This window comes from Chenopodium quinoa, unplaced genomic scaffold (genome assembly GCF_001683475.1).
Source record: "Chenopodium quinoa cultivar QQ74 unplaced genomic scaffold, ASM168347v1, whole genome shotgun sequence".
Classification (NCBI taxonomy): domain Eukaryota; kingdom Viridiplantae; phylum Streptophyta; class Magnoliopsida; order Caryophyllales; family Amaranthaceae; genus Chenopodium; species Chenopodium quinoa.
In genome coordinates, this window is record NW_018743197.1 from 1,873,510 (window position 1) to 1,945,598 (window position 72,089).

Here is a 72,089-nt window from a genome sequence, read left to right on the forward strand (position 1 = left end):
CAATTACGACACGACACGTGTCCTTCCCATGACACCTGGGATAACCGGCCACCTAGGCCCAACTTCCGAGGGAAGCCCAATCAGCCCAAGGTTAACCTAAACCTAGATTGGCACGTTTCCCGAGGTTATAAATACCTCCCTTAATCCTCATTAAGGGGGATTAAAAAAAGATTTACAGAGATAACAGGCTGATCACGCTAACAAAGAAGATTACCTACATTAAACACTCTCACCTAGAGAGACCCAATCACTTTAATTTCCGCATTAATTACTCCTTAATCAAGTACTAACTTGACCGTTGGAGGCGGAGCTCCCACCACCAGGAGTCTCCGTTGTTTTGCAGGTACAGGCGTCCGGTTCCAGTCTTGGAATTGTAACTCTCCCGCAGGACATCAGAAAACCCCGAAACACCTAGGCTGCACAAACACTTGAAAAGTCTTTATGAGATGAGTTTGCTGTAACTCAAGTTCCTCATCATCAAAACCTTTAAACATCAACAATTTCCCCCTTTTTGATGATGACAAACTTAAGCAAACTCTTGAGAAAGTTAAAACAAAATAAAAGGTCGTATTTTTGTATTTTAAATTTATTGACAGAAAATAAACACACAACAGAAATAAAACAAAAACGAAAAGTAAGCTAAGTAAACTAAAAGTAAACGAAACTGAGAAAGTTATGATACTTTCTCAACTGGAACCCAGAACAACTTAAGCCTCCATGTTTGCTTCTTCTTTTCCCCCTTTTGGCATTATCAAAAAGTCCTGTATTTTCAAGTTTATTAAACATCCACCAACAGCCCCACAAGCAATTCATCGAGTGTGGGAAACTAAAGGCAGCGCTGCTAAACAACCTCAAGTAAGATCTACTCTTCAGTACAAGTGTTCAAAAGATACAAAAACACACTAGTAAAAGCAGAGTTCCAACTATTCATTCCATAAACCAAAATATTTAACATCTAGATGAACAATTTTAAAAATTTACAATCAAAATCAATTGTTCAAACATTTAAAAACGAAAATTAAATATGTTCATAACTAAGACAGTGAGAGAAAAAGCTAGGCTGATTTTGAGACGGAGTAGGCTGAATTTGAGATGGGGTAGGCTAGGTTTCAAGAAACTCCATAATCTTGTTGAAGTCCTCCTTTGTTTGCTTTGCAGAGGCCTCCAACTTTTCTTCAACCACCTTGAGCTTCACTAGGAACTCCTCCTTCTGTTCCTGTAGAGCCTTGTGAAGTTCTTTCTCCTGGAACTCCTTCTGTTCTTGAAGGTCCTTGGTCTGTTTGAGCATCATTCTCTTAAGTTCCTTCAACTCCTTCCCCTGCTCCTGGACCAATTTTTCAAGTGTCAGCACATGAAGTTTTCCAGCAGAGTCCTTCATTTGACTCTCTACCCTCTCCATTCTGTCAGCCAACTCAGCAACTTGCCCTTCAAGGATATTCTCCTCGACATCCAATTCCAGTGGTTGTTCCATGCTAGTTTGAGGAACACTACTGGCAGAAATCCTCCTACTCTTCCTTACAGGCTGTTCTGACATAGCCTTTTCCTTCCTCTTCCCTGTCACTTTCTCTTTCTTTTTCTCTCCTTTCTCTAATTTCTGAACTTTTCCCTGTACTACTTCCAGACTTAACCCAGCAAGGGTTTCCTCATTGATCATATTTTCTGGCTTCTCATTCAAAGCCCCATATTATCCTTTTAAGATCACTCCTGCACTTTCAAAAACAGTAGACAAAATGGTTCCATACCCCACTTTTGTCCTACTTGGAACACAATGAGCTAGATGCTGATACATCAAAGAAGGAAATTTCACCTTAATCTTCTTTGAAATGCAGAATATTACATCCATATCCATTAAGCATGCCTCCCCCTTCTTAGCAGTCCTAGGCAGAATAGTCTTTTTCACCAAATTAAACAGCAGCTTATTTAGAGGGCTTAGATCATTATGACTCATGACCTTCTTACCCCTCTGACCCCCTAATTCTTCAACTATATCCCCAGCCATGAAATTTCCTACATTGATACTACCATTTCCCTTCAAGTAAGTATCATAACCTTCAGTAGGAGCTTTTAGAATTTTACCTAGAGTTTCTAGGTCCAATTCAATCTTTACATCATTCACCATGCTCGTTATTATTCCCAATTTTGCCTGAAAATTCTTGAAAAATTCATTCATAGCAGCATGATACAAGTAATTTGATGAAACCCTAGTCAACAGAAATTCCCAACCTTGAAATTTAATTAAATCAAGAAACTCTAAAAATCTTGCTTTTCTACACCACACAGCGTCAAGACGATGACCTACTACATACCTTCCTGCCATTGATTCAAGTTCCTCTTGATCAGTTGCCTCCTCTTCTTCATCTTCCTTTTCCAATTCTTCCTTTTCTGAGTTGTTCTCCTCTTCTTTTTCTTCCTCTTCTCCCTCGCTTATTTCCTCTTCTTCTCTATTCTTCCTCTGTTGTCCCTTCCGGGTTCTTCTCTTTTGCAAATTCATCAACTTCCTCAATTTGCTCTTCCAGAGACTTCACATTTTGTTTTCTTTCCTTCCACTCCTTTAATTTTTGAAGAACATTCGAGACAGAGGAGTCCCCTTGATCGATTGTACTCTCTACTTCTTTTGGTTTTGGAGGAGATTTCTTAGGGTTTTCAGAAGGTGTTCGAGAGGTAGAAGATGCTTTGTAGTTTACCATGGCTAAAGGAGATGATTCTTCCTGAATTGAGTTTTCTGGACTTTGGGATTCTTCAGAGGAAACAAACTCGTCAAACGTTTCATCCTTACTTACAAGAAAGAAAACCCAAGTGAACCTTGAAAAATCATCAACAATAACCATTACATATTTCTTACCACTTCTACTTTGGGTTCTCATTGGACCACAGAGATCCATATGAATGAGTTCCAAAGGTCTTTTGGTACTTACCATCTTTTTGGACTTGAAAGAAATTCGGGTCTGTTTACCTTTAGCACAAGCTTCACACACTTTGTCATACAGGAACTTAATGCAAGGAAGTCCTTCCACTAAGTTCTTAGATCTTAATTTATCCAGTAAAGAAAAGCTTGCATGGCCAAATCTTTTGTGTCATAAAAGAGGATCATCCTCAATAACACTAAGACATGTTAAACTACTGTTAGGAACCTCATTAAGATCCACAACATATGTGTTCCCTTTTCGAGTTCCTTCTAAAATAATGTTCCCAGTGTCATTGTGGATGATTCTACATTTATTTGAAGTAAAGCTAACAGAGTTACCTTTGTCACAAAACTGAGAAATACTTAACAAATTGTGCTTGAGGCCCTCGACCAAAAATACATTATCAATAGCATGGGAACGTGACTTTCCTATCTTGCCAATAGCAATTATATCACCTTTCATGTTATCACCAAAGGTCACAGTTCCACCATAGTAGGCATCCAGTGAGAGAAATCTAGTTTTATCTCCAGTCATGTGCTTAGAACAACCACTGTCAAGGTACCAAGTGTTGTTCCCCCTCACTGGAACCTGCAAGAAGAATTTAAACATTAGAGTCAGGAACCCAGGTTTCCTTGGGTTCCTGTGTAACATGGGTTGATTCATTTTTCTTTACCCAGATTTGTTTTACATGTTTGATATTCTTCTGAGTGCTTTGTTCTTTCTTAGGACACTTAGCTTGCTTATGCCCTGTATTGCCACGGAAATAACAAACAATGCTACTGGGCAAGTTGACATACTTCTTTTCTTTCTGGAACTTCTTTTTAAAACCTAAACCTTCAGTATTCTTAGTTTGAGCCTTAGTGATCCAATCAGGAACTCTATACTCTATTGGTTGTTTACCTTTCCTAGCCCTCTCAAGTTCCCCCTCAAGACGTGCCTTATCCATTTTTAACTCTTCCAAATCATGTTTCAATTTTTCAAAAGTCGGATAATCAGTCGGTGGAGGAACTTCAGAGTTAGGAGTATCAACACTCAGTTTTAACAAAGACAATTCCACATTCAAGAGTATGTTATCTTGTTTTAAGTTCTCTATAGTTTCTTTTAGAATTTTATTGTCATCAAACAGACTGAAGAACCTGTATTGAATGTTAAATTTCATGTTATCAACCCATTCACTGTTCTCCTTGTAAGTTATCAAAGCTTTATCACTTAGATGTTTGGATTTATGCAATTCTTTTAGATCTTCTTGTATTTCCAAAACAGTATCTATTAGATTCTCTTTAGACAGATGTTTTAATTGATTGTAAGAGAACCATACCTCATACTCAAGCTCCTTCAGTTTGGCAGCTTCATCAGTTTTTGGCATTAGACATAAATGAGCAGTTTCTTCTGATGGTTGATCCTCCTCTTCTTCTTCTGAATCTGTATCTCCCCAAGCAGCAAGCATGGCTTTCTTAACGTTGTCCTTGGTGAAGTAAGGCTTGTAGACTCTTGACTCCTTGGATTGCTCCTTGCCTTTAGTCTTTCCTTTCTCTCTATCCTGAATAGGACAATCTTTGATAAAATGATCCTTTGATCCACACTTGAAACACGTTGTGTTTCTGGAACTTGTATACTTCTTGTTCCTGTCAAACTTCCTATTGTTCATCATTTTCTTAAATTTCCTCACTAGCATAGCCATCTCTTCTTCATCAACATCTGATCCTTCTTAGTCTTCGGCCTTGAGTGCCAAACCTTTATTTCTGGAACTTTCAGTGTTGGAACTCAGATGAAGTTCATGAGTCATCAATGATCCAGCTAGTTGTTCCATATTGAACTTAGTAAAGTCCTTAGCTTCCTACATGGCAGTAACCTTGGATCTCCAGCGTTCATCTTGTGGTAGGCTTCTTAAGATCTTCCTTGCCTGTTCATCAATAGGAATTTGCCTGCCAAGGGAGTTCAGTTCATTAATAATATCATTGAATCTAGTAAACATCTCTTCTATGGTTTCTTTGGATTGCATTTCAAACCTTTCATACCTAGACATCAATAAATCTATTTTAGAATGTTTTACCTCGTTAGTACCTTCATGAGTTACCTGTAACAAATCCCAAATCTGTTTGGCAGACTTGCATCCCATGATACGATTATGTTCATGGGGTCCAAGTCCACAGTGCAGATACTTTATAGCTAAAGCGTTCATTTCAAGTTTCTGATAATCTTCTTTATCATAATCAGAAATAGATTTAGAGACTACCTCATGCTTGTCATTGGTTTGAGTTATTTCAAAATTACCAGTTTCAATTACACGCCAAACCTGGTAATTTTCTGCCTTGATGAATATCTCCATCCTGTTCTTCCAGTAGGCATAAAACTTACCGTTGAACATAGGTGGACGTTGGGTAGAGTACCCTTCTTCTAGTTTCTCCTTGTAATTCATCTCTCCAGGAACTTACTCAGCAAAATTATCTGCTTGCACGTGAGAACCGTGCTCTGATACCAATTGTTAACTGAGATGAACACTACAAGATGGGGGGTGAATTGTAGTTGAGTTCCTAAATAATAATTTTGCAAATATAAAACAGAACAAAATAGGAACTTGCGATGCACACAAATTTTACGAGGAAACCTTCTAGTGCCCAACTAGAAGTAAAACCTCGACCCTACCTTAGGGATTTCAAACTCAAACAATTCCACTATAATAGGGCAAACACCAAGTTACAACCTATTATAATTCATCCTCTACTCTCAAGTTCGAGAATGAACTTGCTACAGAACAACACCTTGTTCTACACAGTTTGAGTCCCACACTCAAACTCACTCGTACTCCCTAAGTACAGATCTTTCCCCTTCTCACCAGAAGCTCTCTCTGTATGCAACGATAAAAACACTCTTACCCTGATAAACCCAAAACCAAATATAAGAATTAACACCTAGTATATGATAGGCAAGCTATGCATGAAACTCGAAACTAATATGACAGTATGATAAGCTTGGCAAACTTACGCAACTATAGCTCTGTAAATTCTTCACGCATAAAACTCACCAAAACCTAGGCTCATATTATTCTCTACTATTTATACGAGTATTACCTGTATAAACAGTAGGTTTACATAAAGATAAATAAGTAAAACTTAACTTATCTTAAAACACGGTTTTTTAATTAAATCCTTTGAAGAAAATCTTTTCAGAAAATAAGATAGAAATATTGAATTAAAAAGCATAATATCTTTTTAACAAACTGATTTTAAAAGATAAATATTTAAAGAAAATCTTTTTCCGATTTTAATTTATTTGCCAAGCTAACTGTCACGCTTCTAATAAGTTTCATGTATATCCTACTTAACATATTTAACAATGAATCTAGAAGATAAAATCTTAACTAAAACATTGATGCGCTGTATTCTTGTTCTGGAAGGTTTACTTGGACTTCACGCTTACTAAGTTCCTCCAACGATCTTAGTCAGCAATCTTCAAGTTCCTGTGAAGGAACGTTCCTGTGAGGGAACTCAGTTCCTGTTAGGGAACTCTTCTTTTATATTGAATAACTTTCTTGATAAAGAACTCCTTCAAGTCTTCTCAGCTTTAGTTACTTCTTCCATCTCCAAGATCAATTTCACCTAGGCTGCACAAACACTTGAAAAGTCTTTATGAGATGAGTTTGCTGTAACTCAAGTTCCTCATCATCAAAACCTTTAAACATCAACATAATCAATACACATCCTCCACCCGATCATCGTCCGGGTGGATATTTCCTCTCCTCCTTCATTTTTTATGATGGTCATTCCACCCTTTTTTGGAACTACATGAACTGAGCTAACCCGTTTACTATCGGAGATAGCATAGATGATGCCCGCTTCACGTAGTTTCAAAATCTCTTTCTTGATAACCTCTTAGAGGTTGGGGTTCAATCTCCTTTGAGGTTCAATGGAGGTGGATTGATCATCTTCAAGATGAATTCGATGCATGCACAAAGAAGGGTTAATACCCTTAATATCATCAATGATATACCCTATCACATCTTTATATTTTCTCAAAACATCAAGAAATTTTTCCAAATGAATTCCATCAAGGCTAGCATTAACGATAATAGGGTATTTTCCCTCATTGTCAAGAAAATCATATTTCAAAGAAGGGGGAAGGGGTTTGAGTTCTACCTTGGGAGGAGGCGTAGAACTCTCCTCCAATTTCTCCTTTTCTTGTTCAACCCCGATTTCCACTTTTTGTTCAACCTCATCCCCATTTGAGGTTTCCTCCAAATCCATAACGAACTCTCTTGCCTCTTGTGAATGAAACTCTTCCTTGTAACTAAGAGCTTCGATCATTGGATCTTGCGGCCTCATCACTACCCTCCCCAAACGATCCAACTCCTCATTAACAACATCGACTCGGTAGCATTTCTCAACCATGGGGGTCTTGAGTAACTTAGAGAACTCAAAGACAATCTTCTCATCGGCCACCTCACATGTAATGGTGTTGTTTTTGCAATTGATAACCTCCCCCCAAGGTTTTAACATCTTCACAACCCAAGATCAAAGGAGTATCAACATCTTCCTCCATATCCATCACTACAAAATCACATGGAACATAGATATGCCAAACTTGGATAGGAACATCTTCAAGTTCACCACAAGGAAGTTTGACTGAGCGGTCGGCTAGTTGAATTGTTTTTCTTGTGGGAATCATTTCAATATTCAGCTTTTGTGCAATTGAGAGAGAAATTAAGCTAACACTCGATCCTGAATCCGCCAAGGCACCCCTAGGTTCCATGCTACCGATCTTAACCGGTAAAGTAAAGCTTCTCGGGTCCTTCTCTTTCTTTGGCATCTTGTGTTGAACGAGTGCACTAACTTAATTGAACGAGTGCACTAAATTAATAAGGGAGGGTAATGAGCTCGTCATTGAGATTTCTTGTTGGTTAAGATATCCTTAAGAAATTTGGAATAGGAAGGAATTTGGGTAACAACCTTGATGAAAGGGAGACTTATGTGTAAGCTCTTCATTACACTAAGGAATTTTGCGAATTTATCATTCAACTTTTTCTCCGCAAGCCTCCCGGGAAAAGGAACCGGCTCATCGAGATTCCTATTCTCACTAGGACTTGAGGTTTTTTTCTCATCATTGTGCTTCTTCTTCTCTACATTCTCTTCTTTCCTAACACCTTTGTCTTCTTCAACTCTCTTTTTCACCCTGATACTTTCTTCTTCTTCCCCTTCTCTAAGCCCTTCATAAAATGTGCCAGATCTCAAGGTAATTGCCTTGCAAGAATTGTGTTTCAAGTTGTGAGAGGGGTTAGGTTGTGGTTGCCCGGGTAAGGTAGAAGGTGAGTTAAAAGGTACTCTCTCGGCCAATTGGGCTAGTTGTGAATCAACCATCTTGTTATGAGCTTTGACCTCTTTCATTTGTTGATTCATGGCTTGGAGTTGTTGGAGAATTTGGGTTTGTGTGGAATCGGATGAAGATGCTTGATCTGGACTCCTTTGAGACCCTTGATTTTGATTGTTGTATTGGTTGTTTCTTGGGTAGTTACCCCTTGGGTTTTGGTTTTGAGGTGGAGGTGGGTTTTAATATTGAGGTTTGGAATTGTATGATGGTTGAGCTTGTTACCCCCATTATTGAGGTTAAGGTGCAAATCCGGGTGGTGGTTGTCTCCAAGCTACTCCTCCGCCAATTCCCCTAAATCCATCTTGGCGTATGTTGTAAGCTGCAACATGTTCGGGGCTCAAATCTCCACAATAAGATGTATCATGGTTTGTACCACCACAATTTTGGCATGAGAAAAGATTGACTTGAGATGAGCTTTCCCCACTATTAACACTTGTATTCAACTTTGCAAGCCCCTTGTTCAAAAGCTTAATTTGATGTTACAATTGATCAACCTTCTCCAATTCATACATCCCACCTTTCGTCGGGGCATTCCTCCTTCTACCATCCCAAGAGCAGTTCTTCGCCACTTCTTCGATCGTTGCCTTAACATGGTTTTGGGGGATCTTGATCAATTGTCCACCCGCCCCCCTCCCCACCATCCAAGTTAGCTCTAGACATGGGTTCCAAACCATCATAGAAGAATCGCATGAGCAAGCTTTTATTGTATTCATGGTGAGGACATGCTTATACCAAATCCTTGAACCTTTCCCAAGCTTCACTAAGACTCTCATTTGTTTCTTGTTTAAATGATGCAATCTTCCTTCTCATCTTGGCGGTCTTTTCTTCGGAAATGAACCTCTTCAACAATGCCTTGACTATCTCTCTACATGTTGTGAGAGAATTTGGCTTCACTTGCTTGAGCCACTTCTTAGCTCTACCCGAAAGAGATTGGCCAAATAGATGCATTCGGATGTACTCTTGAGAAACTTGATTGGTTTGAATCATGGCACATAGCTTAAGGAATCTATAAATGTGCTCAATGCGATCTTCACTTGGTGAACCCGAAAATTGCTCCCCTTGTACCATCCTTATGTATTGGAGTGAATAATAAAGTTGGTTTTCGTAACGGGAAGCAAAATCCCTCCCGTGAGCTCGTAATCCTCCGGGTTCCCAAACTCACGAAACAAAACTTCATCCTCTTCTCCCGCCATTGCCTCACTTTGAGCACTTGAAGAACAAGAGTCACTAGCTCCCACTATCCACTATAGCACCAGGGCCTCTTCCCTCTTCTTGATAAATCTTATAGACTTGTTTCAAAGTTCAGTCGATCTCGTGGTCAATGTTATGGTGGGCGGACCTTGAGATCTCCTAAGCATCCACCAAAGCTAAGAGAACAATTAGCAATGACAAGTAGGATAAAGCAAGCAAAAATAACAAGAAAAACAAATAAAATAACTCTAACAATAGCAAAAATACATGCAAAACAAGTCGTTTCCCCGGCAATGGCGCAAAATTCGATCGGGGTTGAGTAGGTCGTTGGGACTACTAACCTAATCAAATTAATTATTTATAAACCTAAACATTTCACTAAACTAGTTAACGGCAAGTATAGGATCAAACCACGAGAAAGCACACTAGTTAAACATCAAATCCACTAAATGGGAGAATATTTTTGTTGGTTTTCGTGATTGAATAAACTAAAGCAATAAGGAAAGAAAAATTAAAAGGATTAAACCAAAGATAAACAACACTAGGGGAATGGGGGTATCAAACATGAATCAAATATAGAAGGACAATGATGATTATCACGAAGAACATGCCATAGAATGCTAAGTTCTACTCAAACAACTCACTTTCATGCAATCGCTTAAGCAAATCAATGAACTAGGTCTTATCCTAACTAAATCACTTTCATGCATCCAATTAGTCACTAATCATGGCAAGAGATTAAGAGCGCACAATACATAAAACTTTACTTAAATAATTCCTTTTCATGCAATCATCAAACTAAAGGTGATCTTAATCTAATCCAAATCATTCTCATGCATTTAGATTAGGGAACATCAAATAATGTGCTACTAATAATCTCAAGCTATCAAAAATCACATCTTTCATCAATTTATGGCATGAGTTCAATCAAATCATCATTAATCATCAATATTAACACATGTTTTCCACCCCCTTCCCCTAGCTAAGCTTAGCCTAGGAAAGAGAAACTAACCATCATAGCAAAACCAAATAAGGATTTAATAAACACAAAACTAATCATGATTGAAAACAAATAAAAACAATATTAACAAGTTCAACTAAAGAGATATATGAAAATAAGCAATAACAAAGCAAATAAATCAAACTAAAAGAAGGGATTAGAGATTACTAAAGAGGAACTTGATTAAATATGAAAACTTGGAACTTTGCCTTTGATTGAAATAAACTTGATCAAATGTTGAATACAATGAAGAAACTTGAAGAATAAGCTACTTTCTCTCTCTAAAATACTAGGTCTAAATGTTGATTGAAAATAGGATGCTTACAAAATCCAATAAGAAGGCTATTTATATGCATCTAAAAGTCAGAAATAAAACACCAAGGAGAGCCCTCTGTCGAGCCCTCTCCAGGCAGGGTACGACTTCGTCCTGCCTAGAAAGCCGCGCCCATGGGTTGAAGGAGGAGAGGCCTCTCCAGCTGAGGAGAGACCGCGACCTGGGAGCAGGGGAAGGCCAGCCTCAAAATGCCGCACCCGCGGCCTGTGATGTCGCGCTCGCGGGTCATGGAGGAGAGACCACTTCCAGGGCGCGGCTAGACATCTACTGAAAATATTGTCCAAGTGCACAATAGCATCCCGCGCCCGAGGGCCTTGGTTCCACACCCGCGGCTCCCTAAGTTGCTTCCACCTTCTCCTTGAGCATCTCTTTTCCCTCCATGGCTCAAAATGCACCTATAAGCTTCTCCAAAAGGGCCAACAATCTACAAAATAACGAAGAAATATAAAGAAAAACATAAGAAAAGGGAGAAAAGGAGGGAAAACACGAAAAAGGATGAAACATCACAAAAATGAAGATAAAAAGCTTTGAAAGGGATCAAACAAGTGCAAATGAGGGGAAAATTCTTAGAGAAAAAGGATAAAAGAGTGGCAAAAATGCCACTCATCACAGCTCGACTTCTAGCATCCGCCCATAGAACATCTTTCAAACGACCTTGTTCATCCAACCTTTGCGAATAGTAGAAATTCTTTTTGCTAGATTGCATCTTCTCAAAGTATTCAAACATTGCCTCTAAGTCACCCCCAACCATATTCTGACACCTAGACTTGTAAGCCTCATGTTGTAAGTCTTTAATAGTCAGTGACATGTTCTCCATCCCATTCGTGATACAGGCCAAATACACCCTCATCAAAATAACTCTGTAACTTCTTTCGAACATTTGAGGTCATAAGCTTCATGAAGTACTCCTTCACAAGTATAGACTTGCTCGGAGCTGGATCATGAGTATGCTCTAACTCCACCTTCCATTAATTCTAATTCCCTTATCTTCCTCATTAACACTATTGTAGGGAATATTTCAAGCATTATCCCAAACTTGAACCCCACTGTGATCATACACTTAAGCATGGTGGCGTCCAAAGGGAAGGAAGCTAGAGCAAAAGAGTCGCCAACAAGTTTTAGGAACTTGTAAACCGTTCACAAGGTGAAGGTTACACCCCTTAACGATCCAGGAGATTGTTAACTCCAATAGGTCTGGAACCATAACTGGAAGTTCCGGGATGAAGGTACAAATCCAATCTAAAAGAGAAAGAACCTGCCCTAATATTAAGCCTCTACTTTATTCTTCTCGTATTCATGTGCGCTTTCTGACTAACATGAAATCATTAGGTTAACCCTAAACCTGTTTATCTATGTTGGTTGAATGTTAATGCACAAACAATTCTTCTCGTATTCATGTGCGCTTTTTGACTAACATGCAATCATTAGGTTAACCCTAAACCTGTTTATCTATGTTGGTTGAATGTTAATGCACAAACAAATCTATTATTGGCGATCACTTGAATTATAATCAAATTAACCCTAAACAAGATTACTAATTATCTTATAAAGCGTGATTACAAATACCAATTCCCTTTAAACATGCAAGAGAGGGCGTGATTAAGCAATAACAATAAATATCAAGCAACATAATAATAATAATAATAATAATAATAATAATAATAATAATTAAAATAATCATGTTAAAGCATAATAATAGCAAGATCCTAGGCATGATACTAACAAGATTAATAACAAACCCTAGCATGTCACTAAGCATCAAAGATAAAATTTATAACCCTAACATGATACTAACATGAATATTAGGAAAGATAATAAAAGGCATCATAGAAATCATAATTGACATTATATTCTTTACCTTAAACATGATACTAGGAACTTATTATTGTCATTCTAAACATCAAATTAAGAAGAGCATCCTAACATGATACTAGGAATTAAAATAACAACCTAGACATGATTTCTATATCAAAATATCAATTAAAACAATTAAAGCACTTACTTGGATGCCTCGTACCTCTTTCTAATAACAAAATACACACGTTAGTAACTTCAAGGAAAATAATAAAATTAAAACAATTAATTAAATAATTGAAAGAAAGATCTAAGAAAGTTTAGACTAGATTTGGGACCAAACCCTCAGAAATCAAACATTTCACGTCTAGGGCGAAGGCAACTTCGAACTTGGCTAGGTGTGTCTAGATCTTGTGAATGTGGAATTTTGTATTTGAGAAAAGGCTTGTTTAGAAAAGAGAGAGAGAATATCAAGAATTTCTTGATGAGAGTTAATGATTGAAAACGGAGGTTTTAGAAGGCTATTTATAATGAAAATCAGCCGGATTATGATAAAAAAGAATCAGAGTTTCGAAAAGAATAAAACACGACGCTGTCGCCAAACACGCCCCTGTCGCCAGACAACAGAGCCTGTCGCCAAGCGACAGACGTGTCGCCGCGACGCCAGGCCTGTCGCCAGGCGACAACCTGTAGTGCGGCGCTACAGACAATTTTTCCACGTATTTTCATATTTTGATAAAATTTAAGCGTATGAAGGGTAAAACTGTAATTTCCTCAAAAACACTTCTTTTATTCTAAATAAAACTCTTAAAACTCAATTATCAATGCTAAATACATTAGGATTCAAAAGAACCTTCTAGAAGATTCTAGAAAACCATAATTAATCCTAATTTCATTAGGAATGATAAATCATAATAGGGCTTCCCTAGATCATTGAGCCGCACATAAGCATCAAACCGGACCCAGTTTAGTAATTTGGCCATAACTTCCTCATTATTCATCGGAATTGGGCTTATAATATATCGTTGGAAAGCTCTTTTCGAACCCAATCCAACTACACCATTATCAGTCCCTTGCCATGGACCAAACTAAACTGGATTGACTATTTTCATAAAATAGGTTTTCAAAAACAGAGAGAAAGAAAAGAATTTAAAAACTAAACGCATCACTAGACTTTCCACACTTTCACTTCATTCGATTATGATTCGACGTGAAAGGTACTCATCATCGGGTTTGGTTTTGGGGAGATACAAATGCGTGTCTACAACTATCATACACCATTGCTTTACGTTCACAATTTTTTTTTAAAGTCGATCATCTTTCCATGGCGTAATAATTCATCCTTCCTTAGAACACCTCCACCTACTCCACTTGATCCACAAACATCCATCACTGACCTTAATTATCCCTTTTTCTCCCTTCCCTTATCGCCCTCTGGACGACCCTAACGCTCACACCTCCACGTAGTTGCTATTCTCATTTTTTTCATCAGTCTTAGAATTAACACCAAGGATAAGTATATCAACAATTAGTGGCTATTTGTGCATCATTTCTTTGATCAATGTCACCATCACCACAATAGGACTATCGTCAACTAAAATTTCATCAAGACCACCTTCTATATCATTACCTTTAGGCTTCACGCCACTATCCCTATCAACCACAACAAGGACACTGCCCCTACAAACCATAGGTCACGCATTGTCCGTGTGGAAAAAATGTGTAGAAAATTATAAAAAAATAATAATAGTTTTTTAATTTTTTTTATGAGAAGAAAAAGGATTTCATTAATGAAAGATAGTCAAATGACACTTACAAACAATTCCTAGGAAATCTAAAATTTCAATACAAGTACAAATAACCTTATAACTAGTTACATCGCAGATTTGATCAACGATCGCTTTAATAAAAAAAACTTCATATGAAGCAATACAATCTGTGAGTTAGCACTAATTCAGTTTGAGATCCACGGATGAATAGTTGTTTGGGTGAAGAAACTCAAATGACTTCTTGATACTTTCGAAGACGATGGAACCCTAAATCTTCAATCTATAGCACAGGGGAAAAAAACCTAATTGAATAAACTCCATCATAATGATGGTATGATATCCATTTATTGAAAGCAACTAAAATTTTTTTGGGGCTTACCACCGGTAAAACCATCGGTGGAAGCCCCTCCAAAAATTTACAATTGAGATCAGAAGAAAAGAGATGGAAGACAAGAGAAAAAAGGAGAAGAGTGAAGGAAAACCTTTAAACAAACTTATTATCAATGTATATATACTTCGACTAATTCTAAAACTAATTAGCAGTAACTTGTATTATCAATATTCTTCAAACAAATTTAGTATCTATATACATTGAATATTTCTACACCAGATGGTTGCTCCATAAACAATATTAAGCTTTATAAACAAATTTCAAAAAAAAAAACACACATCTTTATATACATATATCAACAAATAATATTCTATGCATTCCTAAACAATTCCAAATTTAAATAGCATTGCTTTGATCTTCACATATCTACATCGCATATCGTACATGCAAATTAATGAATAAGGAAACATAAAATTAAGTAAACAATACAGTAACAATTATAATATACAGTAATGAATCGAAAATTACCACCTATAAATTCGATAGTTAATTAGAAAAAACATGTAAAACATACCTTCCATGAATCGAAGCTAACACAAACATGAACGGACACAACCTAACGACTAAGAACTGCTACGACCAACATCATGAAACGTTGCGAGTTTGCGACAAACATTGCCGACTTACATCGAAAGCTTTGACACAGTCGAGGTTTTTGGCCAGAAAAGTGGTTCGAATATTAGTGACAAGGAAAACTTTACCAATAGTTAATTCACCTCTTACGGAGCGATGTTTCCAAAGTAAACGTCGCTGACACCTTTGCAAATGGCTGCCAATCTAAGTCAGCAAATACAACCATCGACAAAGCTAGGTAAGCACAACAAACTCAGCTACTGCACATGTAACCTTATTGGATTCTTGCCCAAGATTCGCAATACATTCACAATAATGCCATTTGAGAGACAACTAATGTTCCCCTACTAGAGAAATTGGAGGTGTGCTTGTCAGATATAGTGATTATATAAATCTTATAACCCACATGTTTAGAAAAAAGAACATAACTTCTACAATCAAAATAAAAACTCAAAATAATAACTATTCTCATATTTTGCCTTTATTGCAAAACACATTCACTCAACCATTTCAAACTCAACCCGACCTGACTCTCGAGCAATAGTTTTAACGACGAATGGAGCAAAAAATATATTAAAAAAATAAAAAAATTGGGAGGGATGTACAAGAATTCAAGAAACCCGTTGATATGGTTACTCCGTAAGGCCCTGTTCTCTTCACCTTAAAAAAATAATATTAAGTAAAAATAATTTCAGTTCAGTAAAATTAATTTCAGTTCAATAAAAATAATTTTAGTTCAGTAAAAATAAGTTCAGTTCAGTAAAATTCAGTTTTCTTAAAGAAGAATTATAATAGAAAATCAGTAAAAATAATTTAAGTTCAGTAAAATTAAGTTCAGTTCAGTTTAAATAAGTTCAGTTCAGTAAAAATAATTTCAGTTTAGTAAAAATAATTTCAGTTCAGCAAAATTAAAGTGAATCAAATCGGGCCTAAGTCCGTATTGTAAAGGGGTTGTAAGGGGAGTACTAAATGCAGACATAATTTTACCTAAATGCAGAATAAATTATTTTTAAAAAAAAAAATTATATTCCATATTTGCCCTTGTTTTAATTTAACCCCTTACACTTTTTTTTAAGGATTAAAATTAAATCCTTAGCACTCCTAACTATATAAACATCCCTACCGTTTAATTTACAACCATATTCTAACGTATTCAACCTTTTATCCTATTAAATATTCAATGCTATACAAATTCATGGATAATAATAAAGTGCATTACTACGATTTTTTTGAGATATGAAAATTATGTGCTGTAAATTTTTTTTCTTCGCAAAATCTAAGTTATAAATGAACAATCAAACAAAATAAAATTTCCATCTTAAACGAAACTTTTTATTCATGGGCATGTATCACGGTGCCGGTTGTGTTGCCGGGGCTCGACAGTACCCCCCGGCTATGATTTCCGGGGGTCAACAATACACCCCGGCTACGATTTCCGGGGGTCTCCAACACCCCCCAACTACGATTTACGGGGGTCTCCTGCACCCCCCGACTATGATTTCTGGGGGTCTTTAGTACCCCTTGGAAATCATAGTCGGGGTAAAATAGTACCCCGTGGAAATCATAGCCGACTGTGAACGACTTCTTCGTCTCTACGGCTTAGATTGAAAAAATTTGAGGGAAATGATGAAATGAAATGAATAGCATAAAAAAATGGCGACTGAAATGGTGAATAAAATGGAAAAAAATAGCGAATGAAATGAATCACAAAAGGGAAAATGTAAAAAATAAAATTCTGGTGAAATGACAAATCAATTTTTTCATTTTGGAAAAGAGTATTTCAGTCTTTTATTATTTTCTAATCATTAATTAATTTATGCATTTAGGTTATTTTGTACTGCATTTAGTACTTGCGGGTTGTAATTGGTTGTATGGAAATCGTTTGAAAAACGTGCAAAGTTGAAGTTTGGCAATGGAAATAACCAAACCAAAAAACTGAGTAATAAACGGCTCAAACTAATTCGTGTCATCAAAATTTTTTCATTTCCCCACTTATTTTCCCCCCTTTCTCAACTCTCTCTCTCCTCCTTTGTTTAATTTCTTGCCCTAATTAAGAAGATCTGCGCTTTTTTCTAGGGCTTTCTTGATCCTAATTTGCCCTAATTTCGATTGTTTTCTCCAAATGTTCGTTCTATTCTGTTCAATTCAACTTCAGCTTAATTGAGGACAGGTATTTGATTTTTGTAGTGATTTTTTTTTTTGAATTTATTATTAATTTCTAACTTGATCTGGGTTTTGTGAGTCTTGCATTGTTTGTAGATTTGCACTTTTTTGTTCAATGTTTCAATTGAAGGTGTTAATTTCAGGATACCTGCAATGTGACGAAGAACAACGGTTGAATTAAGACATTTTTAATTCATTTTCAATTGTTCAAGGATGTTTTCGCTTAATTTGAGTTGAATCTTGTTTCGAGTTGTGTTTGAAGGGGGCAAATTGCTGTCTGTTTTGTTCTTTTAGTTGCTGTAATGGATAATACAGGCTCCGTTGATGTAATTTTGGAGTTTTTGCAAAAGAATGGATTTTCTCGGGCTGAGGCGGCACTGCGCAACGAGTTAGGTAACCGGCCCGATAATAATGGGTTCCAGAAATTAACCCTTGAAGAGGAAAGGGGTAAGAAGGCAGTAGAAGAGAATGTGAAGTCGATACCGGTTCGAAATCACGAATCTGGTTCTTGGAATAGTTGTGATGTTTCTAAAGAGCTTATTGTCAAAGAAATAGAGTGTGGGAGTACTAGTCTTGGTAAGAAGAGTAAGTGGAACTCAAACACAACCAATGTCGAACATAGAACTTCTGGTGAAACAGCCCGAGTAAGCGAGAAAAACTTCTCTTTCTCGAAAGAATCTGATGACACTGTGCTTGATTTATGTACTTGGAGGTATAGTCAAAACAACGGCGCTGGGGAGCCCTGTAAAAGCAGCAGTAGTAATGTGAATTCTGGTGTTCTTGAGTTGCAGAATAGTGAGTCATCTAATGCAGGGAAAGTTGATTTGCGACCTGATAATGATAGTGCTTTCCCAGAAAAGCGATTGACCTGGGTTTCTAGCTCTGGTAAAGCGAGTGTGGATACAAATTACAAGACTACCCAACCAAGTGAGCTTAAAGATGTTGACAAACGAAAACGAAATGACATTATGCAGTCTAAAAGCAATTTTGGAGATGAATTGGATTCCAGAAATGAAGAGGCTTCGTATTCCTCATCAGGTCAATGGAATGAATGTGCAGTGAAGACTGTCCTGTCATTTTCTAACATTGATGTTCCAACCACCAGTGATAGTGTTGCTGATTCTGGCACTAAGGAAGGTTTTAGGAAACCAGACATGGTTGACATTAGAGCAGCTATTAAGGAGCAAGTGGATGAGGTTGGAAGATCTCTATATCTCGCAAAGCTTCATGGGACGTGTGACAAAAAGGATCATGACTATTCGGGTTTCTCTCTGGTTTCTGAAAGTCAGAAGGAAGATTACCCAAGGTTGCCTCCTGTTAGACTCAAGTCAGAAGATAAGCCTCTGAGTGCTAATTGGGAGGAGAGATTTGATAATGATGGACCCAGCTTGAAGTTAGGTAGTGCTGATGCTACTTATCTTTTAGGTTCGTATTTGGATGTTCCCGTTGGCCAAGAGATAAGCTCATCAGGTTAGCTTGTCAATTTTTATTTATTACAATCCAGTACAACTGTTTAAACCTTAGTTGCATATGTATGCCAATTTAATATATTTCCTTCCTAGATGCACAATGATGTGTTGTTCTAAAGCTTCTCCAGCACATGTTCAGTTCTTGGAATAATCAGTTATATAGCAATTAAAATTTTTTGTCAGGCCTCTGACTTTTTCATCTGAATCTGAAAAGAATGAATGTGTTTAATAACTTAGTTATAATCAATTTGGGGCCTCATGCCCTTAGTTACTCATAAAAGTTCCAGCTTCTGATGGGTAATGATCTCATGATGGAAAAGATGGAGCTTTTTATTTTTTGGGGTTGGGGGGGGGGGGTTCTAATTTCCTGTGGCTTGTTTATTGTGGGACCTTTCATGGGATTAGGTTAATTACTGAAATAGTAAAATATATGTAAGTAAACATTGGTAGGCAACCTACGATGCTAAGAATGAGAGGGGAGTGTAGCAGATCACTACCTAACTACCCAGATAGGGTCATGGATTGAAAATGGGCATAAATCCTAGTGTTATACATGCTTAGGATCCATTTGGGACATAGGGACATTGTTCTGAATTTGGACTAGTTATTTGGCAATACAAGTTACATGATATGTGCTCCTAATATTTGTAAAACTTGTGTATATACCTTTCATGATACACATATATATATGCACATAATTCAGGCTGACTTGTTTGCTAGATATATAGGATAATCAAATGTCAAGCTCATTTGAACTCTATCACTTAACTTTCTCCTTTCTCCTCTCTGCTTTCTGTTTTTGTAATTACTTTTCACTAGGATGTGCTCTAGATTAACGAGAAATGGAAGCAAAATTGTTGGGTATGGGTTTTATCTCCTCGTCAATGTGTGGAGTGTTCAACATTATAAAATAAAGAGTCTAGCTTTTTAAAAGTGATAGTAGGTTTTATTTGCCTTCTGTAATTGCAGAGTAATAGCTTGTCCTTTCCGATTCTCTTTTCTGTGCCAAGTTGTGACTACCACCTCCACAAACTCACCTCCTCTGTGATATAGACCACAGTTGGTTCCCATTACCCCTTGACTCATTCTTATCCTTCAAAGCTTGGATTTAGCTATAAAAAAATATGTAGGAATGTTGTCTTGAGCTTTAAGGTTCCATGTGTTTGATGGATGTAATGTTGTATTTTCATCAAGAAGGTTGAATCCATATTCTTTGAAGCTCTTAGAAATTTTGTGTCACATTGTACGCTGTATAAAATTATTTGAAGAGGTATGTGTGTTTGGGCTGTTTTGATATCATCTTGGCCTCTGTCATTGTCTTTGACCATGTTGATTTTAACGGCTGTATTATGCAGTTCTATTTAAGGTCCAATTTGTTGTGGGGATATGTATCTAGAGGCTGGACCTACATAGTTTCTGAGATTTGATGGTTTTATAGTGATTTGAAGTGTCGAGTTGCTGTACCAGAACTTGATTTCTTAGATTAAGCATGGGTATTATACTATTATGGGATAAACATTCAAAATGAAGAAATTGCACTTCATTTTGGATTATCAAGCTTTTCTTGTAGGCTGTTCATATTTTTTCCAAAATTTAAAAGAACAAAAAAGTGAGAACTTGGATTTTCATTGTATTCAACTATCAAATCTTCTTCTATGGAAAGCATTTTGATCCGGTTTCAATAAAAGAAGTGATTTCACAAAGGTTTGGCCTTTAGAGCCTGGAATCATAATGTTTTGCTCGATTAAACTGGTATATGTATTTCTTATCTCTTGATCTTCACGGGAAGCATGGAATATTACTGCCTGTACAAGGATCCAGTCTGTGATTTGAAACATGGAGAAAGGAGAGCTTGTTGTGGGGTAAGAGTTGGAATTTGGGGACATGAGGTGTGGGGCCAGCAAGATTGAATGGTTGTCTCAGTATCTCAAGGAGATGTCTCTTATCACCTGCAAATCAGGTCTATGATTTAACTCTTTCCAAGGTCTCAAAACCGAGGAGTTCCATGTTGTGTGTTCTAATGAATTGAAATGATGTGTTGATCGCAAACTGTGTCGTGATACACATATAATGTTAATTTATAAAAAAAATTATCTTCATTGTGTGCTATTAGAGTATATTAGTAGGTTTAGAGCCGTCATAGAGAAGAATGGGTAATCTTTCATTATATCTTTATATAGCAAGTAACTTTGTAAGTGAAACACGTGATGTAGCGTTCAATGCATGTGGGGAAGGGGGGATTCGGTGTTGTTATCTGTGATTCGGATGAGATTGTGGGTTTTGAGCACTTTGTGATGAATTGGATTAGTTCGGTTCGGTCTATTGAAAATCCTTTACGTCACAGCTGAGCCGAAATTATGCAACTATATGTTTCCCCTTTGCTGCTGAGTAAATTGTGGTCAGTATTTTCTTTTCTTTTTAATAAAAAAATAAAAAATTGGATACCGAAAATTTGTCATGTGTAGCAATGTTTTGGATACACTCAGTTTGGCTATTTTGATGTGTTTATCCTTTTACCGCTTTTTTTCATTTGTGTCAATCTGTATGCTGTGTGCCTGTGGAATGATGTTTGGAAAAAAACATCATTTGTTAATTGCTTGACGAATTCCAAATTTGGCATGGGAACTGAATCTTGCTTTTGTTGTCTGCTCAATTATTCATCTGCGTTTTTTTTCTTCTTGTTTCTTTTCCCCATTACTTGATTCCATTTTTATGGTGGACAGCTCCTTATGACAATTCATGTTAACCCCAAATTGAGTTTGGGACTAAGGCTTTATTTTTGTTGTTGTGGAATACTAAGTGACTAGTATCTTGCTTGGTTTTATTGAAATGCTCTTTTGACATTATATAAGATCTAACTTGATATATGATTTAATGATCCAGGTGCGAAAAGAATGACAGGAGGCAATTGGCTATCAGTCAGCCGGGGTATAACAGAAGATGCTTCAGATATGGTATCTGGCTTTGCAACAATCGGTGATGGATTAAGTGAATCTATTGATTACGCTAATGACTACTGGGACTCTGATGAGTATGATGATGACGACGATGTTGGATACATGAGACAACCTATTGAGGACGAGGCTTGGTTTTTAGCTCATGAAATTGACTACCCTAGCGATAATGAAAAAGGAACTGGACATGGGAGTATTCCAGATAATCAAGAAAGAGCTATAACCAAAGTGGAGGAAGATGATCAGTCTTTTGCTGAGGAGGATTCTTATTTTTCCGGTGAGCAATATATTCATTCAAAAAACTTGGAGCCTATATCAGCTTCAGATGATCCTATTGGACTGTCTGTTACAGAGGTGTATGAGAAAGCTGATGGTAATGATATAATTGCTCATTATGATGGGCAGTTAATGGATGAAGAGGAACTGAACCTGATGCGTTCTGAACCTGTATGGCAAGGCTTCGTGACGCAGTCAGATGACATGATCATGTTGGGGGATGGCAAGGTTATGAATGAATTTGGAAAGTCTGTGCTGGATGATGGATGCATTGATGATGACCAGCATGGTTCTGTTAGATCAATTGGTGTGGGAATCAACAGTGATGTTGCTGACTTTGGCAGTGAACTACGTGACAGTTTAATTGGTGGAAGTAGTGAAGGGGACTTTGAGTACTTTCATGAACATGAAATTGGTTTAGGTGCATCTAAGCATCCTCAAATTAGGACAATCAAGGACAGGAAGGAAGCATCCAGGCATGATTCTGATAAATATTTGCTGGAAGCTGATAAAGATACATGCTTACAACTCAGAAGTCATTCAGATGTGGGGTTTTCATTTGCTCCTCCTGCGAGAGGTGAGCCTGCAGGTTCTAGTAAACCTATGTGGTCAAGCAACAACAATAGTGTGGGCGATGAACATAATGATTGTATAAGAAACGATGGTATGCTTGCATCATGGAAACATAAAAGTAGCGGTTCTTCACCTGCCCGGAGTCCTGAAGATGAAACTAATGCTCCTGTTGTAAGATCAGCAGAATCAACTCCTTCTACACTCTCAGACTATGCGTATGCGTATGTTGATAAGGAGCGTGTGAAAAGGGCAGATGATGAAAAGACAGCAAGTATGAGAGAAGATGATGTTGGAGCATGTTTAGAGGATGAAGAAGCTGCTGCTGTTCAGGAACAAGTAAGGCAGATAAAGGCCCAGGAAGAGGAATTTGAGACTTTCAATTTGAAAATAGTGCATAGAAAGAACAGGTAAATCCTTTCTTGCAAATGAACTTCTAGATCTTTTATTCTATGTATCATATATAACGAGAATATTGAGGAATTTGTCTTCCTATTGTTATCGCAGTTAGTTTTGAATCCAGCTAATTGTGCTTCTTGTTATGATGTAAGAGTTTTCTTGATGTGAAGTGTATGGGAAATGACATAATGAATGGGTTGTAAGTTGTAAGAGCTGATATAGTTCGGTAATGGCTTATCAAATATTTGGTGTTTTAGAAAAAATGATGTATCTCAACAACCTATCATGAAATTGTGAGGGAATTACATACTCAGTGATGGCCAATTGGCCATTCATGATGTAACAGCCTTTAAATATCTTGATTTTATAAATTTGCATATGCGTCTAATGTAGGATTTAGGCCTGAATCATTTTTGCTTCTCTAATTTGCTCCGGTTCTGTGCACTTTCATTAAACTTACTCTGGCCTGTCTTTGGACATGAAGTTATTATGTTTTAAATCCACTGAATATTCTTTATATAAATCTCACATGCTTCTATTCCCTCAACAGACAGAAAATAAAATAGTACTCCCTCCGTTCCCTTTTGTTCTTTACGTTTCCATTTTAGGTGTTCTTTTTTATTCTTTACCTTTAGTATCTTTCCTTTTTTAGTCATAAATTTTAGACAAAATTACCCTTGCTTTATAATTTAAATACCCAAATATCCTTACTTTTTCATGTGCATTTGTACTTTTAGTATTATTTTTATGGTTTTCTAATACTTATTATTACTTTCTCTCTCCTCTCTCTTCTTTTTCCTTCTTACTTTCTTCACCCCACATGTACAATATTCTTTTTTAAAATATAATTGTACTTTCAATCATTGAATTATTCCAATAAACCTCTACTTTACACAATTTCTTAATCACCGCGCATAATTCCAAACGTCAAAAACAAAAGGGAACGGAGGGAGTAGTTAAAAGTGAAAAGGAATTGCGCATAGTGCATGGTCAAAACCATAATGGTGAGTGGTGAACCTTTGGTAAATTTGATGTCAGATAATTTTCTCAGTGTCAAGAAATGAGTGATTTAGAGGTATGTTGACAAGAAGATTTGAACAAACCTCAGAAGGTTGGTCAGACATGGCTTTTGGCAGAAATTGTGAGAGTGAGAGAATAGCAGTGGAGCCCCTTTATTGATATAGGACTCTTCCATTCTGTTTACTTTTTCTAGACAAACCATTCTATGCGATCTTGGTGCAGGAAGTGTTCTTGTTGCATCAATTTTTTTTTGCTAGCCTGAATTCAAAAATGCTGATCTGAGATGGACTAAATTTTTTCCATTGGAACTTATGTCGTCGTGATAAGCTAATAACACATACTCTTTCCATCCACATCATATGTCCGGATAACTTTTATGGTTTTTACTTTTTACTATTAATTCTATTTTTTTTATTTATTATTTTTTGTAGTTGCAAGTTAGTTTTATATAAAGTACTTATCAAAATTGGTCTCAGGTCTAGCAGCCATTCTCTCTTTGTAGAATATTTTCTGCTCATCTTACTCCTGTTTCTTTCTTTAGGGTTTGTAATGGTGATAATCTAATTTGGAATTTGCATTTTAGGAGGTTGCCTCATGATAGGGAGTAGGGAGGAACTTACTATTTTGACGGGTATCTTTGATTCTGTTTGTGTCTCTGATTCCCTTGTGTGTGGTAGGCGGATTTGTCAGGATCTTTTTCCTGTTGCTCCCTTTATAAACACCTTTGATAATTGCTTATTCATCATCCTTTCCTTAGTCTACTTTCTTTTGGAAGGCTAAGTTTCTGAAGAGAATGAAAGGCCTTTTCTGGGTTGGTAGTTTTGGGGAGCTCTATACTTGTGATAATCTATAGTTTAGAAGTTAATTTAATGTTCTTTATCATATGTCAACTGAATAAGTTAAGATATGAGATAAAACCTACCAGAAAGCGTTGTTGTCACGTTGTGTGTGTGTGTTGGGGGGGGGGGGGGGGAGGAAGAGATTGTGCATTCAGTATGGGTTTAGCCTGCATAGTTTATGTATAGCTGATTTTGGTGGAACTGGTTAATAGCGTGTTGGTGAGGGTAGTAGTGCCTTTGTGTGGGGTTGTATTAGGTTGACGTGGTCACGTTTGGTTGGTTCCTGTGGTGGTTAACTGCCTTTATTTTATCATTCTGGTACCGTCAAGAGATGGTGATTAGTTATTACTGAACCTTGCTTACTAAAATTGATTTTTTAAAAAAGAAAAATAAACTAAAAAAAATAAAGCCAAAGAAAATTAGCTGTTCTGACTGCTTAGACATGAGTCCTATGAAATAATCTTATTAAGCATGTAATAGTTTTCTTGGTCTATAATTATTGTATGCTAATCTACGTATTGAATAATACAATGCATTTTGGCGCAATTTTTCATTACTTTTGCTGCCCTTCACTGACTTGTCTGTGAAGTCAAAGTCTCTTGTCGCTTGCAATAAAAGTTTCTTTAGCATTTATAACTCTCAAACGTTTAACTTCTGTACAATGTTTCGTGCTTTTGACTTTGGTGTGCCTGGACTTGCTCTCTTTCCCCAGAACTGGCTTTGAAGAGGACAAAAATTTTCATGTAGTATTAAATTCAGTCATAGCAGGGCGCTACCATGTTACTGAGTATCTAGGATCAGCTGCATTCAGTAAAGCTATTCAAGCACATGACCTGCACACAGGCATGGATGTTTGTGTTAAGATTATCAAGAACAATAAGGATTTTTTTGACCAGAGTCTTGATGAGATAAAGCTTCTCAAGTATGTAAACAAACATGATCCTGCTGACAAGTACCACCTACTTCGGTTGTACGATTATTTCTACTACCGTGTAAGTTACTAATCTTATTATAGTACCTTCCTTTGTTCTTTTATTATTTCCTTTCCACTTTTTATCGTTTTCCATGACGTATTCGGCATTCATCCCTTTTGTCATTTTATCTGGGTGTGATTACTGTTTTTCCTTTACCATACATTTTAATACTTATACCCGTGCTACCTTTATTTTTATTTCAAGCTATACCTAATGAGATTGTAAACAAAATTATGCAAAGCAAAATATGGACTGAATTGAATTTGGATTGGCACATAAACCAGGACAGAACTAGATCATTAACATATTAAGTTTCCTAAACTTTAGATATGTAGAGTCAGAAAACAGAAAAACAAAGTTATTCTTGCACATGGAAATTTAATTCGGTCTGCCATTTAATGTTGATTTTGTATAGAAGGGAATATAGAAAAAAAATTACCAACTAATATAAAGTAAGCAAGTGGAGCTTTAAAATGTATCAACAAAAAGGGTTCAAGCCTTACTGTACAGTAACACTAGGTTGGATGATTATTGCAGTTGCGATTTCAAGCTTTGTTCCTTCTTTTGTTGATTCAATTTTTGGCTTACAGTTACACTAGGTTGGAACTGTTGGATGATTATTGCAGCTGCGATTTTGGGCCTTGTGCCTTCTGTTGATTCAATTCTTTCTCTAAATTGTCTACAGTCCCAGAGGACCCTCTTCTAAGAAAACAATGACTAACCATGGGTAGAAGGATTATGACCATCCTTTGTCTGAATCTTTGGCTTTAGTCTGTTCTCCAAGTCATGTCAAAAGTTGCTCCTGAGAATTTCAGTACTTCAATGATTTAGTAGTTTTGTGACAATTAACCTTCAGATTATGGAACATAGCCCTCCCTTTTTAGGCATTTTCAACAGGTCAAGTTTACTAGGTAGCAGTTTCCCTTAATTGAGCACATTCTTCTTTGTTTTTCTCCATTCTGGTCTTTTCTGTAATTCTCTATACCCCCATATTGGCCCAAAAAGCAAAGTGATCAGCAAGTACATATAGTGGTTATTGGCTTAATTTATGCCCTCCAAGACTAGTGGCTGTATAACTAGAGGTGGAAATTTATTAGTCAGATCTGGTATTTTACTCAGGTTATTTACAGGCTGAATCTGTTATTTTATTCAGGAAGTGGATGTCCATGACGGACCGAAACTTAGTCCTAAAGGAACTCTTTTTATTTATTATATACTTATTTATTATAATATTTTTTTTTAATGCATATTTTTTTCAAATTATTCCGTTCTATCTACTACAATGTTACCAACTGATAAATGTGTAATTCATTAGGCTTTTTTGATATCTATTGCGAAATTGTAACAATTGAAGGATAAAACAATTGAAGGATAAAGAAGAAGTAAATGATTAATTACTGAGCAGAAGGGAGACATATTAGTTAATAGTACAACAAGAGAGGCTATAATGGAGTAAAGTAGTGAACAAAGGAAAAAATCATTAGGGCTTTGCTTACTAGCTTCCAATGCGTGAATTCTGAATGTGAGGTGATTTTGGTGCAATATAATGTTTAAATTCCAAAAAATTTCACTTGTTTATTTTACCATTTATGCTTAGATATGAGGGTGCATTCTAGAAATCTTCTTTTGCCTACCTTCTCCTTTCTTCTTCATGAGTCCAGATGATCATATATTCAACATTGTAATGGAGCTTGGTTGCAGAGTAATCAGTGCAGCTGTTCTGTGGTGTATAGTTAGGGTGAGTTGACAGCCAGTGTATAAAGCATGTTGAGTTGGGACAAAGTTTGATGCTGATAAGGTAGTTGGGAGAAGTACACATGGCAACACTTTAACCTTTCTATACATCCAAAGTACAAGCATTTCTTAGGAAGTACGATATTTATAAACTCTTTAACCAACTGGTACATCCCTATGCCTTCCCTTCCACTTTCCTTTCCACCATCACCTTGTAGCCACTAATTCTTTGAAACAAGTTTTCTAATGCACAACATATTTATCAGGTTGCTTAATACGTAGTATAATAATATGTTTCTTTTAGTCTTTGACATGTTTTTCAGTGGTGGTGTTTGTAGAACATAACCTGTGCTTTCTGCCTTGTTTATTTGGCCTTCAAACTGAATGTCCATATACCTATGTCAATATTCACTAGAGTTTCTCCAATAATTTCAAAAACAGTGTAACCTGCCAAATTCAAGTTTGATATTAAGGTCTCCAGTTTCTTGCTTTATAAATAGTACGAGCTAACAAAATAATTTGTTGTTGCAGGAACATTTGTTAATTGTTTGTGAACTACTCAAGGCAAACTTGTACGAGTTTCACAAGTTTAACAGAGAATCTGGTGGGGAGGTCTATTTTACTATGCCAAGATTGCAGGTTGAGCGAGTGCTATTTTGTGGTGTTACGTTTTTGTAGCATGATTTGGAGCTCTTTTAATATTATAATTCTCATTTATGCAGTCAATAACAATTCAAGTTTTGGAGGCTCTTCAGTTCTTGCATGGCCTTGGATTAATACATTGTGACTTGAAGCCTGAGAATATTCTAGTTAAAAGCTATAGCAGATGTGAAGTGAAAGTTATCGATCTGGGAAGCAGCTGTTTTGAAACAGATCATTTATGCTCATATGTTCAGTCGAGGTCATACCGAGCGCCAGAGGTCATATTAGGCTTGCCGTATGACAAAAAAATAGACGTATGGTCTCTCGGTTGCATCTTGGCAGAACTTTGCACAGGCAATGTAAGTTCCCAGGGTGTTGAATCTGTTTTACTTTGCTGACATAATTATTATGGTTACATATATGCAATAGTTGGTGTTTATACTATATGATCATTATGTTACTTTGGCTTTGCTCTGTTCATCTTAAAATAAGAATCTAGAAATACAAGTTCATTTAAGTTCCATTAAGTTTGTATGAGGCTGCGCAAGTTCAATTGATAACTCTCAGCCATTCTTGACATTATTGGTCGACATGTGTCAATTTCTCATAAAATTTTCCTGCCTAAACAACTCTGGACATCTTTTTCTATCCCTATATATATATTTTTCCATGTTCCAAGATTGAAAACTTTTAAAAAGTAATGACTACCCTCTTTGGATAAAAAATAAAATACTATTTTAATGCTATGCCACAGGGCTAACCTAGTTCACAACTAAAATAAGATCAAATAAGCATTTCATTTATATAATCATGTCATCTTCTTCTTAATGCCTGTTGTAGTCAGTTATATGTGCACTTAGTGTTATCACTGCTGACTTGATAACGAGACTTTCTAGGATCATCTATAAACTCATGGTCCAATAATAACAATTGCAATGTTTATTTTTGGTTGTAGCCAACACTGTATTCTGTTAATGCTCTAAATACTCCAAAGAACTTTTCTCAAAAAAAAAATAAAAAATAAAAAACTCCAAAGAATTATATTATGCCAAAATTTGTCAAGCCGAGTCATTCTACTTTAAAGAGCTTGAAACCACCACTATCATGAAATCATAGTATGGAAATGCAGACCTTGCATTAAAGTTTTTTTTTTTTTTTTTTTTTTTTTTTTTTTTTTTTTTTTTTGAAAGGGTCCTTGCATTAAAGTCGAGGCTTCTTTTGGTAAAGAAGAACATCAACCAGCTAGAGCAGTGTTCCTGGCGTCCTTATTTTTATTATTATAAAAATTTTTATACTGTCTTTCAGTTTTTCTGATGACCTTTCTATACTACTCTCTCAAGCTCTATCTATTATTATTTTACCTTGAAGGATAGTACATGTGTTTAAAGATTTAAGATTCTTAGTAAATTTGTTTTAGCTTTAATCTTTTTTGCATGTTTTTGTATTGGGATAAAATCTTCTAGATTTAGCAGAGTTTTTACTAATGAAAATTGTCTTATAGGTCCTTTTCCAAAACGATTCTCCAGCAACATTACTTGTTCGGGTTATTGGGATCATTGGCCCCATTGACCAAGACATGCTTGCTAAGGGAAGAGATACATACAAATATTTTACCAAGAATCACATGCTTTATGAACGAAACCAGGTAAGTAATTGTTTTGCTTTATCCTTAAGATACAAAATCCAAAGTGGAAATGCCATTTAATAATGCATGTTTCTACTACAATGTCCTCTTTGTGAGCCTGTGTCATGTACCGACATGGCTAGGTATTAAACAGTAACTAATGGCAGAAAATTGCAGATTAAAGAAGGAATAATAAAAGCTAAATGTGAAATATTATAATTGATGAGATGAAATTACACACACTAACACACTAAACAAACTACTCGTAAGATAGATTATCAAGCTTTCGAGAGGCTTGATTCTCTCCCAATCGGTAACTTTAGGTTACCACTCTGCAAGTGACTTGAGGTCACAACTCTCAACAAGTTTCATCCAATTTTTGCCTATCTATTTCCTTTCCTTCCCTCTTTATTTATACTAAGGACTATTAACCTAGTGAGCTAATATTAGTAGAATACCTATACTACCCTTCCTTAGGTTGATCTATTACAGCCTGGTATATACAAATATCTAATTTGTTGTCTTGAGCAAGTTCTTAACTTTGAAATAGTTGGATTTTAGGCATTTATAAAAACATTCGTGTCACAAAGAAATCTAGAGTCGAGTCTAGATTACCTTTGATATCCAGGCAAAAGTAAATAATTTTTGTTCTATCTTATAATTATTTGCTTCATCATCATTTTAAACTCTCTTTTAAACTTGAATCAAGTTAGGCATGAAAATCTGTTTTATGTTTCAAAGTTTTCAGTTATTTGCCATGGAATTTTGGTTGTGTTTTCACTATTTACCTCTTGAATGTTCCATTCTTATAAGTTTGCGGCGCACCAGCAGGTTTCTGAAATACTCTGTATCTTCAAACTTTGTGGGATAGACCATGGTGTATTCTGTTTTTTTCAAATAGTCATCAAAGTTTTCAATATCATTTAGCATAAATGGGAAAATAAACTTTAAAAAGAATCTCTAAGTAAACAATCTTTTAACCTTTTTGACATTGTTTAATCAATTCCTGATGATTGTGATTCGAGCTTATTGGGCGTAAGCTTTTATTAGACTGTTTGATCTGATGTCCAAGGTACCACAAACTTGGACAAGGGCTTATTGTGTTATATCATAGTGGCCAGATTATTTTTATTTCTTTGACATTTTCGTTAATGGATATGTTAGTTGAAATAGAGCTTTGGTTTACCAGTAGACACATGTTCCTTTTCAGGAAACAAGCAGACTGGAATATTTGATTCCGAAGAAGACATCCTTAAGGCATCGACTACCAATGGGAGATCAAGGCTTCATAGACTTCGTTGCGCATTTACTTGAAATAAACCCAAGAAAGCGTCCATCTGCATTTGATGCATTGAAGCACCCTTGGCTGTCTTACCCATATGAACCAATATCGTCTTAGAATAGTAAAACGGCTGGGTCTAATGACGAGCAGGTCTTCCACTGAAGTACCTGTGGTAACCTTTTCTGGGCTACAGAGCCTACCATGATCCAGTTCTAACTGATCATCTTTGAAGGGATCTATGATGCCATTTTGTCCTTCTGTTTGGCCTGCTCAGTGCTGCAACAGGTGTTTTCGCTTCTGTTTTGTGTTCTTCCCCAACTTACAGGCTCAAGTTGTATTGTATCTGAAGCTTTGATTTGCTACTAAACTTGTGTTCTTAGGCCAATTAGTTCGCGCTCATTTTTTCATTTTTCACTTTCTATTGACTTTTATTTATTTATTTATTTTTTTTATTTTTATTTTTTCCTGAGGGATGGGTTTTCTTCTCTTTATTTTTTCTTTTATTTTATTGGGGTGGGGAAGGTAACACTGTAACAGTGGGAGGACTCTTGGAGTTGGGCGGTTGTAAATGTTGTGAAATGTGATTATCCTTCTAGTTCTAGCATTAGTCGATTATGTTTTTCTTTCTTTCTTTTGTTTTTATTTTTCTTTATATATTTTTTTTTATTAAATCATTATTACTTCCTCTATTTTATTTCGTGTTACATGTTTTTGCACATATTTACTTAATCTTTATAAATAAATCCGTTTAGTTACCCACCTCCACCCCGTCAATTACATATCCATTAACAGACACAACCACCTCCTCTACTACCATAGGAGCCAGCTCTACAACCATTACAACCACTACAACGCTACCTCCACCATTGCCTCGAGCCCTCGACCACTACCTCGAAATCATTAGAAAAAAATTGACACCGTCTAACTGTTCAACTACAAGTACAAAAGAAGAAAGAAAATTCAGGAATTAAAGAGAAGAGACAAATCAAGAATCTATCCTTGATAACACAACATGAGGGAGAACCAAGGAATAATTCAACCCCTAGGAGATGATCAAACATCAAACTAAATTAACTATGGGTTGAATTTGGCACTTCTTCTCAATTTGTCGGAAAAACGACAGTGGTAGACTGGTGGATTTTGTTCAATTTAGTGGTGGTGGTTGAGTTTTTGGGTTTCGATGGGGTTAATAATGGTTTCAGAGAGAGCAGTGGAGGTGAGTGAGTGATGAAAGTGATTAGTGGTTTCAGTGAGGTTGGTGTTGGGTTTAATAGAGCAGTGGACGTTGGTAGTGCTTTGGTGGAGATGGGTGGTGAATTTGGTGAGGTGAGTGGTGGCTACGACATTAGTAAAGGTGAATGATTTGTCTGATATTCTTGAGACGTTAGGGATGAGTAAGGGTTGAGAGGAGGTTCCTAAACATTTTTTTAAAATTAAGATACAATGAAAAGTTTAAGTACGTCTTTTCACAAGACCGTGATCTAAACTATCTAAGAGTAAAATATAAGAAAATTTGCTATCTAAAAAAGGGACTTTATCTTGATGAGTCGGAGTCGAATAGCCGAGGCAACATAGTATGTTGCCCGGTTTCCTTCCCGATAAATGTGCCTTGCCTGGAAGCTCGAAAAAAAAAACCAAGATGGCATTGACATCCGCCATAAGAATATGAAGTTTCCATGAATAACTGAAATGACCTCGCAAAATATTAATAACAGTTAGGTTATCACCTTCAATATAAATGTCAAAATATTAAATTCCTTAGAAAGGAGGCCATTGCGGAGGGCAATAACTTCAGCAAGGAAGGCCGGGCAGGAGACCAAATTATAAGTTTGCCTGACCACATAATTACCCTGGTGATCCTCCTGAATGACAACACCTGCAGTTGCAAAAGTCGAAGCAGAACCATCAAAATTATGTTTACAAAAACCAAATGGGGGAGGAGACCACGAGACAAAAGGAGAAGGGGTAGACGGGGGAGACAGAGGGTGAGGTGTAACAGGTAAGTGTATGGCATCAACAATGGATTGAGATTCCCATTCCTTAAACATAGAGAAAGCGCGGATGAAGATACTATGAATATGGCAGGATAGTTCTTAAAATAACTGCATTTCGATGCTTCCAAATATACTCCAAAGTAAAATAGCAAACTTAGGAAGGAGCCTAGGTAAATTGGTCTTCAAGGAGCGAAATAAATCATGGAACTGAGTAATCGGTGGGATGCGGCCCAACCAATTAAGGACAGAAGAAGAATACCAAATACTAATAGAAAATGGACAAGAGAGGAGAAGATGATTCTGGGTTTTAGAATGATTAGAACAAAGAACACAAAATCTAGCTACATCAATATTATGCGAAGATAAAGTATGACGAGTAGGGAGACTTTTATGAAGGATTAGCCAAAGAAATATCTTAATCTTAGGTGGAATAACTAAATTCCAAATCCACTGAAACTCCCATTTAGAAGAAGGATGAACAAGAGAATGAGCTAGCCATGTAGCATATTTCACCATGAACTGGCCATCTTTAGAAAGACCCCAACAAGGTTCATCAGGAATAGGGGAGGAGGGAAGGGGGATTCCTATAATAGATTGAACTATGTCATTAGGGAGAACCGAAAGGAGAAGAGGGACGTCCCATGTATTATTCTCCGTGATGAACATATCAACATCGATATCAATATTCGGAAGTTGATCAGGGTCCAAATTGAGAAAGGCGATAAGGTTAGTGTGGGCACACCAAATATCAACCTTGAACAAGATAGAAGTACCATTTCCCACCTTCCAGCAGAGACCCTAATAAGAAGAGGGCGTATTTGGAGAATCTTTTCCCAAATCCAAGAATCTCGAGGTTGAGTATGGTATGTAAGGAAGTGGGATTTACGTAGATACTTAGCAGTAATATATTGGACCCATAAGTTAGACGAGCCCGACATAATTTTTCACCCAAGTTTAGCTAAGAAAGCCGAGTTGATAGCATCCGATTTGCAAAGACCAAGAGCTCCATTGGATTTGTTGACAAATAGTATCCCAAGCAACTATAGGTAAACCTGTTTTTTATCGAGGATTGTCTCCAAAAACATTTTCTATTCAAACTATCAAGAGACGAAGTAATAGAAGAAGGTAGACGAGCAGTGGCCATGGCATAAGAAGGAATGGCCTCAAGGTGGCTCTGGATAAGAACAACCTTACTAGCTTTGGAGACTAAGTTGGAAGACTAGGAGTTCTTTTTTTGGTATCTTCTTTAGTAAAGATGTGCTGGGAATTATCCTTACTAAATTTTGCAGAATTAAAAAACACACCCAGATAGCCGCCAAGAAAAGATTTAGGGGTTATAATAAAATAGCTTGTCAAAATTGCAACTTTCATGGCTACGTCTTCCAAGAACCTCCATCTTCAAGACTTGACCATAATTAAATACAACTACTAGTATCTACGATTTGGACTAATCTAAATATTAAGGTACAAAAATACTCAACGGTACGCAGACCGTATTTAGATTTACAAAAAATACATCACGGATCGCAGTCCGTATTTTCTATCCTAATCGGGCCCCCTAGTTGTCATTTCATAAAACCTGTGAGAGAATATACATTCCATTCGTCCATTCACTATCTGTGAGGCCCATGCATTTTACAACGATAAACAAGTAACAATGCATAAAACACATGCCCACACTAGTAACTAATCTAGGTGGTTAATCCAATTAACACGCCTAATTAAGACTAGTCAAAGTTGTTTTAACCGATTATGTAAATAAGAGCAATTAGTATTTGAAGCTCCCACTAAATTTCACATCCAACTTAATTAATCCAATTAATTAAGCCAGTAAAACCCAAAATTTGTAAAAATAAATTTTGCCAATGACGCTCAAAACCCGAGGCCTAGCCTCCAAAATTTTAATTAAAATAATAAAATAAATTAAAATAAACAAAACGGCCAAAAAGCAAAATTAAAACGAGAGAAAAAACGCATCGACTACCCAAAGCTAGCAGCCTTGAGCACTCACACACACGCAAGTGCTGAGCGCTTGCCTACCAGCCTCGGCCTTGCGTGCTGTGATACTGCTGGGCGCTGCTTGGCAGCGCACACTCGATGCGCGTCTAGCTGCAGCTGCCTAGCATTGCTGCTACGCCTAGCATTGCTGCTACGCCTAGCATCATCTCGCACGCCCCTTATGCACCAAGTCAACACACAGCTCTTCGCACACACCTAGCACCACACGCACCAAGAGTAGCAACCTCGTCTCTCGGCAGCCACATGCGGGCTGTGCGAGCTGCCCAGCTGGCCAAGGGATGCACATGGATATTATGCCTTGGTTTACGTGCTTGTGCCTCGGGATTAATTCCTGATTTTGTTTGACATCTCTAATCAATTCTAATTAACTTTAGAATTAATTCATTGAGCAAAAATGAAAATTTAAATAAGTCTAACTTAAAATAAAATTTTCAAAGTGGTTAAACCAATTTTGGTTAGATGCACTTTGAAAATTAAATTGGTTTAACTTGGTGCAACAAAAATAATAAGAGAGCAATTACTCACTATTAATTTAATTAGTTTAAATTAATCTTGAGTTTTTGACAAAATAAAAGGGAGTTGGAAAAGATGAACATAAGTTCAATAAAGATTCCAACTTTAATACTTGTGAATCCTTGAAAAAATTATATCTTCCAATGTGAAGATAAATAATTTTCTATCACAAAGTTTCAAACTTTATGATTCCAATCAACTAAAAACTGATTAAATCAACAAGGTTTAACAACAATTCATGGAATTTAGTAATATAAAGTTTCAATCACTTAACATAATTAAAGATTGAATCTTTAATACTTGGAAGCCTCAAAGAAAAATAATTTCACACTTAATGCAATTAGTTTGCAATTATTTGAAAAATAAAACCAAGCTTTCAAACACAAATTACCACCAAGTAATCATGCCTAAAGAGGTTTAAAATTGCATATAAAATATGTATTGAACCAGTTACATAACCACCATAAATATGCAATAGAAAGACTTAAAATTTTTCGTAAAAACGAAAAAACCCTCAAAAATTGCATTTCTGGTCGTTTTTTTGGCTAAAAGCCGAGTCCTAAAGGGAAAAACCATTTCCAGAACGCCTTTTCCACCCAAAATTCACTATTTTTGGGTCGAAATCTGGGTTCGGGGCTGAAGGTAGCTTAAATACGAGGTTAAAATAAATTAAACGAGTTACTAACCTAATTAGCACTTCAAGACCAGAAAATTAAGCCATAAAAATCACCTTGAAAAAATATTATGATTTTAAAAATAAACGAGCGCGGCTCCAATATTGCTGTTGGAGTTTGGTAAGTCCAACTTACCGCTGAAACGACCCTGACCCAAAGAACCACTCGCAATTAATAAAACCATAAAGCATAAATAAACATAAAAGGATAAAATCGGAATTTACCTTTGACGAGTGCTTCGCCCGACCCAATGGGCTCTTACTTGAAAGCTTTAGCTCCGGAAATACCGAGCCTCCAACGGTATCCACCCACAAAGGACGAACACCGACTTTTTAGGTCCGCTACCTTGGAGTTAGGAAGGTCCGACCAAAATCCAAGTGTTAATGGAGTTTAAGAGTTTTTGCTAAACTGCAATGCTCTTTCTAACTCCCACTCAAGCAAAGAATTCTCAAGTCATGCTTTGGCTATTTATAAGGAAGGATAGCTTGTGAATTCCACTCATCTTTCAATGTGGGACTTTTTCACAAAAAGATCCCACATGGAAAGATTGATGAATTCAATCCTTAGTTAAATAAACCAAGGAACAAGTAACAAGTGTCACATGGTTAGGTGAGGACCACTTTCCCAATTGGTCCCCAAGGCATTTCACATGCAATGTGAACTAACCATGTGTCACCCAACCTTGAGCCCCAAGTTGGGTTTGGTTGGGCCATTTTATTTTTGGCCCGTGTCCATGATCCATCGGCCCGGGTCCACGACCCTTGTCACATGTGTCGCCACAGTGGCGTGCTGCCACGTGGCACGCTATCACTTGGCGGCTTCCACGTGTGTTGCCACATGGCGCTTTGCCATGTGTGCTGCCACGTGGCATGCACCTATTGTGCGCGCTTTCCTAGCCTTTCGCGTGGCTAGGATTTTACTCATTACTTGAAGCATTTTCCCGTCTCGCCAAATCCTAAATTTTGGCTTGACATTTGAGATTCTGCGATGCTCGGTTTCGACGCTCGAATTACTGACGTCTAAATATTTAACACTCGGGCGACAAATTAATTCGTCGAGTCGGTTCGTATATTTGCTTGGGTGTGACCCGAAGGGTTCAGTCAAGATTAAGCTGTAATATTAATTATACATTAATATTAGTGATCGGAAGTGGCCTCCACCCAGGCATTCCGATCATTTGACCTTACTGAATATATTAGCTTTCTAATAATTCTGAACCCGCTATCAGAATAATACACTTGTTCGAAGGACACCATTCCTTTCAGTCAACGGGACCCAGCTCACTCAGTAGAACCCTTGGATCCACACCTGGAACACTAACAATCTCATTTTTGTATATAGTCTTTCTCTCTTTCTCACCTTGGTTTTCTCGTGCTACGGTCTTTGGAGCTTCATGAAGGTGGTTATTCTTTCACCTTGGTTATTGTAGCATAGCTTGGACGCTCGATGAGACACTTCTTATTTTATATTTTCACCTTTATTTCTTTACTTTTCTTGGATGCTTAGATTAGGATTAGTTTTAGGAGGAGTTGAACGGTTCGAGGATGTTTGCTTTTTAACACCTTAGTGTGTTTGGGAACATTGGCATTGTGGCCGAATGTTCACATGTTTGTCGATTAGGACTTATGTGTGTTAGCATTACATCCTTGTTGCATTTCTACTTCTCCTTTGTTTTTTCTATTTTCTATTTTCTTATGGTTTGCCTTTTCTTTTTTGTTTCCTTAATCTGTTTTCTTCTACATTCCTTTTTGTATTTTGCTTTCATATATTTTTGATCTTAAACTATTCTCTTCTTCATATCAATATATATATATATATATACATATATATATATATATATATATATATATATATATATATATACACACACACATATATATACATATATACATATATATATATATATATACATTTATATACATATACATATACACATATATATATACATATATATATACATATGTGTATATATATATATTAACATAGTTTTTGTAAATAAGAATAAATGTTTTTGAGGCATTGCTTTTCTTTCTTAATAATTTTGCTTTTACTTTGGACTTAATACCACTTGAGCTTGCACATTAGCTATTATTCTTCCTAAAAACAATGGTTTGCAAGGTTTGAGAGTATTTTTGGTTGACTCTAGGATAGAACATGCTAAGGTAGTTGTCTAAAACTATTGGGACCTTGAAACCGGATTCTCTTATTTTTGAAAACTCGCAATTATTCCCCTTTGGTGGATTTGATGCTTTTAGTGAGTTTTTCCCACAACCTTGTGAGGTTTCTTATTTTTCAAGCCTTCTTCAACTACTTGTATGAGCGGCATGGATCATTGACTTTTGCAGACCTAATCTTGAAACTTGACTTATAATTCTCAAACACGAGACCGAACCATCTAGGGAGGATAAAAGCATGTTTTTGGGGTGGTGATTTTTCTTTTCTAGGTTAATCTTTATTTTTAGTTCTTGGGTTCATATTTGCCTACTTGCTTAACATTTGAGCCTTTTCCCTTCTTTTCTAGCCACATGTTAGATATTTGAACCTTTTGTTTCTTTTTGTTCCAGTTTTGGTTTTTGTGATCGAAGCAAATGGTATTGTGGTATATGAGTTTGGATATTGGTTCTTCTTTGTAAGCAAGCTTGTTATTTGTATATTTTGTGAATAATTGAAAATGAATAAATGAAAAAGCCGTCCAAAGTTAAAAAAAGGCGAGGACATTGAATAAAGTGAAACTTGAAAAGTTGAGAAAAAGCAAAGAAAATCTCTTAAAGCTTTGGCAAAAAAAAAAAGGTGAAAATGAAAAAATTTCAAAAACATTTTGATGTAACCGTTTCTCCCTATTTTAAACATTGAGGACAATGATAATTTCTAGCTTGGGGGGGGGGGGGGGGAAGCGTCTTACGCTTTTTGTATATATGATTGTGGTTATAACTTTGAATAAGCTTGGGGGTGTTAGTTTGTTTTTGTTTGGTGACCACTTTGTTTTGGTGTTGAGATTTGGCTGATCTTGCTTCACAACTTAGGTGTACCACCAAATTCTAAATTTTAAGCCTACCCTCAACCTTTCGCCATTAAGTTACAACCTTTGAGAAAGCCCTTTTGACCTAGTGGTTGAGTCATATACCGAGGGAGGGCATTATGAGTTAAAGCGTAAGGAGAGGGAATGCAAAGTCAAGATGTCAAGAAAACCTCAAATCTATTGTTTTTCCGATCCCTTCGAGGAACTATATAGATGCTTACTAAAAGAAGATTTGAAGCCAATGGGAAAATGTGATAATATAGTTTTTAGATGCAAGTGAATTGCGTTTTGGTAGTTCTCTATACTTAGCATGTCCTACGTTTCAATCAACCCTCGATATCTTAGAACATGCTAATTACCATTGTTGTTTTAGAAAGTTTGATATCCTCTCGTGTTTTGATCATGTGCAAAAGTCCATTGTATAAGCACCTCTTTTCTTTTCAAAGTTTTAACTTTCTCTTTTCTCCTCTTATGCTTTGCCTCCTTTTATTTAAGAGTTATAGGTTAAGCTCTTAGGAAACATTTACGAGACCTCACTCATCCTCATAGGCGACTTTGGGGTTTAAAGGGCTTGTTGTAGCTAAAAACAACCGTGATTCCTACGTTAGTGAGTCTTAGTGTATATTCTTTTTCTATCCTTTTCCTTTTCTTTTATAAATAAGCCCTTCTTATTCCTTTTTAGCTTTTGTTTTGCTCGGGACGAGCAAAAGTCTAGCTTGGGGGAGTTTGATGCGTGTCATATATGGAACTCGTAGGGTAGTCTTTTAGGATGTTTTCACCCTATTTTCGTAGCTTTCTTTTATTATTTTGGTCTAGCTTTTTTCCTTTAGTTTCTCTATTTCTTTCTTTCTTCGTGTTTTACTTTCCTTTATGTGGTTTTCTTTGTGTTTCCCTTTTATTTGGATTTTTTTCTCTTCTATTTTCTCTCTTTGTTTAATTTTGTAGGTGCTTAAGGAGTTAGCTTTGCAAAGGGATCAAGAAGAGCCAAAAGGGCTAGGAAAAGAAGAAGCAATCTCCTTGGAGAGGTCACAAAGCTTTTGTTAAAGGCCGCATGCGCAGGTCTTGAAGGCTGCGGGCGCGGTAAAAGTTCAAAAAATGGAGATTTTTGGCAGTACTCTCCGTGCCTTGGTCGCGGTCTAAATACAGGCGCGGATGATTTGGAGAGATTGCTTCTATTGGAGATACCGCGGGCCCCTGATTACACTTGGGAGTTGGGCATTTGCTCCGCCTTTATCCGTGGGCGCGGGCTACGATACCCGCGGGCGCGGGGATTACCGAGATTGCCTGCGGAGTTAGTTATGGGTTACGTACCCATTTTTTCGCAACCGAGAGAATTTTTGGAGAGGGCGTGGCCGATCAGTTTTTCTTCTTTGTCTATATATACTCTTGTATTTCCTTTGGAAAGACAACTTTTAGATAATTTCATTTGCTTAGTTTTTAGAGAGAAAAACTAGAGAGAAGTTAGGGAGAAAGTTGACAGGGTAAAGTCGTATCCCCTAATCAAAAGTAAATACCTAAGTCCTCTAACTAAAGTAGATAGGGAAGTAGGGTCGAACTCCACAGGGAAACAAGTCTTTTTACTCCTAATTATTTATTATAATCTAAGTAACCAATATTTTTGGGAATAAATTCTATACTACGAAGAATAAGTTTAGGGAGAAAAGAAACAATAATAAGGAAGCCTAGGGTCACAGGTTCACCAATAATTAATATTCCGGGATAAAACATAATAATTGATGATTGACATTGCACAAATAACATGATTAATAGGCTCTCGCAATTTATTAATCAACACAGATCTAATAGGCTCTCGCAATTTACTAGATCTAAGTTCTCATTAAAAATAGCCTTTAATATTAAATTAACATCTGCCCGATTCATCAATTCAATATTGGTAAACATTCACAATCAAATTACATCTGCTCGATTCATAATCTAATTGCAAAGAATTAAAACAATTCAATAAGAAATTATCATGCAATATCAATAATCAATAATAACAAATTATCCCTTCATATTAATTATGGATCCCCATAATCCCTAGAATGAAACTACTCACAAATAATCATAACTAAAATAATCAAATAAATAAAACAAAACATAATCAAAGAAGTAAATGAAATAGCTGGAATTAAAGGAGAAGAAATTGTTATCAAAGGAATCTGAATTAATGGAAGTAATTAAGAACAAGAGTTGAGAGAGAATTTAAGAGAGAGAAATATCCTAAGTTGAGAGAGAAAATCTAAAAAAGAAGGTAATCCTAAAATTACGTACAAATCTCGTACTTAAACATCCCTCAAAAAAAAAAATTAAAATTAAACTAATTAGGTCTGAGAAAAACACGCGCCCGATCGGGCTAGAGGCCGCCCGATCGGGCGCGCCTTTTTCTTTGTGCTCCTTCTCAGCAGCACCGCCAGATCGAGCTAGATCCTCGCACGATCGGGCGCACCTTAGGCCACACACCAACACCATGCATGCCATGCCCGATCGTGCTAGCTTGCCCGATCGGGCCCTTGCTTCTCTTCGAGGCTTGGACTTCGATTGGGCTTGATTCCTCGGCCCAATCCGGATTTCCTCTTCGGGTCTTGAATACTTGGTCCAAATACCTCGGTATCCCGATACCGAGCCCTTAATCACCGGATCGATGACTCTAACCGGCCTTGGGCTTCAAAGATGGCCGTGTTCTTCTAATTCCCGTAGTCGCTCCATGAAAAACCCGAGAAAATGCTCTAAAGGTGCAATTCCCTACAAAACTCAATAAAGACTACGAAAACACTAGAAAACACCAATTAGTAATAAAAGTGGCTTGAAAGAGCCAAAAACACTACTAATTATGACCAAGGGACGGGGGTAAATTACTATATAAAATGGACATATCAAACTCCCCCAAGTTAAACCTTTGCTTGTCCGTAAGCAAAGAGCTCATCAATGAAATATAAAGCATGCCTCACCCCAATAATCAAATCAAGCACTAACGATTCAAGGAAAATCTAATGAACATGCTTCAACATCAATCAATCTTATTTATCCAATAACCCTTCCTCCCCAACAATTGTCAAATAGAGCAAACCACAAGAGCATATAGAATTCAAGACTAGTGTTCACACACCCAACTCTCATTTATGTGGCGAGTAAAAGTTGTACTCGATCGCTCTCCAACCAACCCCTTTACTTGTGAACAAATCCCACCCATCTCATACTCTCGTGTGTTTAAAACAATGAACGCTCAACCTACTAGTCGACTCGAAATACGTCAAGTCATAACTTCCATTGATAAACAACACTTTCACATTTACACAACTTTATGCACAAGGTCGGAAGGTCTTTAAAGCTTGTAATGTAAGGCTAGGGTAAAGGGTAGGATAAATTTGGGAGCATGTGAGAGAAAATCTATGCATTAAGGGAGCCAAATCCTAACAAACCCATGATAAAAAATAAATGATGATCATACATCTCCAACAACATAACTAACAAAAATCCACCAAATACAACTCCAAACAATATAAACAAACCCATTACTTACAAAATTCACTCATAAAAATATGATAATGTAGAACTTGAGTGAAATACAAACTTTGAACTCATTCTTTTTTTTTTCTTTCTAAACTTGAATTTTTTTCTTTTGAATTTTTTTTCTCGAACAACCTTCAAATAGAACATTTGAGCATTAAATTTTTTTCTTTTTGCTCATTTTTTTTCTTTTTAAACTCATATTGGAAATTTCAACTTTGAAACACAACATATCAATATTTTTCAATCAAAAATCAAAGAACAATCACTCTTCTTTTATTCCCACATTGTGCAAATAATGTGCACACCACAACTCCCTCACCTCACCAACTAATAGCTCCCCCAAGCCAAGCTTGGAACTAGTAACCAATGAGGCTCATATAGGCTTGTAATGGGGCTAAATAAACAATAAAAGGGTACAAGCAACAACATGGGTAACAAGAAGGGAACAAATGTATCTAAATACTCTGAAGGCTACCTAAAAGAATGAACGCCTTTGTCCTCCTCATGTGCATAATAATAAGTCATGAAACACTACTCATAGTTGCAAACCAATACTCAAATTCATTGACATACCAGGAACTATGGAACTATCACACATTTCCTAACCAAATCAACTAGTCAAGCACTATATTCACAAGCAGTTGGCAAAATTGACTCATGTTTAGGAATCCAAACAATTAAACTTCAAATCATGACCAACAAATCCACAATGCTCATTATCAATAACCAAGAATCAAAACAAATTTTCTCAAGTAAGGGGCACAGGGAAGCATGATTTACAATTCATTGGAACGTAATTTTGGATTTTTTTATTTTTCAATTTTTTTTTGTAATTTTCTCATAAAGGAAAGCAATAAAATCTACACTAGGAAAACAATAAAAACTATACTAGAAAGCAAATAAAAAGAGAAAAGGAAGAGAATTACCAAGTGAAAGATCACCCCCCAAGACAAATCAAGAAATGCCCTCATTGACTTGGGAGTGTAGCCTACTCCTCATCCTCGTCCATCCTCGAATAGCCCCCTCTATGGCTAGAACCAGCTCCTCCATGGCTCGAACCACCACCTCCATAACCCGAACCACCTGCAAAGTAGTTAGGATCTACATTCCCCTCAAGCCCACCAAAAGGAACATCGGTCCCATAACCATGGACCGATGAGTAGTCTACATAGGTACCGTAGGCACTTGGGTCCGTGTATCCACCTTGCGGATATTAGAACCAATCGGGAACATGTGAATCGGGGGGAATAGCCCCCCGACGTGCATAATCATTATACATGAGGTACAAACCCCTCCCGACGTTCCTCTCCACATACCCCACCCGTCTATTTAGAGACCCAACTATAGTGTCCAAGTCCCTAACCATACTCTCGATTCTCCCTTGCCCCATCTCAATCCTATCCAATTAGCTCCTAAAATCCGAAAAGTCATAAGGGGCGTTGGGGTCAATGTTGTAGTTGGTTAAGGAAGTGGGAATGTCATATGTGAAGGGTGGAGGTGGTGGGTAGTGTGGTGAATGGTGATGAGGGGAGTGGTCTAGGGGAGATAGGTGGGGTTGTGGTGAAGGGTGAGGTGGTCGAACCTCACCTTGACCGTTAATCTCAAAAGTATAAGAAGGCTTCCCCTTCTCAAATAACAGCAAGAAACTCCTTTTCCGTAGTTGAATAGTTGACTTGAGCTTCATCCAAAGTTTTTCTTGCATAATAAATAGCATGCAAAACCTTGTTCTTTCTCTGTCCGAGCACGACTCCTAGCGCAAAGTCACTTGCATCACACATGATCTCGAAAGGAAGGTTCCAATTGGGAGCACATATGAAGGGTGCCGATATCAAAGCCTGCTTAATCCTGTTGAAAGCCTCAAGACACTCGTCAGTAAAAATAAAAGGAGCATCCTTGAGCAAAAGCTGAGTCAGTGGTTTAGCAATTTTAGAAAAATCTTTGATAGAACGGCGATAAAACCCCGCATGACCCAAGAAACTTCTAACTCCCTTAACATTAACTGGGGGAGGTAATTGCTCGATCACTGATATCTTAGCTTTGTCTACTTGTATGCCCTTATCAGATACAATGTGACCTAGGACTACTCCCTCTGTCACCATAAAGTGACATTTATCCCAATTTAGAACTAAATTGCACTCTTCGCATCTTTTCAAGATTTTAGCGAGATTAATTAAACATGAATCAAATGAAGAACCATACACGCTAAAATCATCCATGAAGACTTCCATAATGGACTCTATGAAATCAGAAAAAATGCTCATCATACAACGTTGAAAGGTAGCGGGTGCATTACATAAACCAAAAGGCATTCTACGATATGCAAAAGTGCCATAGGGGCATGTAAAAGTAGTCTTCTCCTGATCTTCAGGGTGAATCGGAATTCGGAAAAATCCTGAATACCCATCCAAATAGCAAAAGAATTTATGATTAGCTAACCTCTCAAGCATTTGATCTGTAAAGGGAAGAGGGAAGTGGTCCTTTTTAGTGGCGATATTTAATCTACGATAATCAATGCACATACGCCACCCTGTTACAGTTCTAGAGGGAATTAATTCATTTTTTTCATTTATTATCACAGTCATCCCACCTTTTTTTGGCACTACCTGCACATGACTTACCCATTTGGAGTCAGAAATAGGATAGATAATACCTGCATCAAGTAATTTCATAACCTCCTTCTTGACTACTTCCTGCATGTTGGAATTTAATCTTCGTTGGGGTTGAATGCAGGACTTATAGTTGTCCTGTAGATTTATCCTGTGCATACAAAAATCGGGGCTAATACCCTTGAGATCATCAATACTGTACCCAATAGCTTTCTTGTGGTTTTTGAGAACCCCTAGAAGTTAGGAAGTTTGTAGGTCAGTAAGTGCAGTACTGATGATCACGGGGTATAGTACCTATTCATCAAGAAAAATATATTTTAAATGATATTGTCGTCACCTACAGAAAGGGTTAATTTACCATTTTTAACATCAATAATTGCTCCTGCAGTATGGAGAAAAGGCCTACCTAATATAATGGGTATTTGTGTATCCTCTGCCATGTCTAAAACAACAAAATCAACAGGAATAAAAAATTTACCAACTCTGACAGGGACGTCCTCTAAAATACCTAAGGGGTATTTTACCGAACGATTTGCCATTTGCAAAGTTATATTAGTAACTTTTAATTCTCCCATATTAAGTTTAGCACAGACAGACGATGGCATGACACTGACACTAGCACCCAAATAACACAAAGCTTTATCAATAAAAACATTCCCTATATGACAAGGGATAGAAAAACTACCGGGATCCTTTAATTTAGGAGGGGATTTGTTTTGCAATAAAGCGCTACACTCCTCTATGAAAGCTACAATTTCCACTTCATTAAAGGCCCTTTTCCTAGTCAGAATGTCTTTCATAAATTTAGCATAAGCAGGAACTTGAGTGATTAAGTCAGTAAAAGGGAATGTTACCTGCAGGTTTTTCACAACCTCTAAAAACTTACTGAATTGTTTATCAAGCTTACTCTTCAGTTGTCTATTAGGGAATGGAAGTTTAATAACCGGGCTCTGCACATCTCCTCCCTTATCCCGTGATTTACCTTGCACAGAAACATTAGTAGAGTTAGTATCTATTTGTAGCCCTACAAGGCTAGCAGGATTAGCGTTTGGTATAGAGGAATCTAGATCAGGAACTAGTCTATCTTCCTTTGGCATAGGAGGTCCATCATAATGTGAACCACTCCTTAGAGTGATTGCATTGGCATGATCTGTAGGATGGATAGGTTGTGATGGTAGAGCTCCCTACTGACGGGATTGTAGAGTAGATGAAAGTTGTGTAATTTGATTGTCCATGATTTTATTATGGGCTAGGATAGAATCAATTTGTGCATCCCTACTCTCCATATGCTTTTCCATATTGGTAAGCATTGCTCTAATTTCTGTCATGGCAGAGTCGGAAGATGATGAGGGTGATGCTTGGCTTTTCTGGTCAGAATTAGGATGATAATATTTTTGCTGTGGTGGGGGTTGCTGTTGTGGTTGTTGTGGAGGTGGAGGGTTTTGTACATTGGTGCTCCGGTATGAAAGATATGGATGGTTCTTATAACCGGCATTGTAGGAATTGGAATAGGGGTTATTCTGCCTATAGGTTTGAAAGGCATTAACTTGTTCCATAGAGCTCCTACAATCTTGCTCCCTATTTAGGGTAATTTTACCCCGCCATGTGGTCCAATCAGTGGATGACACGTGTTAGCCTTAGGCTGGCCCAAAGTGGACCAATCCCTGCTTGACACGTGTTGCTCCAGAAAATAAGGGAAAAAGGCGGCCTTTAGGCCCAAATCCCGAGAAAGCCGCAAAACGGCGCAGCCCACCAATTATTAGGGTTCAGTGACCTAATCAAGGGCACAAATCCCAAAGACCCTATAAATAGGGAGATGTCCCTCATTTTGAGGGCACATTTTTCCATTTGATTACACTTGCATTCTCTCACATCAGAGAAACACCTGAGCTTGGAATCCGAGAAGATACCCACCTAAATTTCCGTCCTCTTTATTCCTTTTCAAGTTACTAACTTGACCGTCGGAGGCGGAGCTCCAATCACCCGGAGTCTCCGTTATTTTGCAGGTACAGCTCGGCCGGATCAGACTTCGTGTTGTAACTCTCCCGAGGGACAAAAACACCCAAAACATTTGGCGCCGTCTGTGGGGAGAGTACCTCGAAGATGGTTTTAGAGTCTGTACCACCCCCTAACCGTCCGAAAGATGACCCAGAAGTCTTTACAGACCAGGAAGATGAGGATCTTTAGGTCGAAACCTTTTTAGCCAATGATGGCTCTCTCATAACCAAGCGCATCCGGCCCAGAGACACTCTGGAGCTGGGTGCCTCCCAGGCGGGTACTAACCGACCCTCTGGGCAGCTGGAAGGGGAAACCCGAACGGCCGCTGGATCAACACCTGTCACTCGAGACGAACTCATGAGATTCATGACCAGTTTCAAGGGTGAAATTAAAGAGCTGATCACCCAAAGCCGGGCTGGCCCAAGTAAAGGTCAGTCGGCCAAGAAGACTCCTCAGGAGAAGAGGAAGTCAGTCAGAGACCGGTAGCCCACTCCTCATCCAAAGGAGAAGGCAGGTGGGACCATTGATTGGTCAAAGATTCTCCTTCCCAAGAGGAACAACAACACCCGCCGGACTCAGCAGCCGGTGGGAAGTAAAAAATAAATTCCTGATGCCCGGGAAATAATCAACTGGAAGAGGAATCAGTAGCTGTCTGAGTCGGCCTCAACGTCGAACTTTCTAGACAACTTCAACAATTCTACTGCAGGGAACTCTCTCTCTCTCTGCATGGGAGCCAGACAGGCAGTAATACCGTCCATTCTGGCCTCAGATGATTGGAACTGTACCGTATGTGCCTACTCAGGCTTACGGGCAGTATCCCCCTCACTTCATGCAGCCGGCTCTCTTTAGAGGTCAGGCGGCATATCAAAATGTCCAGCCATTGGACTGGCAGCTCCGTCTGCTGCGCCTGGGTGAACATCCTTTTGCGTTCACCCGGGAGATAACCGAGGCGGCCAGCCTACCAAGGTTAAGAATGTGTTGGTTGGTACCTATGATGGTACCACCAATCTGGAAGACCACCTCATGGCTTACACCAACCTCATGTATCTGTAGGGGTTGGATGATGCCACTTGGTGTTGGTGCTTCCCGGCTACATTGAAGGGCATTGTCCAACAATGGTTTGGCAATTTTCCAGCCGGGTCCATCGATAGCTTCAGGAAGCTCGCCTTCCTGTTTTCTTCCAACTTCTCAATGAACATCCCTGCCAAGAAAACAAGCCTTGATTTGAGCATTGTTAGGCAGGGGGAGAGAGAAGGGCTGCGCTCATATGTCAGGCAGTTCAATCTGATAAGAATTCAGATTCAAGGACTGTCTGACGAGGTAGCTTTTACAGACTTTTTCAAAGGTTTGAGAGACGGGTTGACTTTTAAGTTCGACCTATTCAGAAAAGGGGCTTTCACCTTACAGGCGGCCCTGAGGGAGGCGGAAAGCTACATCCAAGCTACCGACCTCTGCTCGCCTGGAAGCCAGTCGGACTCAAAGAAGTCCGACAAACAGAAAGACAGCCGGTCAGCTTAGCCGACCAAAAAAGAAGAAGAGAGCAAGAAAAGAAAAGAAGTCTCGGCGGTTATTGACTTTGACCAGTCGTCCTAAAAGAAAAAGAAATAATTTAAACCGTACGTTCCCAAGTACGAGTTTAATAAAGACTGCAACTCCATCCTCATGGAAGTAAAGGACCAGGTGTCCATTGAAAAGTTGAATCCAATGAAGAGTTTTGTCCAGTCACGGAACAAAAATAAATTCTGTCAATTCCATGAGGAGGTTGGCCATGACACCAATGACTGCTTTAGTCTTCAGCGGATGTTGGACCGTCTGGCTGACAAAGGGCTGTTGAAGTCCTACATTTCTAAGTCCCCAGCCGGGGCAAAAAAGAAAAACAAGGGTCAGTCCTCCAAGACTATCCCCCAGCCTGCTAGTAGTTCGGATACCGATAAGGAGCCGGTCTACACTATAGTAGGCGGGTTCTCATGTGGTGGCCCTACCATCCGGGGCACCAAGAGCCATCTTCGAAAGATGGACAAAGATGATGATGAGCAGGCATCATCCAGCTCCTCCTTCCCAAACGTCTTGATCACTGAGAAGGATAGGGGAAGCGTCCGCCGTCAACATGACGACCGGGTGGTCATTGAATGTAAGGTGGCCAACCAGTTGGTTGGACAGATCCTTATTGACACCGGAAGCTCCTCAGACATCATCAGCCTCTGGTGCCTACAAAAGCTGAAATACAATGTCAGCACCATGCATCCGGTCACCCACCCCTTGGTTGGTTTTGGGGGTGGGATGGTCTACCCAGCCGGTAGAATTGACTTACCCATCCGGCTGGGAGAAAAAGGCCGGGGATGACATATTGTCGTCAGATTCTTGGTCGTTGAGGAGTTGACCGCCTACAACATTATCCTTGGCCGGCCAACCCTCAATGTAGCCAAGGCAGTAATCATCCCGTCTCTCATGCTCATCAAGTATGAGAGGGATGACGACTCTGTTGGTTCCCTGAATGGGGATCAGAAGATGACCCGAGAGTGCTATCTCTCAGCCGTCCGAGATACCGTGGGCCCAGGCGGTCAGGAACCAATAGACCTTGACAATGTCAAGGATGCCGATCCATGACCTGCCCCACCAGCAATCGGAAAGAAAAGAAAGGAACCTCTGCTGGTGGAGGTGAAGAAAGAGAAAAAATAGCAATCACTGATCGGTGAACGGTCAGATGAGCTCCGTCCCCAATCGGCTGGTGAAAGCATTGATCTCATTCTGGATGACAGCCGTCCGGAACGTACTGTAAAGGTTGGGACGGTTGTTCATGCTACTTTGGGTGCAGACTTGCACCTTCTGCTCAAGGAATTCAAAGACATTTTTGCCTTTGAAGTGGAAGAGATGCCAGGCGTCAGCCTGGATCTTGCTGTCCACAAGCTCGCCGTGGACCCCAAAAAGAAGCCCATCCGGCAGAAGAAAAGAAACCATGGCGAGGAAAGAAGTTAGGCGGCATCTGCCGAAGTCAAAAAGCTGCTAGACGCCAGGTTCATACGGCCTTGTAATTTCTTCGACTGGGTAGCCAATGTGGTCCTTGTTAAGAAACCGAATGGGACCTGGCGCATGTGTGTTGATTACACAGACCTCAACAAGGCGTGTCCAAAGGACAGTTACCCTCTTTCAAAGATCGACAGTCTGGTCGACTCTACAGCCGGTCACGCCTTGATGAGCTTTATGGATGCCTACTCCGGCTTCCATCAGATACCCCTGTGGAAAAAGGATCAAGAGAAGACGGCCTTCGTCACTGATCAGGGGTTATTCTGTTACACTGTGATGCCATTTGGCTTGAAAAATGCGCCTGCCACTTTCCAACGGATGATTAATACAGTCTTCATTAATCAAATTGGGAAGAATGTGGAGGTGTATATTGATGACATGATAGTCAAATCCAAGCTACAGACGGACCACCTTGCTGATCTCCGAGAAACATTCACCACCCTCAGGCGGCATACGGTTATGTTAAATTCAAAGAAATGCGTCTTTGGCGTTGAGTCTGGGAAGTTTCTCGGATTCCTGATTGATCAAAGGGGGATAGAGGCTAACCCCGAAAAAATACAGGCGGTGATTAACATGAAGTCACCCCGCTCTATCAAGGAAGTTCAGAGACTCACTGGTTGTCTGGCCGCCTTGGGGAGGTTCCTCAGCCAGTCAGGCGACAAATGCCTCTACTTCTTCCAAGCAATCAGGAAGAAGACCAGATTTGAATGGGGGGATGACGCTGAGGCGGCGTTCCAGAGGTTGAAATAGCATTTACATTCTTTACCTAGGTTGGTCAGTCCTTTACCTAGGGAGACGTTGTACATGTATTTAGCCGTCTCAGATCATGCCCTCAGTGCCGTTCTCCTTGCTGAGCGAGAGGCGTGCAGCTCCCGGTTTACTTCATTAGCCATGTTCTTAAAAATGCTGAACTCCGGTACCCCATGGTTGAAAAATTTGGCCTTGCTTTGTATATGGCATTCAAAAAATTGAAGCCTTACTTTTTGGCACATCCGGTGGTGATTTACACTGACCAGCCACTCAAGCAGCCACTGTCTACCTTGGATTCATCCGGGAGAATGTTGAAATGGGCTATTGAAATGCAAAGCCTTGAAATCACTTACGAACCAAGAAAGGCAGTGAAGGGTTAGGCGTTTGCCGACTTCATTGTTGAAATGATCCGTCCGGTGGCTCCGGATAATCTTGATCAGGTTTGGAAAGTGTACGTAGACGGGAGCTCTACAAAGAACGACTGTGGTGCAGGCGTAATCTACGAGTCTCCTGAAGGGGACAGATTTGAGTATGCACTACGCTTCAAGTTTCAAGCCTCTAACAATGAGGCGGAATATGAAGCCCTACTAGCCGGCATTCGCATGTGTAAGGCGGCAGGGGCCATGAAAATTGACGCCTACTCTGATTCCCAATTGGTTGTTAGCCAGAATGAGGGAAGCTATGAGGCTACTCATCCTGCTATGATCAAATATCTTCAGGCAGTCAAAGAGGAGGCCGGGGCACTTGAGGAATTCCGGCTGAATCAAGTGCCTAGGTTGGAAAACAACCAGGCGGATGCATTGTCAAAACTGGCGTCTTCCGCCTGCCATGATACGCCTCGGTCTGTCTTTTGGGAAATTCTTGAAAAGAGAAGCATCTACGAAGATTCCGTTGGAGTTATGGACCGAAGTTCTACCTGGATGGATGGCATCCGGGCTTATCTTTCAGACGGCACACTTCCTGATTCGCCACAGCAAGTAGCCGTCCTGAAGAAGCGAGCTGCGAGCTTCGAGTTGAGAAACGGAGAACTCTTCAAGGTGGGGTTTCTTAAGTCACTGTTGAAGTGTGTCACCCCGGAAAAGGGGAAGGAAGTTCTCGAAGACTTGCACTCGGGATTCTGCGCCTCCCACGTAGGCGGCAGATCCCTAGCCGTCAGAGCCAGACGACATTAATTTTGTCCCATTCTTGAGGCAGACGCCAAGGAGTTGGTGAAGAAATGTGACAAGTGCCAAAAGTTTGGCAAACTTATTCACCGTCCGGCTACTGATCTGACGACCATCCACAGCCCAATCCCGTTTGCAAAATGGGGCATGGACATTCTAGGTCCTTACACCCTGCTCCAGGCGGAAAGCGCTATATCCTGGTGGCTGTGGATTATTTCACCAAGTGGGTGGAGGCTGAGGCGGTTAAGAATATCAAGACCTCAGACGTAATTTCCTTCATCTGGAAGAACATTATCACCCGGTATGGGGTGCCTATGTCTATGGTGTTTGATAATGGTCCTCAGTTTGAGACGCCTCAGCTAAGAACTTTGTTGGGAGATCAGGGGATCTCAAGCTGTTTTGCATCCGTTGGCCGGCCCCAAGCAAACGGCCAAGTTGAAGCCTTCAACAAACTCATCTCAGACGGCATTAAGAAGAAAATAGAAAGAGCCGGTGGCTAATGGGCAGAAGAGTTAATCCATGTCCTATGGGCCATCCGGACAACAACAAAAGGGGCAAACGGTGAAACCCCATTTCTCATGGTTTACGGTGCTGAAGCCGTCTTTCCCATCGAACATTACGAGCCGACTCTCAGAGTCATGCTATATTATGAAGAGGCAAACTGGGAAGCAATGCGCCTGGCATTGGACTCACTCCCAGAACGCAGGGGCAATGCCGCCTTGCGTCATGAGATTTACCGTCTGTGAATGACTAGAGCCTACAACAAGAAAGTACACAAGCGTCCTTTGAAAGTGGACGACTTAGTGTTACGAAAAATGGAGGCAACCGGTAGGGCAAATGAGCTGGGAAAGCTAACTCCAAATTGGGAAGGCCCCTACCGGATCTATGAGGAAGTGAGAGACGACACCTACCGCCTGGAAACTCCAGAAGGAAGGCGCCTGCTTTGAACTTGGAATGTAGACAATTTGAAAAAGTACTACTTCTTAGAATGTAAGTTTTTTGTAAACAGTCAGTCGATTAATAAAGATTCAGACTTTGTTTGCAAAATTGTTTTGTTGCTTTTTGATTATCCGCTTGGGTAATACTCAGACGGATTCTTCGCTTACCTAACTAAATTTGATACTTAGTAAAGGTTACATTTACTTAAGTTTAAAACTCAGATGGATCATTAATGTAAAGGTTACAGTTTTGCTTAACCGCCTGGGTAATACTCAGATGGATCCTTTGTTTATTTACTTAAGTTTAAAACTTGGTATGATTTAATAAATGCCCGTCCGTTTGGGTTATACCCAGACAGGCTTTTTGGTTTAACCGACTAAGTTCGACACTTAGTGTAAATTAACTGATTAAAAGCTAAGCACAAAAACGCTTGGCGGCTATACAACAGGCCCTAAACAAGACCAAAGGCTAAAATGGCCGGATGGTTGCTCATTTTATAAAATCGCCTGTCCCAACATGGACAAAGGCGTCCGGCGACACCCCTCCGGGTGCAATCGTCGCAGAGAACAGACTATTTGTCGGTTCTACGTACCCATGCAGACAGCAAAAATTGAACGACCAAATTGGTCAACTCATAGCCGTCTGACCGAAACGACCTATGAAGAACGATAAAGTTTCCAGATACCGGATGCCCAGAGGCATCAGTCGGTCACCGGCTGAAGTTCTCACTTAGGTTATTTATTCTAAAAATTACACTTCCCACCCCAATTGGGGCAAAAGAGTTGTTCAATGGCTACGAAATTTCTATAAAGACGGACAAACGCCGTCTGGGTAGTGATTGGAGCGCCTGTTGGTGTACGGCTGTGCACTTGGTTTGGGGCAATCACTACTGTGATTGATTGACTTACAAACATATCATGCTCTTTGCAGCATCAGACGTTTTCAAGTCAATCAACCAACTCCACTTGAAACCAATCACACAGCCGTCCAGGGGCAAGGACAGCCAGACTATTGATTAGTTAGGCAAAAAATCGCCGCATGCTTTTGATAAATTAGGCAAAAATGAAAAATTAAAATTCGCAAAAATTGAAATTCAAACGCAAACGCAAGATGATCAAAACCGACTCAGTCGGTCCATTCATTAAAATTCCACCCAACCAAACGGTTGTAGTGGATTAAATGTTAACCAGACCTCGTGCGGGAGAAAGGAGAAATTGTTAATTAACCCGGCTCCACAGCCGGTAAATACAAAGATACTCGACACACAGGCCGGAAAAAAAGTTTTGGCATACTCGCGCTGAATGAAACAAAAAACAAAGATTGGCATACTGCCGCTGGAAGTCACTTCTGGCCTGCAGGCGGCTCCTCCTGGTCCTCCTCCTCATCATCTGAGGGTATCTCCTGCACTTTGCCCGGACAAGGTAGCTGAGGCACGGACGGCTCGTTGTTGGAGTTGACCCAGGCCTCAAAAGAGTCAGGCTCTGGCTCACCTTGCTCTCTCAAATACACCACGTACTCGGCATAGCTGTGCGCCAGTGCCCAGACGCCGTAATCCGTGTCTGGGTACAAGGCAGCCCAGGCGATCTTCATACGGGCATCATTCTCAGCGTCACTCTCAGCAACAAGGCGGTTTTGCTCCGCCTCCAGGGTTTCTGCAAAGTTCTTCTGAGCCTGAGCAGCCTCTTTCTCTAGTTTTTGAACCTTGGCCTTCAGGTTGGTGTTCTCTTCTGAAACACCCTGAAGTGTGCCAAGGTCCGTCTGGGCCTTCTTGAGCGCCTCATCAGCCTTTTTGGCACTCTCATCCGCCTTCTTCTGGCCTCCTCCGCCTCCTTCCGGGCCGTCTCAGCATCAGTCGCCCACTGTTTGGCCGTCTCCAGATCAGACTCCAGCTGCTGGATTCTAGACGCCTGTGTCATAATTATTGCTTTAGTTTCAAGTTCATTTACGATAGTCGAGTGTAAAGCAATATTGTCAGCGTCTATGGCGGACTTCTTGGCCCTTTTTACCTCTTCCCGTTTGCGGGAATAAGGACGTTTGAGCCCGTCCACCCGCAGCATGGCCTGCAAAACGCAGGCGGTATAAGTATTGCAGGCGGGATAAAACACTTGGAAAAAATAAAATTGAATTGACAAGTTTCTTACCTCAGCCAGAAGGGATAGAATGCGTTCAAGATTGAACGTCTCTATCCCAGAGATACTGTCTTTATCCCTCTTCCGGATGGCTTCCAGCATGGCCTTGGCATGCTTCTGGACGTCTGGTCAGCGGGGAGATTGATCTGCACCACAATCAATACATGATGAGTGCGAAATTAAGGCAACACCTATTTGTTGCCGACCGTCTGAAAATGACGTCTATTGAGAGTGGGATTTCACCCGCAAAGGCCACCCCAGCTCAAACGGGGATTCAAAAGGGTTCTTACCTTCAGAGCCAGCCAAGCGGGAACCGCTTCCAGGCGTGGTGAACCCCCCGGTCGCTGTTACGGGGTTAACGAGGGTGAGGCCCAAGCTGCCGCCTACCTTCTCGTTTCGCCCCGCTATCCGCATCTGCTGATGCCCGGCTGAGGCACCTGGAGTTGACGCGGAGGCGGATTTTTTGATTTTGTTGAGTACGGCGGGGGTCTCCTCCCTAGCCCGTTTGAGTTGTTTCTCAAACGTCTTTCCAACCTCTCCTCCCTGCAAAAATTACCAAAGTTAAAGTTAGCATCCGGGAAAAATAATTTTAAAAGATCAACTTATGAAAGGGTCAGGCGTTTGTTACCTTGGCTTTGACCTCAGCTGCAGCCTTTTCCGCAAGCGCCTTGCGGATGACTGTAGAGGATCGCTTGGGGGTTTTCTCCGTCTGCAACATGTTTAATGCTTCTTCTGCAAAAAGAGGGAAATAAGTCAATATCATAATTCAATTTCAATAGAAAAATATTACAGACGAATATAAACTCAGGCGCATACGTTTGGTAAACATGTACCCTAGCCCGCAGGCGGCTAGGAAACACTCGTCCGTGAACCATGCGCTCTTGGGGATCCAGTTCTTGGGGACTTTTATTGTTTCCCCGGTTGACAAGGTCGCGTCTGTGAGGCCAAAAAAGTCTTCCTCAATGATCTTGTCAAAATCTTCCTCTGGGATCCGGGGAAGAGCGCACTTCCGGCCCATCAAGTCGGGCTTCTTATTGTACAGACGGAATTCGTAATTCTCCCGTCTGGTTGGAGCTGACATCAAGTAGAACCTGTGTTTCCAGCCGTCGAATTTTGAGGCCTTGTCCAAGGTCATCATGTATTGGGGTTGCGTGGTTAGAGTATACCACGCCCTCAAGCCGCCTGGGCTTCTGCTAAGATAATGCATACTAGCAAAAGCCTCCCAGCCGGGGTTAAGCCCCTGGAACTCACAGGCGGCAACATACCCCAGAATGTTTGTCCAAGAGTTGGGATTGCCAGACTCCAAGGCCGAAGCCTCTCAAAATTGCCTTCACCGCCTGGTGAAGGGAGAAGCGAAGACTTGCCTTGAACGCCGCCTCATAACAGCCGAAATAGCTGTTGGCGTTCTCTTGATCGTCCTCCCAGGCGATGGTGCAATTCTCAGGCGGCTCCCGAATCCTATACCCGTCTCCAAGCGGGTGCATTTGAGTAAAATTCTTTAAGTTTTCCTCCATTTGGATCCGGTCCTTAGAGGAAACGTGAATGTTGAAGGGATCGTCCTTCTCATTCCATTTTTTCCTTTCTTCCTCTTCGCTATCCGCAAGCAGGGGTAAATCGTCACTGCTTTCAGAGGTAGAGGCGGAGCTGTCGCTGTCCGTCTCCCCCTCATTTTGGGTCAAGGGGGCAGAGACGACCTCATCGCCGCCTTGGTCACATTCTTCCAAGATGGAATCAGCGGGAGTTGAGGGGGCGCGCGGAGGGGATCTCTCCAGAGCCGTCTGGTCTCCCTGACCAGACGGTTCTCCCTCAGGCGTTTGGCCGCCTGAGCCTTCGCTTTTGTAATTTGGATCAGTTTCCGTCTGCATTGTTCGAGCCATGGTGTCCTGCACAGACACATAACTGGTCGGAATCCAAGGTAAAGGGTGGTCCCAACACCCCGAGACGGCACTCCCAGTCCTAGACTCAGCCGTCCCTGGTGACCGACTGGACTCTAACCTAGGCTGTGCCGTGTGTGTTGGTGATGCATCCATTTATTGCAGGAAATATATACAAGCGGTGAAAAAAGAAAAAGAGCTGAGTGTAGGCGTCGCTCGAAGTGCGCCTACGTAAAAGCATGTTGTGAATATTCTTGGCACTCATAGGAAGTGGGAATTGACATAATACGATTAGGGACAAGGAAAGTAGGGAGCCGCCAACAAGTTTTTAAGGAACTTGTAAACAGTTCACTGATCATAAAAGGCAACCACGATAAAGGGACAACGAAGGCAACAACGATTGACCCGTGAAGGTTACACCCCATTCATAATCCATGAGATTACTAACTCCATATGGTTCGGAACCACGAAAGGAGGATCGGGGATGATGGTACGAAGTGAGTCATGGAGTCACATTCGCCCGTATTGGCCTCTACTCGATTCTTATAGTGAAAAGTGATTCCTGCGATCTCAAAGGCATACAAACAAAATATTCAATTCGTTCCAAACTATTATTAAGCTAAATTGGTTGAATATTAATGCAACATAAATTCTAAAATATTAGTGATCACTTGAATTAATAACAAGATTAAAAAGGAACCTAAACCGGTCGTCCAAATTATCTTATTAGGCGTGATTTTCAATTACATATTCCCTTTATCATCCAATATGGTGATCATAAAAACAATAATAGAATAAACATTAATATTGGAAGCAATTCAACAATAATAGCGTTTGTCAAATTAAATACAAAATAACCTAATCATGATACTAGCAATAAGAAAATAAAATAAGAGTAATTAAATTAATTAATTACTCACATTCCGCGCGTTCTTTTAAATTGCTACACCATGAATAAACTATTAGTAACTTCAATAAAAATATAAAGTAAATGGAAATTAAATTAAATTAAAAGTAGAGTTGATTTGGTCCAAACCCTCAGTATTTGTACCTTTCACGTCTTGGTTTAAGGACGGAACCTCGGGTTAAGTATAGACTCGATGGAGTGCTTAGGGAAATTATTTTGAGAGAATAGGGTGGCTAGATTTTAGGTTAAAGAGGGAGAAGAGAATGATTTTTGGTGTAAGGTTAGAGAGGATGATTATTGGTGCCCCGAACTGCAGAAAGGGGGGTCCTATTTATAGGGAAAATGTGCTGAGGGAGCACACGGAACCCTAAAATGATAAAAACCCTAAAAAAGTATCCCGCGACACGGCAAAGTGTACCGTGACACGGGAAATTCCACCGCCAGACGGGAAACTTTCCCGTGACACGGTACAAATTTGCGTGACACGGGAAATATTTAGGTTACGGGAAGTGAAATCACGTTTAGGGATTACGCGGAGAAAACACGGAGCAATCCCGTGGCACGGGATGTGCACCGTGACACGGGAAGAAATGCCGTGACACGGCATTGTCCATCGTGGCACAGTGCAGTATGCCGTGTCACGGTGTAAAAAGTACGTGGAAATTACACGGAATATTCCCGTGCCACGGAATGGACACCGTGACACGGGAAATTGCACCGTGACACGGAGGAAAATTGAGCAAAATTACAAAAATGGGCACCGTGTCACGGGAATAAGTCCCGTGACACGTCAGTTTTTGCCGCGTCGCGGCATTTTTGCTGTTGCGCGGTAATTTCAGCTTTTTACCCGTTTTTAAAATAATCATAACTTTTGATCCGTAACTCGGAATAAGGCATATAATATATCATTGGAAATATTATCAAGTCTACTTTTTAACCCAATTATAATCAAGTCAAAATGATATGTAGATTTTAAGATATGGTCGTTTTAGTGGAAGGGTGTCGGTTTTAGGCGAAGTTTAGTGTTTTGCTCATATCTTTTTCGTTATAACTCGGAATTGGGCTTATGATATATGGTTGGAAAGCTTATTTAAAGGCATATCCAATAAAATAATAATTGGATCAAAATTGTATAGCCATAAAATCAGTTTCTCTCAGTTTTGCGATGTGGACACGAAAAGTGGAAAATAGGTTATGGTTTAGGGAAATGAGCTAGAAATTGGATTGGTTCATGAAATATATTGGATAGAACATGAATTTAAGAACTCCAAAGATTAAATACTCAACTCGACCAATAATGGCAGTGAAAGGTGTTCATCAACGGGTTTGGTTTTGGGGAGACATTTTAGTTGTCTACACTGAGAGAGGCAGAGACGGTACCTTTCGAAGTGAAATCTGAAACAAGGCGGATCCGGCTTGGTCGGTGGAAAACGAGCTCTCTTGCTTGCGCCTGACTCAAACGGATGACTTTTTCTCTCTCAAAGATTCTTTCTCTAGAAATTTTTTTGTAAACGTACACAATTATGAGGGTAAACGCCTATACATAGAGGGTAATTATGGGGGCATTCTCGTAATTTACTCGGAAGGTGAACGATTACTCTTTAATGGTAAAATTACCGCCAATAGGAGCGTGACAAGTGTCACAGATGCCACGTAGCGTGCCACGTCACATCTGTGAGGGGCAAATGTTTAGGGTAATTTTACCCCACCACGTGGTCCAATCAGCGGATGACACGTGTCAGCCTTAGGCTGGCCCAAAGTGAACCAATCCTTGCTTGACACGTGTCGCTCTAGAAAATAAGGGAAAAAGACGGCCTTCAGGCCTAAATCCCGAGAAAGCCGCAAAACGGCGCAACCCACCAATGATTAGGGTTTAGTGACCTAATCAAGGGCACAAATCCCAAAGACCCTATAAATAGGGAGATGTCCCTCATTTTGAGGGCACGTTTTTCCATTTGATTACACTTGCACTCTCACATCAGAGAAACACCTGGGCTTGGAATCCGAGCAGGTACCCACCTAAATTTCCGTCCTCTTTATTCCTTTTCAAGTTACTAACTTGACCGTCGGAGGCGGAGCTCCAATCACCCGGAGTCTCCGTTATTTTGCAGGTACAGCTCGACCGGATCAGACTTCGTGTTGTAACTCTCCCGGACCAGACTTCGTGTTGTAACTCTCCCGAGGGACAAAAACACCCAAAACACTCCCAATGACCTACAATTCCACAATTTTCACAAAAAGCTTCATTGTTAGCAACAGCAGAAACATTAGCTACAGAGTTAGGAGCAACAGTAAGATTATCTAATTTTTGACAAATAGACGTTAATTGAGCTTACAAAAAGGATACGTAATCGACATTATGTTTTCCTTTATTTGCAAACCCTCTCGGATTCCCATATTGGGAATTGTGTATTTTCATGTCTTCGATAACCTGTCCTGCATCGTCCACATTTAAATTCATGAACCTCCCACTAGCTGCAGAATCTAGCACTGATCTAGAAGAATTTACAAGTTCATTATAGAATGCTTGGATCAATTGCCATTGTGCTAGATTGTGGTGGGGGCACTCTCTCTGTAGATCCTTGAACCTCTGTAGAAATTCAAAGCAAGAGTTTCCCGGTCAGTAATACCAAGTGCAGTTCTATTCAAACCATTAAACCATAATTTAGCCTTGCCACATAATGAAAAAGGAAAAAGAATCTCCCTAATTTGGTCTTGCGTGACTCCGGCTTGTCTAATGGTGTTACAATATTGGCAGAAATCTGCGATGTGAAGATTAGGATCTTCACCCTTAGCTCCACTGAATTGCTTCCTCTCTATCATAGTGATAAATTGGGGCTTGATTTTGAATTAAACTCCATATAGTGTCGGAGTGGGAGTAAGGTGCGAGAAATCTGTGAGCTTCGGCTGCGAGTAGTCACTGAGTTTCTTCTGGGCCGTCATCTCTGATTCTGAATTTGCAGGAATATGTGTGTCACTAGAATTAGAGGGAGGATCACTTCGACTGTTGTCCTCCTCAGAACCCACCAGAATTTGTCTATAGACTTTCCTTTGCCTATGAAAAGAGCGCTCGATCTCAGGATCGAATGGGATGTAACCTGATCTGGAACACCTGGGCATAAACAAGGAACTAAAAGACAAATATGAGAATTTCCTCAAAGAACTAACGTTCTCTGAGACAAAAGGGGATAATCTAGACTACAAAAAAATAATCAGAAAACAAAAATAAAACCGTTTTCCCGGCAACGACGCCAAATTTTGACAGGGTAAAGTCGTATCCCCTAATCAAAATTAAATACCTAAGTCCTCTAATAAAGTAGATAGGGAAGTAGGGTCGAACTCCACAGGAAAACAAGTCTTTTTACTCCTAATTATTCATTATAATCTAAATTATCTAAGTAACCAATATTTTTGGGAATAAATTCTACACTACAAAGAATAAGTTTAGAGAGAAAAGAAACAATAATAAGGAAGCCTAGGGTCACAGGTTCACCAATAATTATTATTCTGGGATAAAACATAATAATTGATAATTAACGTTGCACAAATAACATGATTAACATGCTCTCGCAATTTATTAATCAACACAGATCTAACAGGCTCTCGCAATTTACTAGATCTAAGTTCTTATTAAAAATTGCCTTTAATATTAAATTAACATCTGCCTGATTCATCAATTCAATATTGCTAAACATTCACAATCAAATTATATCTGCTCGATTCATAATCTAATTGCAAAGAATTAAAACAATTCAATAAGAAATTATCATGAAATATTAATAATCAATAATAAAAAATTATCCCTTCATATTAATTATGGATCCCCATAAACCCTAGAATGAAACTACTCACACATAATCATAACTAAACTAATCAAATAAATAAAACAAAACATAATCAAAGAAATAAATGAAATAGCTGGAATTAAAGGAGAAGAAATTGTTACCAAGGGAAATCTGAATTAATGGAAGTAATTAAGAACAAGAGTTGAGAGACAATTTAAGAGAGAGAAATATCCTAAGTAGAGAGAGAAAATCTAAAAAAGAAGGTAATCCTAAAATTACGTACAAATCTCGTACTTAAACATCCCTCAAAACAAAAATTAAAATTAAACTAATCAGGTCTGAGAAAAACACGCGCCCGATCGGGCTAGAGGCCGCCCGATCGGTCGCGCCTTTTTATTCGTGCTCCTTCTCAGCAGCGCCGCCCGATCGAGCTAGATGCTCGCACAATCGGGTGCTCCTTAGGCCACGCACCAAGACCATGAATGTCGCACCCGATCGTGCTAGCTTGCCCGATCGGGCCCTTGTTTCTCTTCGAGGCTTAGACTTCGATTGGGCTTGATTCCTCGGCCCAATCCCGATTTCCTCTTCGGGTCTTGAATACTCGGTCCAAATACCGAGCCCTTAATCACCGGCTCGATGACTCTAACCGGCCTTGGGCTTCAAAGATGGCCATGCTCTTCAAATTCCCGTAGTCGCTCCATGAAAAACCCGAGAAAATGCTCTAAAGGTGCAATTCCCTACAAAACTCAACAAAGACTACGAAAACACTAGAAAACACCAATTAGTAATAAAAGTGGCTCGAAAGAGCCAAAAACACTACTAATTATGACCAAGGGACGGGGGTAAATTACTATATAAAATGGACATATCAAAAGTAGAGATAGAAATTCTTGAATTTTGATTTGTATTACAACATTGCTTCAATCAATTTTGGATTTCTTTTTCATATCAATGAAAGTTTGTGAGATTTCTTTCCTTTGAATTTACTTTTATTGCAATTTCCTTTAATGGTTGAATGTTTGATTTGAATTTTGGTTTAGGTTTGAGAAATTGTTGAATGATTTATTTCCTTCTTGATTAAACTTGAAATGAATATGTTTGTGATTGAATTTGTTTTGTCTTTCAATTTCTCCATGATTAGTGAGTAGATTAGTTGCTAGGGAGAAGGGGAAGCGTGCTTGATTGATGATTTTTGCTAGTTGTTGATCATTGATTGACTGAATTGTTGCAATTAAATTGGCAGACATAGTTGTGCATGTGATTAATTAGACTAGGAGTGATCAACCTATAAGATTAATCTAGATTGCATTGCAAATTTCAATGACATGAACCCTTGATTTGAGAATTTCTTTAATTGATTGAATTTGATTGTGATTTTCCTTGTTAGCCATTCATAGTGAACCCTAGCTTGGCTTATAGGAGATAGCTTTTGGATTCCTTTGATTGCAACTATTGTTTGTCCATTGTAATGTTTGAATCGATTGAGTGATCTATCAATTAGCATAATCATTGAGCTTGCATGTGGAACCTATATCCCTAGTGTTAAGCATATTGAATTCCTTAATTTATCTAGTTTCTTGATACCTTAGTACCAACCATAACAATTAACAATTTTTAAATTAGCTTGACATAGGCTATAGCTTGCACCTACTCGTTCCTTTGGGTTTGACCCTTGACTTACCATATACTCGTATTAGGTTGGTTGAGTGTTACAAATTTAGTTTGGCTCTAGGAAGGGGTAGAGAACGACCTACATTTTCCTATTGTGAGAGATGGGTCAACCTTCAAGTTTGACCTTGTCAAAAAGAAAGTTTCACTACCTAAGAGGCCCTGATGGAGGCGAAAGCCTACATACAAGCGACCAAGCTCTGCACCCAGCAACTAGTCAGACTATAAAAAGTCTGACAAACAAAAGGTGAGTCGGAAAGGTTGGTCGGCTCCCAAAGCTTAATAAAGAAATAAGAGAAAAGAAATCTAGGCGGTTGACAACTCTGATTAGCCGTCCCAGAAGAAAAAAAAGAGTTTAAACTGCATGTCCCCAAGTACGAGTTTAATAAAGACTGCTACTCTATCCTCATGGAGATCAAAGACCAAGTGACTATTGAGAAGTCTGCTACTATGAAATGTTCCTCTGAAATTGAAACCCTAGACATGGATCTTATTTATAAATCACATCTCTAAATAAGAGTCCATGTCAAGTCCAAAATCCTAACTCTAACATAACTACTTTGGCCCAATCCTATTCATGGTTAGTCATATCCTCACGAGGCCCATTAATGGGCCTCTAACTTGTTTAACCCAATACTCTTGTTATGTAACCTTATAGGATCGATTCTAGAGGGCTTTGGACTATTTGACTAGCCCAAAGATCATTTATCATAATCTAGAAATAGACAATGATGACCCAAAAGAATGAACTTATTATCTGCATAATAGTGATCCTTGATATATCTAGTAATTGCACTTATCAAAGACATAATTCCTTCAGTCTCCCACTTGTTTGAGACAAGTGCGCAATATTCAAATTCCTTAAGTCAATGTGTGTCGATTTGATAATATGATTGCATCTCATGTCGTGATCATATTTATATACAAATCTTTTCTTGAAATTTGAGTTAGAATAACAAAACAAATGATTAATATGTAATCTATTTGAGCACGACCATGAATTTTCTAAATTCTCTTTCTTCAAGGGGCCAAGACACATACCTAATTAAATAGGTAGACTTAATCCAATCTTGTGGCAACCAAATATCCCACTCAACTCCTAAATTAACTGGGAAAAACCCTTTATAATCTCTAGTTACGGGAAGACATTTGAATGTACCATAATAAATAATTTATTGGATGGAATCAGTGTTCCACTCATGTCAAAGGAATCCACTAATATATCCGGAAGCTTTATACCTGAACTTAAAAGTAAGTCTATAGTTTGATCATGCATCATACATGCATATCCATGTGATTGACTGAGCTTCACTACGATCCTATATCCCATGAAATTGCGCTATCCAATCTATCTCACATGCTAGTCCTTGTATTGAAATCATTTATGTCCACTTTAATGATTTCAAAATCGGAACTTAAAATAATATATTTTGTTCACTTGTAGGGTTTCATTCACCAGGTCATCGACCTGGTGAGCCCATCAATCCATTATTATTTTGAACATTTTATTTAACATTAAAACTATAATTAAATAAGAGAAATAATAAATTTCTGATTAAACATAAATCTACAAATGAATGTATTACATATGTAATAAGTTTTTCTCAAAACAAATACAACTTGAATTACATCATTAGCCTCAATCCAGTTGCACTAGCATGTTTCTCATCCGTATGAATTTTGCACATCTTAACATCTCCTCTACCAACGATCTCTCGAATGAGGTGATACTTCCTCTCAACATGTTTGGATTTGAAGTGTGACCTTGGTCCTTTGATTGAGCAATGGTGCCATTGTTGTCACAAGGCAACTCAATTATCTTTTGAGCACTTGGTATGATGTCCAGCTATGTTAGGAACTTCTTAATCCAAAATGCTTCCTTAGCTGCTTCAACAGTAGCCAAATACTCTAATTCTTCCGTAGAGTCTGCTACACATGCTTAAAGCATATGCAACATCCGCCCGTGTACAAATCTGCTGCACATGCTTTAAGCATATGCAACATCCGTATAGCCTTTGACAACCAACTCGTCTTCGCCACCATATACTAGAAACAATCCTTTCATCTTTCTCAAGTACTTAAGGATGTTCTTGGCAGCTGTCCAGTGCGCTTCACCAGGATTTTCCCAACACATGCTCAAAGCATATACAACATCCGACTGTGTACAAATCATGGCATACATTATCGACCCTACTTCCGAAGCATAAGGTACAATAGCCATACGTCTCATCTTGTCTGGCATAATAGGACAATGAGATTTACTGAGCGTAATGCCATGGGAAATGAGGAGAAATCCTCTCTTGGAGTTTGTCATCTCAAACTTGTCAAGAACCTTATCAATATAAGTCTCTTAACTCAGTCCAATCATCCTTCGAGACCTATCTCGATGGATTTTAATTCCCAAAATGTACTTGGCGTCACCCAAGTCCTTCAAAGAGAAATAACTCTTCAACCATTCCTTGACTGACTCAAGCATTGGTATGTCGTTCCCCATGAGTAGTATGTCATCTAAATACAAGACTAAGAAAACCATGCTGCTCCGACTAGACTTCTTGTATACACAAGGTTCCTCTTCGCTTTTGAGAAAACCAATCGCCTCATCAAAATGAAGATTCCAACTCCTTAATACTTTCTTCAATCCATAAATGGATTTTTGAAGTTTTCATACCTTGCCTTGATTTTCTGGATCTTCAAAACCCTCAGGTTGTGTCATTTACACTTCCTCCACCAAGAACCCATTCAAGAAGGTGATTTTGACATCCATCTGCCAAATTTTGTAATCGAAAATGTAGGAATCGCTAGAAGAATTCGAATAGACTTAAGCATAGCTACTGGGAAAAAGGTCTCATCATAGTCAGTACCATGAATTTGTCTGTACCCTTTTGTAACCAGTCTTGCTTATAGATGTAGGCATTTCCATCTTTGTTTGTCTTAATCTTGAAGACCCACTTGCAGCCAATGGGTTTTACCCCTTTACGAAAGTCTACAAGCGTCAACACAACATTTTCAGACATTGATTCCATTTCAGACTTCATGGCCTCAAGCCATTTTTATGAGTTGGGCCTCACCAAAGCTTGTTTGTAGGTTGTAGGCTCTTCATTCTCAAATAAGAAGATTTTATAATCCTCTGTTAATAGAACCTCAACAAACTATTTGTTTCTGATTCTGGTAGACCTACGTGGGGTAGGAGCAACAATAGAAATATTCTCTTCAACTTCTTCAAGATTTTTGCAAGAATTAGATTCAACTGGGACGATAGGAGTCTCGCTAGTTGAATTAGCTTGCCCTGACACATGATTTGTCGTATTAGTCAACTAATGTGCCCTCGCCCTTGATGTGGTGTTATCCACATCTATTTGTTGCTTGTCTCAAATTTCTTCGAGAACCACTTTACCCCCACTTGACTTTGTAGAAAAAAATTCTCTTTCTAGAAAGACATCATTGCGAGCAACAAACACTTTGTTATCATCACGATTGTAGAATTAATACCCTTTTTCCTCTTTGGGATAACCCACAAAAAAACATTTGCCTGATTTAGGGCCTAGTTTATCGCCTTGTAAACGTTTTACATAGACTTCACATCCGCAAATCTTGAGATAAGACAATTTTGGAAATTTTCCAGTCCATAACTCATGTGGAGTCTTCTCAACTACTTTGGATGGGCTTCTGTTCAGTATGTTCACATCTGTTTCTAATGCATATCCCCAGAACGTTATGTGTAAATTAGTAAAGCTCATTATGTATCGAACCATGTCTAGCAGAGTTCGATTCCTTGTTTCTGAAACACCATTTAACCGTGGTGTTCCTAGAGGAGTTAACTGTGAAATTATTCCACAATTAATCAGATTTTCATCAAATTCTTGGGTCAAATATTCACTACAACCATCAGATCGCAGTGCTTTAATTGTCTTCCCAAGCTGGTTTTGTACCTCATTATGAAATTCTTTGAACTTTTCAAAAGATTCCGATTTATGCTTCATTAAATAGATATATTCATACCTACTTAAATCATTAGTAAAAGCAATAAACTAGTTAAAACCACCTCTAGGTTTTAAACTCATTGGTTTGCACACATCCGTATGTATGAGGCCTAAAAGGTCACTAGCTCTTTCACCCTTTCCAGTAAAAGGTACCCCGGCCATTTTACCTAACAATCATGACTCACAGTTCTCAAATGATTCATGATCATATGAATTTAGGAGTCCATCCTTTTGTAATTTCTGGATACGCGATTGGTTTATATGACCTAACCTACAATACCAAAAATAGGTTTGGTTTGATTCATCTGTTTTGTGCTTTTTCTGATTAATGTTGTGAACATGAGTTGTATAATCTAAGACATACAAACCATTCATTAATTTGTGTTAGCATATAACATATTTTCTTTGGAAATAAAACAACACTTGTCTCTTATTTCAAAAGAAAAACCTTCAGTATCTACAATAGGAACTAAAATAATGTTCTTGGTAATATTTGGGACATAATAACAGTTATTAAGCACCAAGATAAGACCAGACGGAAGTCTCAAATGATAGTTTTCAATAGCAAGCACAACAACTTTTACTCCATTTCCTACTCGAAGTGTGACTTCCCCTTTAGCTAACATCATACTCTCTCTTAAGCCCTGTATGTTATTAACAGTGTGAGCACCACAACCTGTATCAAATACCCAATTGCTAGAAGAGGTAAGATTTATTTCAAAAACAAAAACGTTAGGTAACTCCTTACCTTTTGTCTTCGGTGGTGTGTTGTGGGGACAATTTGGTAAGTGGCAAGACCACCTACCGCAATAGAAGCATTGGCTTCCCTCCTTCTTCAAGTACTCCTCTGTGTGGTTGATCAATAGGTTGAATAGTACCACTATCGAGCCTTCATCATTATGGATAAGCTTGACAAGATCAAATCCATAATGGAGTGAGAACAAAATAGTATCATGTGCAGAGTCATCATCGAACGACCTCCCTAAGATGTCAATCTGATTGGGTAATCCAATCAGTTCCTAAATATGGGTCTTAACTGACTGACCAGGGATGATTTTCTTAGCCATTATCTTACAATGAATATTGTAAGTCTCAAACCTTACACTATCAGTCCAAGAGTAGTAAATATAAGGGATCGAATTAACGACTTCTCTTACATTTTGGTCGTTGATGCCTCCACTTCCTAATGCCCCAAAGCCACCTCGACAGATGGCACGAAGACATTCATGCAGTTTGGTCAACTCATAATCCTTGAACCTTCTTTTCCAACAAGTTGGAATATATACAATATGAGTTTCTTGGTTTTCTTTACATCCGAAACATCTTTTGAATTCCTATCAGAAGTGAGACCTGATTTGGGGTATTTAATACCCCCAAGTGGACCAATGAGAGAGCAACACGTGTCGCCCTGGGAGGCGTCCAAATGGACCTCAGATGCGTAACACGTGTCACTTATATATCCCTCATTTGATATGGCAGCCTTCAAGGCCCAAACTTCAAGGGTACCGCAAAACGGCACTGCCCTAATCCCTAGGTCATCAAACCCTAAGGTAGGGCACATTTCCCAAGGTCCCTATAAATAGGGAAATTCCCCCCATTTATTTGGGCATGTTCCAATCATTAGAAAGATGTCGTTATCAAGAAATAGACAACACCTGAACTTGGAATCTGAGCAGATAACTTAATTTCCGCACGTTCTGTTCCGAATCTATACTAAATTAATCTTCGGAGGCGGACCACCAACCATTCGGTGCTTCGTTTGTTTTGTATGTACATGCGTCCTTGGTGAATCCAGTCTTGAGCTGTAACTCGCCCAAGGGACGTAAAAAACGCCGAAACATTTGGCGCCATCTGTGGAGAGAGTACCTCTAAGATGGCTTCAAAAGAGCAACTTGTGCCGCCTTTAGAGACCAACCGACCTTTGGAAGAAATAGTGGTCCAGACGGACCATAACTCGGGTGACGATGGAGACAACGAAACCTATATGGCCCAGACGGGTCTGATCGAGGGTAAAAGTAGGCCGTTGGGACTACTAACCCTAACCAAATTAGAAATTTATAATACCTAAACTTACACTAAACTAGTTAGTGGCAAGTAAAGGGTCGAACCCAAAACGACTAAGTGCATTAATTTGTGCCAACTAGACTAGTAGGAAAGGTTGTGAGATAGAGAGATATTAAACCAAACACTACAAAGAGCAATTAACTAAAACTGGGGAAAGTGGAATCCAATCACATCAATGTATTAAACAACATCATACAAATAGATGAAAATGACCTCGATTAGGAATATCAACACATTTAACTCACTCTCGCACAATTAAGCATGTTAATTATCCTACCAAACTAATTCACTCTCGTGCAACTAGCCTAACAAAGGTATGGAAGAGTTTAGGGCTCTCAACCAACTCACTCTCGCACAATTGATTGAAAGTACAATTAAGAGCATAGAATCGATTATCTAGAAATATTTTAATCCATAAAAACATCACCCATACACAATAATCAAGAAACAATTTCATACTAATCACAATCAATCATTCAATTCATAAAATAACCTTCATCCAATTCCCTAGAACAAGACCTAAGCTAACATAACTAAGAAAGACATGGAAAACAAGGTAAAATAAGAATAAAAACAAGATTAAACAAACAAACTAATTAATCTACTCAAATCAACAAACAAAAAGCAAAAACTAAGAATTAAGCAAAGAAATAAAGATGAGAGAAAGTTAGAAAATGCTCATTGAATAGATGAGAAGAAGTTCCACAAAGTTGCTTCTTCAACCTCTAAAAACTCCATGGAAATCTAAGCTTTCTCTCTCTACAACTACTCCTAAATTAGAGAGAGAAAATCCTAATCTAACCCTAAGAGAGAGAAAATAAATTAGGCTAAACTAATCTAAACTATCTAAAATAAAATGTTGATTGAGTGTTGTGAGAAAATAGCCCCAAAGGGGTATTTATAATACAAGTTAAATAAAAATAAAATAATAGAAAATAAAAAGAAATAAAACTAAATAAAACAATTAAAATAACTAAACTAAAAACCCAATAAAAAAACAAAACTACAATAAAATAAAATAAAAGAAAATGAAAATAGGAAAAAAGAAATCCCAAAACCCCCTAAACCCGTCCAAACCCACGAAATCCCACCAGACCCCTTTCTCCTTCCCTTTCGAATATGGCTGCTCTTATTCTCCATCATCAATCAGCAAAAAATCATTATAATCACCACCGTAAATCAACATCATCATCAAGCATCATCACATCGCAGCCGTCCGATTTTCATTAAAAGTCACGTGCAAAGCTCGTGAAATGGTTCGGTCGAACCATGGGTTGGTGCGGCCGAACTACGAGGTTGGTTCGGTCGAACCATGGGTGTGTTCGACCACACCTCTTCAAATTACAAAACCTCAAAAGTTTATTACTCGAACTTTGATCGAACTCTTATTGGGTTTGCTCGAACCCAATTGAACTTGAATTGCTCTGAATTTGCTCTATGTTTAGCTGATGCTTGTGCGAATTGATTGATTTCATGGCTGATTGTTGCAGGTGGACGGTGTGGCTGGGTTCTTAATTGATGTGCGTGGTTGATTGTGGTGGACATGGAGCAGGGGAAATGGTGAGGCTGCTGCTTGGTGTCGGTGTTGTTGGGGTTGTGATAGGTGGGTGCGTTTGATGGTGATTTTGGTAGCTGGTGGAAGGTGCGGTTGTGGGCTTATGGTGGAGTTTTGAATTCTGATTGGTGGTGTTGCTTGATACGGGTGATGTTGGTATTGTGAGGTGATCAGGGGTTACTGGTGGTTGTTGCTGAGTGAATGGTGGTCGAAGGGGGCTGTGGGCTGGTTTGGTTGGTTGATGTGGTTTGGGTGGCTGCTGTGGCAGTGTGGTGGTGATTGCTGCAGTTTTGCATGGCTGCTGTTTTGTATGGTGAAGGGGGCAGCAGTGGTGGAGCTGGTGGTTGTTGTTGATGGTGTTGTGTTTGTTGCTGTTGGTGTTGGTGTTGTTGGGGGAAAGCAGGGAGCAGGGCAGTGTGGTGATTGTAGCTAGGACGGCTTGGAGCATGTTGTTTGACTCAATTCTCGGACCTTGAACCCGATCGACCATGGACCCGAAAACACCTACAACCAGAAACAACACGAGGGGATTTTTAAAAGATAAAATAAAATAAAATAAGATAAATAAAGTAAAATAAAATAAGATAAATAAAGTAAATAAAATGCTAAAACTAAATAAATAATAAAATTAAATGAAATAACATAAA

The 72,089-nt window shown here is 38.9% G+C and overlaps 2 protein-coding genes across 2 annotated transcripts; one reads left to right on the plus strand and one right to left on the minus strand.

The window, feature by feature from the left end:
* Positions 1–7,346: 7,346 nt before the first annotated feature.
* LOC110733234 lies at positions 7,347–7,712 on the minus strand. The gene has a single exon (XM_021913251.1). The coding sequence runs from the start codon at positions 7,710–7,712 to the stop codon at positions 7,347–7,349; it is 366 nt and encodes a 121-aa protein (XP_021768943.1).
* Positions 7,713–17,212: 9,500 nt separating this feature from the next.
* LOC110733201 lies at positions 17,213–31,895 on the plus strand. The gene is made up of 8 exons (XM_021913209.1): positions 17,213–17,492; positions 17,629–18,955; positions 21,838–23,164; positions 25,725–26,004; positions 28,252–28,359; positions 28,443–28,721; positions 29,864–30,007; positions 31,197–31,895. Exons 2-8 carry the CDS (start codon positions 17,788–17,790, stop codon positions 31,383–31,385), a joined length of 3,495 nt encoding a protein of 1,164 aa, XP_021768901.1. The 5' UTR covers positions 17,213–17,492; positions 17,629–17,787; the 3' UTR covers positions 31,386–31,895.
* Positions 31,896–72,089: the final 40,194 nt, after the last annotated feature.

Coding starts and splice junctions, on each gene's coding strand:
- LOC110733201 (XM_021913209.1), top strand. CDS start 17,788: ATGGATAATACAGGCTCCGTTGATGTAATTTTGGAGTTTTTGCAAAAG. Junction 23,165..25,724: donor ATAGTGCATAGAAAGAACAG/GTAAATCCTTTC, acceptor CTCTTTCCCCAG/AACTGGCTTTGAAGAGGACA. Junction 28,360..28,442: donor TTACTATGCCAAGATTGCAG/GTTGAGCGAGTG, acceptor TCATTTATGCAG/TCAATAACAATTCAAGTTTT.
- LOC110733234 (XM_021913251.1), bottom strand. CDS start 7,712: ATGCCAAAGAAAGAGAAGGACCCGAGAAGCTTTACTTTACCGGTTAAG.